We start from the raw sequence: 62390 nt of genomic DNA, 5'->3' as shown, positions 1-62390 counted from the left end.
TCTCATTCTCTCTCTTACACACACACACTCACACACACGCGCACACACACGCACGCACGCACACAGGTTTGCACAGCTATCCTTATTCGGTCTTCCATTCATAGAGAATAGCATAACCAAAACCTTATCCTTATCCTTAACCATAATCAGTTCATACCTAATCCTAACCCTAACGTAACCCCAATTCACATCTGACCTTTAACCCTAACCAGGACCTCAGAAATTGAGTTTTTATGCTGGAAAGGGCCTGACAAGGACACAAAAATGAGTACACACACACCCTTTGTCCACTTTGGTGTGTGTTCCTGCATAAATCCTGTACAACACAAAAACATTCCTTTATAAATTAATATTAATGTGACAAACAAATGACAATAATCTAACAAAAGGCCATACAGCAAATTCAAGTATTGAATATTTTACACATATAATAGTAACATAACATGAAACCGTGTAACACCATTTTCTTTTAAGAACAACAAATGGGTGAATACAATAAATAAACCCTGCTTCTCATACATTTCATGATGATTTAATATGCTTACATAATCCATTCTCTCTTGTTAATGGGGCTGACATAACGAGACAAAGTAGGGGATCATGGTGAAGGCTATTTTTACCACTTTCAGTATTGCCGGTACTGCTGCAGCTGCTGCATCAAAGTTAAAGAAAAAAGACGTCTCAAAGATACTGCTCAAATAGCAGCTTATGCAAAGTCTGGCAGGTGTTAATTTTAAACACGGAGTAATCCTGGTGCTGTGCGGTGGTTCCAGAGCACCACCTGTTGGTTTTAAATTTCCACAGGCCGGGTCCCAGACTGGGTCAAAAAGGGGGGAAAATGAAGCCTACAAAAACGTCTGAGACAAATCATGTGTTGGTGATAGATAGCAGGTGGAGTTGAGTCAGAGTACTTTGCAATTCTTCAGTCCTGCAGCTGGTTTTACGTGTTCATAAAAGATATGAAGTGTCGCTTAATACCGTGACGTTGTTTGTCAGTGTATCTGTACAACACCTGTTCTCTTACCAGAACTGACTCACATTCGAATGTTATAGTCACTACATGTATTCCATAAAGTTATCATGCCACTAAGTACCTCATTCATACATACAATAAAAAAGCCACTTATTTAATCAACCTTTAAGAAATGCAAATATTTATTTAGATCGTTTGAGGTGGTGTGAACAAGCATCAATGTTAAGGTATAGCAGATACAGTTTACCACAGCCAAGTCAAGGTGAAACATAAAGCAAAAAAACATCTTAATTCATTTAAGAGTCAAACAAAGCAAATTTGTGTTAATCTATTGACACAAAAATATAGTTCTCACATATTTGCTTGATTGTGATTTGTGCTTAAACATGTTCAAAACATGAACAAAACAAAATAAGTTAGACCAACTTGAAAAAAGACATCAGTTAGTAACACACAAATTAATAAAGTTTGTTAGAATAACATAAGTTATATAAACACAATTGAAAACTATAAAGAAAAACTATGAATTTGTATGTCACTAATAGATGAAATTATTTTAAGTGGGTAAACAATTGTATTTGTTCTTTGTTCAGAGTATTAAGAGAGTAACAAAACATATATCAATACCAAGTAAAAATGTGAAGGGTGTAGGTTAAATCCATTCTGTAGTCAAACACTGTGAATCAGGTATCATGGGAAGCTTTATTCACAAAGAGCTGGACCAAAGGCTTCAGACTGGAAAACCCATATCTTTAACCAAACTGTACATGAATCTGTCTGAATTTAAACACCTTAAAAACTCTCAAACTGTGTGTTATATAGTCAGTGATTCTCTATTTTTCTGAAAGCAGGCAGGAAAGTGGTATTGTTGTAAATTTTAGGGATCCTAACCTTCAGCATACCTCACCCAAAATCTTGTAAATATGTTTATAGATATTTTAGGAATAATTCAAACATGAGTTGTCTTCAAAAACTTTGTGTTGTTGAGGTCAGTCCAAGGTTCTGCACAATTGTTCCTTAGCAACCTACCGTGGGAGGATTTTAGTGATCTGGCGCCCTCATCAGGGCCGTGGAAACATACAAGCAGCACCTTTTTTGTTTTGGCTAATATGATCACTTGGTAAAGGTTAGATTAGGTTAAGGTATGACTTCAACCATCAGTCGGAAACAGGTTGCAAAGCTTAAAAAAGACATTATTTTTTGCCAAGCTACATAAACACCACACAACATTCTCCATTTGTGAAGAATGTGCAAAAATTATATTCAGCTGAATCGTCCAATATGAACGTAATTCCTGGGGAGACAGGGCTGACGAAGGAAAAACAAATCAAGGCTATATATCACTGAAGCCAAGGTTCAAGCTAAGTAGAGTTCCAGTGTTCATATCTGCGTTGAGGTTATTGGACTTTAACCATCATTCATCACAATGACCTCCACGGACTCGCTGGGTGGCCGCTGCAAGCCTGGGATTTGTGCTGTTCTAATGTTCGTGAATAAATGTCCAATAAATAAAGATGTGCATCAGGCAGCAATCAGAAGAGATTTGCACTCTTCTTCATGTCATTACGTTTCCAGAGTGGGAGTGTGTAGAACTCTTGGATCTCCATGCCAAAGATCTCATAGAAAGAACCCGGGGAAAGGTGGCACTGCAGGAAAGAAAGAAGAGAGAAGAATGAAGTAAATGTGGAAAAGCTGCACTGTGGCCCAATGACAGGTTCAATTCTTTGAAACTTTATTGTACTATGAGAAAAGTACAGCATGCATGCATGGGAAATGTTTGCATAAATAAAAGGGAAATACTCTATCTTTCTTTTTAATTCCTTCCCTCTCATTTCTCCTGTTTTGTCTTTCTAATTATTTTTTTCTTTCTTTTTGCTTCTCATTTCCTTTTGTTTCTTCTTTTTGCTTTGAGCATATTCCTCTTTGTTCTCTCTCTCTTTCTTTTCTTTCTCCTCTTTCTTATTCCTTTTTTCTCCTTTTGCAATGTTTCTTGTCTCTTTTTCTTTCTTTATATTTCCTTCTTTCCTTACTTTCTGTTTTTTCTTTCTTTCTTCTTTCTCTTATTCTCGAAATAAACTGTATTTCTTATTCTAAAATAAAACTTTCAAATAAAAATCTGTGTTTCACTTCACAGATGCTTTTCTCACATTTCACTTTACCTCCATTCTGGTTCTGTCGACGTCCCTCGGCAGCTTCACTCGTCTTCTGTTGGTCACTGCGAGCATTTCATATGGGTAGACCTTGACAAAACAAAGACTGGTTGAGAACGCTGATCACAAACATACGAGACACTAAAACACAATCTTTTGAAGACGTATACAAGCTATTGAAATAGAGGTGGAGTTAGAACATCATGTACCATGCATACTGTATATGCATATATTGTAAAACCACTGCACAGTTAGCAGGGGTCAGTGCTTTAAGCTTTAGAGATGAAAACACTTTCAAGGACCTGCAAGCGTCACATATTGTGCTGTGAAGGAAGGGTGATAATAAAGTTGTCCTTGAAACCTTGGTGCATTCAGCACTATTCTACAGCTGCTAAACAAGCTTGTGTTTGAATTCTTTCCTGAGCTCCACTGAAGTTTATTTTCAAGTATTTTCTACCTCCACAATAGAGGTTATGTTTTCACCCCTGCTGCTTGTTTGTTGATTGGTTTGTCAACAAACAAGGGATTAGCAGAATTTTTTTAAACTTAATTTAACATTGCGAGATAGGACATTTTTCAACATTTTCACTGATTTCTCAGGAAGTCCTACATGGAAGTGTGTTAAATTTGGTGCAGCGTGATCGAATTTGGCGAAGGTCTAAGCTCTACTGAGTGTCATTCTAGTTTTTGTTGTTCTTACATGACAAAATCTGAATTAAATGACGGCATAAACATGAATATACAAATAATACTTGCTTTTGGTTCCAACAAATTAGGCATGGACATTCCTCTGTCCAGTCTGGCTAATGGATGTTGACTGTCATAGATGAGCTACAGAATGAAGCAAACACATGCAGTCGCAAAAAGTCACCACTTCCGAGCTCAGAGCTACAAATATGTTAGTAAAGCATATTTATAGAGTCAGTTAGGCAAATCAATGAAGGTATAAGTGCAACTGTAACCTGACCCTGAGTTCACTGTTTATTAGATAGGGCTGGGCAATAAATAATTTATTAATCAATGAATGTGTTTTTCTTTATTAAGTTCAATATATATAAATATAGTGCTTATAGGTACTGTGTAAGCACGGTGAGGAGAATGAACTTGTCTACCTGAGATTTTCTTCACAACCTTTACTTAGGAGCAAAAATCTTTAAACCTAAAATAAATAATAATGTGATATTTATCATGATAATAATCAATATCGACTAATGTGAATTTGGCCGTATTGCCCAGCCCAACATGAAGATGCAGACAGTGAGGTAAGGTCAGTTGCAAACAGGAGAAGGAAGCATTACCAGGGATTCAACATCACATACATACCCCATTCACTTCCTATTAACATACCTTAAAATCTGAAAGGCAAGGGAAGAAAGCAGAAGCAACACATGACTATTTTTCATGAACTGATTTAATATTGAAGTGATAATGATAAACAACAGAGACATAAACATACTAACCTCTGAATCTGTCATCATTGTAGTGGGAGAAATCCGCTGACCGAGGCTTAACCAAGCAAACACATGAAAACACTAAGTTTATTTCATTTCTTTTTCATTGTAAATTTTCATTAAAAATCCCCAATACCAACATTAACAACTCAGATATTTGTGTAGTTCAGAGTCAAACTTTAAATAGGAGGTGAATAATTACTCATATGTACAATATATGACAAATTGGTTACAGGTAAGTGATGCTGCTCCTACCGGATGGAGGCCGTTGCGACCGTATCCGGGCATAGATAAAGTTTGGGATGTGGGTGAATTTGGATCTACGAGAGAGTGAAACAGCAGAGACTGGAGATTAATTAACCATGAGACTTCACGCACTCAGTCTCAGCTCTTTGCCCAGATTAGAGCAGACTTACTGAGTGAACGTAAACACACCAGGTATAAGCACCTTGTCAAGTTCTTAGGCTTTTGCTAATTGTTCTGTAAAACGGTCTTCTCAGTATTGCTCTATTTTTATACTTACTTTTCCCATAAAACCTTTATTTTACATGTTGTTATCCTTCTATTCTTTAGGTTACACAAGGGTACGTTCAAACTAACAAACTAACAAATAACTTGTTGTCAGCTTACATGCATTGAGTGCTGACTTATAGTTTGACCTCATATGACTCTTATGGCCTCAGACACGGGAGGGTTTAGATCCTGCTCAGGGATTCAAATAGACTTTGGCTGTTCTGTTGTCTGCTTGTTCTAATCAACCAGAACTAACTGGCTGCATCAAACTGTGTTTAAATGTGCCAAACAACATAAACGTTAAATCAGCTCCTAACTTCATCTGCAGAGCTTTCATAATTATCTTTGACTTGCTGTACAAGTATCAGTATCAGTGAAAGTATAAGCATAAGTAGAAAAACGTGCAAGAACACAAATATTTTAGAACGCAACATGTCTAGTTTTAAATTTTACTGTTAACTTATTTAAAGATCATTGATATGAAGTTTTAAAAACTTAACTGAACGATGAAAGAGTCAAACTGTACCTTGCTGTTTGTAAATTGGAGGCCTCCTGTACATGTGAAAGCCTTCATCTGCACAATGAAAATAAATATTTATATTTATATATTTAATCTTAATATTTATCACTGAAAGCAGAAAAAAGAAATTTTGCAGATTATGCAGAAAGGGGAAGAAAAGGAGTGGAGAAGATGTATTATTCTGTCTGAGGCAGAAACAGTTCTCTGACACTTTGACCACTAGAGGGCAGTGACTCTGTGCCGTCCCTCTCTGCGTGTGTTTGTTATTCTCAAATTGCACTCACAACTGATCTAATGTAGTTAACTGAATAAAGTAGTAGGTCTCCCATTCAATATTAGTGTCTGGGTTTAAGAGGCAGCAGAGGGTTACCCTAACAGCAGAGTGGAGGAGGAGGGTTGCAGGAAAGGTCAGGGGTCAGGTGGAAGGTGGGGGTCTTACCTTTGGTTTGAGGGAGAAAGTGGGGACATAAAGGGGAAGTGGAGCAGGTTTCATTGTTGCCAGAGAATAAAGAGGGAGAAAGCATCAACGCTGGAGTGGGAGTGGAAGGATGAGGAGGAGGAGGAGGAGGAAGAAGAGTCGTGGGGACAGAGACAAAAGTGAGCATTGGACGTTGAATCTCTTCACAAAAGGTGGTGTGAAGACTGAGCGCTCCCCTCACCTGGCCTGTGGAAGTGCTGTGGCGATCTGGACAGAGCTGGAGTGTAGCTGTGTCGTTGGTACGTGGTGTGAACTCCAAAAGATCCGTGGCTTGTGGATCTCGGTATGTTCCTCCTCATTTCGAAGCCCTCCTTGAGAACAGAAGGAAAACCAAATAGTGAGGAATACGAGTGTGTACGATGTGTAAAGTTGATAGAGAAATCATTTACCTCTGTGGTTTCAGATACATTTCCTGTTGACTAAATGAGAAAGGCAGAAGAAGAGATTTGTATATATTAACTCAATAACACATCAATATACATATTGTAAGTTCAGGTAAAAACCTTATATCTCCAAATAACACTGATATCTATGAGTGTGTGCAATCTGGTGCAGATCCAAATCAAAATCCAGATCGGGTGCCATTCTAATTTGAGTATGCATTTTTGCATCAAAGTCGGGGGGGGAGTGGAAGAAGCAGAATTTGAAAGATCACAGAGTTTGGAGTTACGAGGTTTTCACATGAAGACGTACGAAAGGTAGGAAACAAAAAGGATTTGATTATAAAGGTACATCTGACGTATTATTCTAAGTTGGCTTCTGGTAACCTGGCAGTGATCATTAAAACAGTCAGCGACAACAAATAATTAAATACTGCTACCTCCATTTTAAATGTGCATTGGACGAATTCCTAGAAATGTGACTTATTGCAAATCCTGACAAACTAACACTATTGCTGTAAAAACACATTTGTCCATTTTTATTAAAGAATGTGATGCATTTGGGGCTAAACACAGCAAAACAGCAAAACAATGACACACAAACATGTCACTGGATATGACTCGGAGCATTGAATGAAGTTACCTCTGCAGGGTTTGACCTGTCCTGTCTGCTGCCTTTGTTGTCCACAGCAGGTGGGTTGTTGTTCACAGACTTATAGGATATCATATCAGGATACTCTATATCATGTATAGCCTTGACTCTGGGAATTGCCGCTAAGTCTCGGTAGTCAATGATCTCATTATCTACTTTTGCCTGGGGAGCAGGAGAGGAGAGGGAGAAGGAGAGGAAGAGGGAGGGGGTGAGGAGGACACAGAGGACGGGAGATACGAGGATCAGACAGTGCAAGTAAGGTCAGGTGAAAGGTCAGAGGTTGCTCATTACGTCATTTCAAGGAGGAATGAAACTTTAATCCCACAGCACCATGTCGGTCTGACTTTGGCACGTGAAATAAACAGATCTACTGTAGGAACTATTTCTGATTTACTATAAATTTAATTTCTATAAAATCTATCTATAAAAATCTTGTGTGACTTGATGGGGTTAAAGTTCACTCCATTCAAAAAACCAACAGGGTGTGGATCAGATGAGGGTGGGTGGAGGAAGGACAGGCTACTGGCAGCACCAATTTTTTTTTCTAATCAGTGTCAATCTGAATTGTCAGCGCATTCAAATTGATGAAGCAAATAAATCTAAACTCTTTTTCAATGTGTGGTTGTTTTTCTCAGCGTATGAATAAATTGATTCAACATTCAACCACAATTGAAATCACATTTTCTTTTCTCTCACAAGCAAGATGACACTAGTTCCGATCAGTCAAGGTAAAAGTGATTTTTTTTTTTACTGCTTTTAACATTCTTCAAATTAACTATTTTGCTAGTTGTATGCATATTCAGTTACAGTCAAAGAGTAATATCTGGCAAGAGAGACACTTTGTCCATGCGACCCCCCTGTATGAACAAAGGGATAAATGACACGTGAATAAGCCCACGGGGAAAAGTGTGCACCATGGAAGATGCTGAGCAGATGTCGGCAGCAGAACTTACGCAGATCGTTCGACCAGGACTCCCCGGGGTGCACGAGCCCGGCCTGGAGCACGAGCTTTCAGAGGAGGATCTAGTGGGCTACGGACAAGAGAAATGTGGTTAGTTAGTTTGATTCATAGGATGATCGAAAGGAGACATTCTATGCTCATAATCAGGTTCATAAGTTCGATGTAGGTTATTACTTCAAAAAGTGAACTACTGTTCATCTTCCTCATACTGACTATTGCTGCAGCTCCTCTTTTCAGCCTCTGTCTAAAATGCCAGGTTTTAGTTTCTGTCTCTTTAAGGCCCCCCTCCCGATAAAGCCCGGTCTGCTCTGATTGGCCAGCTGGCTCACTCTGTTGTGATTGGTCACCCTGTTCCAGCATATAGGAAATTATTTATTTTTAATTGTATTAATTCTATTATCTATTTTGGCCTTCGCTCTCGCTTTACCTCGCTTTTCTGCTTCGGCTTAGGATCAACCTGTAATGCAACATATTCACATGCACACACAACTTGGTGCTTGCATTATATCAGGAGCACTTTTCTATTCACCCTTGTAGTGTGCAGAACAGCCCCGGTACAATATGTGCAATATAATGTTCTGTATTGTAATTTCTGCTCATTTGCACAATGACACCAGTCAGGTGTGGCTGTAACAGTACTTAGTAGAGAAATAGCACAGTAGTGCACATTAAATAGTGCAGGTTCTAGCAGATTGCAAGGCCAGAAATGAACACAGCCAAGCATGCAGCACTGTCAACCAACAAAGCTCAGACTTCCTTTTAAAATGTTATGTGCAAAATGCATTTTCTATTGCACATAACATACTGTTGCTTGTCTTAGTTATTCTTGAAAGCCAAAAGGCAAAGTGTTCTTGTTGCATGTGAAACAAGCGTGTGTGGTTAATCTCAGACACTGAGATTACAGCCGGCCTCACTCAGTGCACACCGCAGACTAGCTCACAATATTAACCTTCAGTTCACGTGAGGGGAAAAAGAAATCAAGGCAGGGTGCTTTTGCTCTGCTGACCTGGGAGGGAAGAGAATGTGTGAAGACATGACACCAAACAGCTAAAAGTCTTTATCGGCTTACACAGATATCTGTAAATGAGATATTAACGGTTTATTTTGAGAAAGCTGTAACAGTGGTATCATCTCATGCTGCCTCTAACATATGGAAAGGCATCTGAAACATTAAAATGCAGTTGATTGTTAAGTTTAGGAGAACTCACCCTGTAACTGTCCTCAGTTCTGCTGTTGTCTCTGCAGTCCGGGTGCCACACTGTCGACCCTGTGAACCATTAGCAATTAGCTGCTGCAGCCGAAGTGTCACAGTTTATTAAGAGACTATAAAACAGCGGGGACATTGCGTGTCGACAGTGTATCTCCACAGAGTGATTACGATCCATCACTGACCTTGCAGAAACATTTCTTCTCCCTCTGTGAACATCTTGTCACATCGGCTGCATCTTGCACAACTCGGGTGATAATGTTTGTCTCCTGCCTGCAGCAGATAACGAGACAGGTAAAAGCATCACATAGCATCACATACACAAACTGCACAGAGTGACTCTTTGACGAAACTTACCTCCAGAACTTTTCCTGTTATAAACTTATGACACGCCTCACACTGTATCCCAAACTTAATCTGGTAGTCCCTCTCACAGTAAGGAACACCATCTCTGAAAGACAAAATATTTATAATTTAAAAAATCATCTTCTTCATATATTAGTTGCACAGAGACTTCAGCTGTATTCCTGGTATCGTGGTGTATTTTCTAGTACAAACGCACGGGATAGAGACAGGATCATGAATATGAGACGGTGTGCATGAGAGATTTGCATTTACTTGCTGATGTATTCTCCGCTCAGCACTTTCCTGCAGGATTTGCACTTGAAGCAGCCGAGGTGCCACTGGCCACCCAGAGCCAACAGAGCCTGGCCGTTCTTGATGTCTCTACCGCAGCCGGTGCAGTCTGAAAACACACACATACTCAGTGAGGGTTAACATTGCACATCTAAACAGGCTCTTGTCTTGTAATCCTAAAAAAAATCATGCTTTAAAAGAAAGAAAATCATAAAAAATATTAAATACATTAGATATTAGACAGACTGGTTCCAGTAACAGATTCAGCATCTCATTCCCTCTTTATTATTTCAGGTTTATACACATGCAGTTTGTGCTTTTTCCTACTTATTTTCTGTACAATCCTGCAGAGAAATCCTCTTAATCCCATATTGATCCCTCCTGTATCTGCTTTATGATGAATTAGGTCAAGTTGAGTTGGAGCGTCGGTTTCTACTGAGTCTCTTAATCCATACGGAGTTGTTGTCACTGTCCAGATTTGTAAAGTATGACCAGATTTGAAAGGTAACTTCGGCTCATTGCTGTGGAAAATGAATCCAGTCTACCTGGGGAGGTCTGAGTGGAAATAGGGACGATGCTTTAGCCTGAAGACGTGAAAAAGCAGTTGTCAGGTTCTCTGGAGTTGTGATGCCTTTACCCTGAAGACACACAGCTCTGTGGCTGATCTCAAATGAAATCCAAACCCTCTGGTTTTCAATTAAAGGAGACATAATATGCTCATATTCACATTCATAAGTTTAATTTGGGTTATTACTTGAAAAAGGTCACACTCTCTTATGTTAAGAAAACACTTCCTCATACTGTATGGATTTATTAAGGAGCCGTGCAAGACCAGCGGCAAGTTGTGCACGATATGCAAATGTGGGGCATCGTGACAACTCAATTATGCAAATTCCCTTTATCACAGACTTTGGGCTTTTTTACGTCTTCCATTCACAAACCCACACTAGAGGAAAAGAAAAGGTGATCGTACGTGTCCTTTACAGCTTCATCACTCAATATTCTTCAATATAAGCACACTCACTCCCATACTTGCTGCAAAAATATGAAAGGATGCACTCACTACTAGAGTAGTTCACGTCGGTCGGAGCAGGGGACACAGGTTGAATGCAGCGCTGACAGAGGCAGTCTTTTCCACTGAAGGTGACACAGTCCCCAGCGGGAAAGGGCTGCCTGACAAACAGAGGCAGAGACAGAGGTACATCCCACAATTCCTTTCTTTCTCCAAACATGATTAAAATATTTAATGTTTTTTTTTTCTTCCAGTTACTTGCAAATGGTGCACACAAAGCAGGCTGGGTGATAAGTCTTCCCCAAGACTGTGACCACCTCCCCCTCCACGAACTCCCCGCAGCTGTTGCAGAGCGTGCCGTGGAGCCTCTGGAAGTCCAGCGGACAGAGGAATTCGCTGCTCTTCATGAAGAAGCCGCTCTGGGCCAAGTCACAGCCACACACTGCACAGATGCACAATCACACAGGGAGAAATTAACAGAGAGACCAATATTGAAAAATGATGACCAACCAAGCAGATGAATACTGGAATGGAGATGTTTGCATTTGGCCCCTATGCTTTTTAAAAACTCATTCCAATTCAAACTTTTCATACTTCAATCTGTAGCCATGGTCTCATTAGCATTCCACACAATATACACCATCTAACGTAGCATAATCTGGATGTTAGTTACTAAAGTTTTGTTTTGAAATCCACTGTTTGACTGCAGTAATTCACTCAAAAAGTATTCTTTTGTTCTTTCTCATATGTTTTTTACCATATGATACACTTACTATGTAGAAATCATTAATACTTCAGCCAAGGAGGTTATGTTTTCATTGTTCATGTTTGCATTTGCTTGTTTGTTAGCAGGTTTACGCAGAAACTACTGGACAGGTTACCATGAAAGTTTGTGGAAGGGTGTGGTATGTGTCAGGGAGGGTGCATGTCCAGATCAGCGGGGCCGATTTAACATCGATAAATAGGGCATTTTTTCCACTGATTTTGCAGAGAATAATTTATGGATCTTGAAGAAAAAAATCTGGTATATTTAGGTGACTGATTTTCTATTAGTGTGATTTAATTTTTTGTGCATTTTAATTGAATGTAAAGGGAGCTGTTGGACTCTGAAGGAGGTATAAACACTCTAAGTGCCAGTCTAGTGTTTTATTTGGGTCAGTTTAAATCGGTACCTTTTTGGAGGCTATTGTTACAAGAGATGTTAAGAATAGATACGTACGTAATCCATCAAAGGGATGGATTTATGTGTTTGGAGTCATTTGATAGGACCAAACCCGTTTCCGGCACAACAATACGCTCCGAGGTGCCAAGGACAGTTTTATGTTGCTCTATTTCTGTCCTGTGTTGACACACTCACAATGGACGTGGACGCTCTATTTGAATAACTCTATTTTAAAGTCTGAATACAACAAGCACAAACTACTTCCACTTCCCAACAACCTTAGACCTGAGATTGACAACTGTTTGACTCATACGTCCATAGAGCAAGGCACGTTCTGCCCACAGACTCACATCCCCAGGTCACCCCACTGGTGAAATACCTCTCTGCTCTGAAAGTCTCTTTGTTTCCTCTGCGCTGAAAACACCGTCACCACGTAATTAAAGGGCTCCAACACGAGAAGCTTGTCAGTGTCGATTAGCGGGGACAATAGGCTGTTGAGGAAATATGTTTTTTCAATGAAGCCCAGTAACCATGGGGAATGAGTGTTTGACAACCCGGGAGTTTCTCACTACCGACCATTGTGGAGGTAGAATGATGTGTAACTAATTGAATTTGACGGCACAAATAAACGAGAAGGGGATTCTGTTCAATTTTAAAAACGAACCTGCTGAAAACAAGCTGTTTGAATGCAACCATGCAAAGGTCTTGTTATTTAACTTAACTCATTTAAATGTAAACCCAGAGTACGACAGCTTTGTTTTACCTCCATGTTTTCATCCCTGTCCATTTGTTTTTTGTTTTCATATTTGGATGATGCAGAAATGACTGGACAGATTACCACGAAATGATTTGGAAAGACGCAGTACGGCTCAGGGGTTTAGTTGTTTTCTCCGAAAATAGTTCATGGATCTTGATGAAAAGAATTTCACTGATATTTATGAGTGTTTGCAATTTGGTGCAGATCCAAATAAAAGTCGGGATCTGGTGATTTGAAATGTGGTTACATAAAACTATTGGGCATTGGCAGAGTATGAACTCTCTCTTTTTCCAAGAAATAATTTGGGGTAATAGTCAGGAATTGAATCAATATATATTAGATTTTTCAACACAGCACATGAGGAAATGTGTTCATTAGATTCCTCTCAGGTTTCCCAAACGTCTCAGACACCCAGAGGGAGACCACCGCTGAGCTTGATAACATATAAACTCTTTTCTGAGAGAGGTGTCATTGCACGACACCTGCTATCAACTTATCTCTGGTATACTCACCCTTGCAGGTGAAGCACTTTATGTGTAAGTGAGTATTCTGGACCCGCAGCACCTCCCCTTTGCACTGTTGCCCACACCTGAAGCACTGGATCTCCCGCTTCCCCGCTGGAGAACTTGGATGGCAGCCATCCGGAGTGTGCAGCACTGCAGGGCCACAAGGGAATTGGTTAAGTCAAATGAATAATCAATCAAAGACAACCTCGTGGTGGAATGACAGGGATCAAATCAGGGGATTACCGAAGTCAATAAGACTGGGTAATATAATTTACTGCACAAAATTTCATGATAATCCATCTGATAGTTATTAAGATATTTTGGTCTGGACCAAAAAGTAAACACATTACTACCATCCCACTGGGACCTTTCAGTGCTTACATAACTGAACATAATGTGCAGGCAAGCTTTGTTTTGGCACAGAAACACACACACACACATATACACCAATAAAATACCTACACACAGTCTCACAGTCATGCATAGATGGTTTAATCCAAGTGAATACAACCTCAGACAAGACAAGAGCTCACAAATAAAGTTTTAACACAATCAACATGAATAAAGTAGTCCCATGCATGTGTGTGTGTCCAACCCCTGTGCCGTATACACTGCATCATGTGGTTTTAGAGACAAAAAGCTCCACCTCCCTCCATCTCCTTCAGTCTCGTTGCAGCAGAAGTGGTGGATGCCTGTGGAATCTAATCACGGCCCACTTGAAAGGTCCTGAATGTGATTAGCAGCGGAGAGAGAGGAAAGAATGTGGCACGGTGTGAGCTCCGTGTGTGTGTGTGTGTGTGTGTGTGTGTGTGTGTGTGTGTGTGTGTGTGTGTGTGTGTGTGTGTGTGTGTGTGTGTGTGTGTGTGTGTGTGTGTGTGTGTGTGTGTGTGTGTGTGTGGGTGTGTGTGTGCGCGCACACCCAGCGTACAAATACCCAAGCTCATGCAAGAATTTAAACTTTTCTTTTTTTCCATACACACTGAGCTACAGAAAAGTCCAAAGAATTATCAGGATATATCACTTATGAGGCAAATAACAGCTGGATAAATAATAACATGATCTGGATGAGCTGTGTCTAAACTTATTAAGATTTTAAAACTCGTAAAAGTTGGAAGAGGAAATGTTTTTCGGAGCTGTTCTGGTTACCTAACTCCGCCTCGTGAACACCAAGAAAATTGAGTCACGCACCATTGGTATGTGGCCCCGAGTCTGCCCCACTACAGGAGATTTGTTACTATAGTAACAAGCATGTACTTACACACCAGATAAAGAGAGCATGCCTCCCTAATATAGCTGAAGACACATGAAAAACCAGTGTGGACGTTAGGCAGTGTAGTGTTCACTGATAACCTTCCACCATGAGCCATCTGACTGCAATGTAAACTGTAGTTAGTGATGACTTTTTATGTGACTGAGGCCGATAATCCCCAGAGCAACAGCTAAAAGCTTCAGAACAGCCTGGTGACTTCAATAAAGGCCTCACATGCAGAGCAACATTACACATTTAACTGTATCCTGAAGAAACAAGCCGAGCTGCTCATAGAGACAGAGAAATAATAACTAAATAATAATAAATGACAATTAAATAATACCTACATACTAATTAAAATTATATAACGTGATCAATCCAACCATATACACATAGCACCTTTCATGCAGGTTAGTGAAGTTCAAAGTGCTTCACATATGATGACAATATGATAATAAGACAGACAGAAGAAAAAAAACGATTAGAACCAATTTAAAATTAAATAATAAAATGGTTGATAATAGTTAGGAATAAAAACTAAAATAGAAAAGAAAAGAAAAAAACAAGAATAAACAGAAACTGGCTCTTATTTACATTTCCCTCCTTGGTTTGTTTCCTAGTGTAAAAGTCCAAAATCAACCTGGCCTGCCCCCTCACGTTATCCTTCAAATGTTATTGTTTGCCTATTTTCATAATTTGCGATATTTTGATTGGTTATTTTATTTGTATTTATATACTATACTTTTTTCTATTCTTGGTACTTGTGATTTTTATGATTGGATGTGTTATGATTGTAATTTGATTATTTATCGTTTTATTATAATTGTGTATGTGTGTATATATACAGTAGGTGTGTTCTCGGATGAAAATTGTCCTCGGATGAAAAGAGTCCAAAATGTCTCCCGGTCTTTCTTGGTCTGTCCCAGAATGTGAAGCTGATATCGTGTCAAGTATTAGCAAATGGTCGATTTAGAAAGAAGGCAAAGGGTGAGAAACCTGAGACAGGCAGCTAATCGCACACAAAGCCTTATCTCCAGCCAGAGAGAGTGTGTGTGTGTGTGTGTGTGTGTGTGTCATGATGAATGGAATATCAACAAGAATTTGCTCATCTTTATCTTATATGTTTTGGAACGGCATTATGTGTTTGTCCTTTGATTCAAAGCACAGATATTAACGCTACAGGCAAAAAAAAGCTCTGTAACAATGAGATGTAAAATAAATGTAAATGTTCATATAAACAACTTCCATTCAGTGGCAGCAGAGTAATTTCATTACAGGTGACGTCACTGTAGTGAAGTGAATGACCTTTTCCACACTGTTATGTCATGTATTATCATTGTGCAAGTGAAAATAACTTTGTCCTGACTGGGTGAATAGCCAGAGCAATTTAATCAACATAGATCATCTGTTTGTTCCCTGTAACAGCAAAATAGAATAATTGAGGCAAAACACAGCTTAATTACAGAGGTATTGCTAAAATCACATGCTGGTCTTACCTAAGCATGATGCTCTGCGATAGGCTGTGACAGCTGTGAGTGCACTTTTCCCTACTTGGCAAACGCAGTTTATTTAAATGTCTATATGTAGTTTTCAGATTTGGGAATAATTGGTTTGAGAGAACAAATAGATTCAAAATAGTAAAAGAACTGTCTATAAATGTATAATTAATGTCGTTTTTACTTTCAGAATACACACACTAGAGTTATTACCCAGCCAAATCTCAGATTTATCATGTAATAACAATGTACAGTGGAAAGAAGATAATAAAGTTCAGTATAACATCAGACCGCTGTGGCTCAATTTGTGTAGAGAGCACTTCAAGTCATACACTAACTAGAAATAATCACATTTCGTCTCTATGGTGACAACACAGAGAAAGCAAAAAATATTTGAAACAAACAAAAGAGTGAAATGATAAAGTTAGTAGAATAATATCTTATATTCATCATCACAAAGATCAAGCTCCAAAAGTTTTGACTCGACGAAAATGGTTCATTCTTATAACAATTTGCTGACAAATCCCAAGTATATAAAGATAAACAAATATATGTATATACTGCATAACATACACAGTAACACCCACACAGATCCTCTCTCATCCTCATACACACACACACACATACTTAATATAAATCTACCTTTCTCTTTCATGTCAGTTGCTCGCTGCTCTTCAGTGGGAGAACTCAGGGCGAATCGGATCAGAGTGAGGAGAGGAGCTAACTGGGCTGCTGGTGCAAAGGAGAGGGGGGTGGTCCAAAAACACAGAGGGCAGGAGGGATTGTGTGTGTGTGCATCCGTGTGTGTGAGTGCATGTGTGTGGTTGTGGTGGGGCTTCCCCTCAGAGGACAGTAGGAGTGGCGTGTATTTATTTATATTCAAACACTTCAGACACAGGGCAGAAGGCAGTTTTAGACATGTCATTCCTCATTATGACTAAAGTCAATCAGTTCTAATTGCAGTAGATGTATTTTTATCGGGATGAGACTTTGACAGCAAAATAAACTGCAACCTCCATGTGCAGCTTATTGATCTTTTATGAAATGTACAGTTCCTTGAGTTGCAGTATCTGGCAAATGAATGTAAACTCTTCATGTTTGTGTGCAGGGTTGGTGTCAAAAAAGTTGTCAGAGGTCTGTCATAGTGATCAATCTAATTCATATGTCACAATTCACCCATTGAGATTCAAGACCTTTTTTATCACATATCTACAAAATACCTCTAATATCCAATTTACAGCACAAAATCATCAATATATCGATCAATGCAGGCACCTTCTAAACGATAACACCCATTATAACCACATGAAGAAGAGGAGCATTCATTACTTGACACCTCTGCAGGGATACCGGCCAGCTTCTCACACAGGATGTAGTCGTTGGGGTTGATGAACGGCAGCTGCTCCATCATGGACTGTTTGGGGATGAGGTAGAGCACCTCAGCAATTTCCCCATCCTCGATTATCGACATGCGCCGGACGGAGTTCTTCCTCTTGACCCGGTCCAGGACGACCATGTCGTTGTGGCTGGAGCCGCAGATCCGGCCCAGGCTGCTGAGGTTGAGGAGGCTCGGCATGCTGATGCTGTCCAGACTTTCAGCCAAACAGTTCAGGCTACACACCGACCCCAGGTGAGAAACCATAAACGCAAACCTGGAGATGTTAAAGGTCTTAAGTTGCTCTCTAAGACTTTGTGACTGACTCAGCGTGTGTATGTGTTTGTGTGTGTGTGTGTTGTCCATCAGGCAGTCCGAGACTAACTCCTACCACACGCCCCTTAAGAAGATTAAGTCAGGTATATTTTTAGGGTTTATCTTCACAGTAAAGAGAGGATCTGAGCTCTTGGAAGTCTCGATCAGGTAACCTTCTCCCCTCCATGCCTGTGACTTTGACAAGTATGTCATGACAGGGGATGCAGATCCTGTTAGTAATCTAGCGACTTTAGCAATTCTTTAAGGAAGATCATGGGCTGTACCTGTGTATTTTATCATCCAGTTATGTATTGTGGTGGAAATTTCAAAATAAAGAGCAAACCACGAAATTGCCTCTGTGTATTTATAAAGAAGAAGCTTTTGCAAAAGGATCGGCCCAGAGCTCTGCACAGCTCACTGTCACAGAGTCGCTAAGAAGCAAAGTGACTTAAAATGAGAGAAATGACCTTGGATGAAGCAGGAGGTTGCGCTACATGTCATAGGAAGGGAAGGAACACAAGATAAGATCTTACTGGGACGAACAATTTGTACCAAAAGAGATATTTGAGACTAGCTGGCAGAGAAAGGTAATGTGAGGGGGAGATTTCCAGGACAGTATACATGTATAGTCTTTACAGGTCAGACATGATCTGCTCCAGCTTTGGCCGGATTGTGACTGAGCTTCAGCACCAGATGGACACAAAATGATTCATTTTCAAAAGCCCTTCATCACTGCTGACTTTTTACATGGAGATTGATGTTGTTCTCCAGTCATCTACTGTTATACAGCACTGACTGCAGTCTCTGTAGAACAAGGGAACTCGCCTCATTTAATCTGGCACAGAGTTGGGGACAGGACGTTGGCTCCCAGAACATGGATCCTCAGAGAACTCACTGTGCGTACGTATTTGAGGACTGCAGCCTTATTCAAGGTGCTCTATTTATTTTTTTTTAGACTGCAATGCAAAATTATCTTTGAGTTTTTATTTAACAAGGAATTTTCCATTGAGATATGATATGTCCTCTGTTAGAGTCCTGGACAAGATGGGTAGCAAAGCTAAGTGAAAACAAGTTGACTGACAGCGAAAGCTGAAGCAGATAAAACATTACTAAGAAGAGGCTGATGTCTTTTAGTGTCACAAACTGAGGGTAGTCAACAACAACCGTCCCACACTGTAGTTAATCCACTGCAAACAAATGTGTGGTGAGCTCCACCTACTGGTTGTAGTGAGTCTAACATGTTTGAGACTAAATGGATCTGCCCAAAATCCAATGTGTTCTTAACCGACCTATACCGCGTCCTTCGTGGTCATCTGTCCTGTAGGTTTTGTGTAATCCCGCAAACTAACAGTAAGACAAACAGATAAAAACAAACAGGTAATAATACAGTAAGATCCGTGCAGTCAGGTGTAGCAGTGCAGTTGGTAGCTGGGTTATGAGAAGTTAAATTAAAATGTGTTTCAGTATCAAATAAAGACAAACATTTCAAAGAGGGATAGAGGTTTGCATTTTCTTTGTGACTTTATTCCAGACTTTACCACATTATTTAACAAGAGTCATCAGGAGATGATGTATCCGTACAAAACATGAATGAGCAGATCCACTGGTGCCATCACAGTTAACTGAAGTCAGAATATTTCCCTCAGAGATTAACAACAGCTGATTCAAAACCATACACACAAATAAAAGGTACACAAATATATGCAATATGATTTCATATAATTGCAGATGAGAATATTCACATAAACAGTTAAGCATGCTAAATGATAAAGTTAGCCCACATCCTGTGAGCTGCCTCATGGATTTACGGTCACTCCAGTATGTCTTTATAGTGTTTATTTAGTGTGTAGGTATCAAGTATTCAGGAATCCTGTAATTCATGCCAGTGATAACATGTTAATCCCTATATATCCATTCTATATACGTGTGGTGTCTTTCGTTTGTTTATTGCTGAAAAGATCTGAGTTGAGAGCCAACACTGAATCCTGCCAAGTCAAACTCGTGGCCATGAATATTACAAAAGGTATTTGATTTCAAGAAATGCAAAATATCAAAAGGCACCAATTCCCTACCTAAAATAAATGATAAGAGAATTGCATTATAAAGAACCTAAAGAACTAAAATACTGCATATTTACAAGAGCATACAAACACTACTTGAGTTTATATACTGTTTGACAGACTTGTTTTTATCCTTTAATTCCCTCAACTGTTCCCAAACTCACAGTATGTTGAACAAAATCTGTTTTCAGTTTTCAGTGAGGTTTACAATGAACACAATCTAGTCTTAAAACTGGTACTAGTACAGAAATATATATATATTTTTTAAAAAGGTTTCAACTTGGTGTTTAGTGTCAACATGAAGTACTCATGAGTTGATTGAATTAGATCTGACCGCCTCATCATCCTCATCGTTGTTTGGCTCTTCCTCTCCCTGGGTGAGTGGCTCTCTGTCCGAGTCGCTCTCTGCCTGCCCTGACTTCTTAGTCGTCTTGTTCAGGGTCCCGCCCTGAAGAAAAAACAAACCTCAGCTGAACACACTGTGCACTGTGATAGAGTCAACACACACACACACAAAGCACATATTACACAGCTCAGAGGCAGTTTACATTCCGTCTCACCTGTCTGTGGTCGACAACGTTGAGCAGCACTGAGGTGACGATGCAGCTGATGGTGTTGGCCAACATGAAGATCATCATCCTCTGCCAACGCCACAACGGAATCTTTGTTTCACTGGGCAACAAAATCAACAAAGCGGCGCAGGTAAATACATTAAATAAACCCTGGGCCGGTCAGTGCAGTGCAATGAGACCGTGCTCTGAAAGATTACCTACCTAGACTTGGAGCCTAAAATCTGTCCGACAACCAGATTGGACACCCCTATCCCGACCATCTGTATGGAGGTGGCCAGGCCCATGGCTGTTCCCAGGGTCGCCTGAGGTACAACGAGGGGAATGGATGGCCACATGCTCGACTGCCATACAGCACAGAAAGAAAAAGGTCAGACATGACACATCGATCAAATCAAATCATTAGTAGACAACAAGAACTTCTTTTTGTGAATGCACTGGAATCAGATCAGTACTCTGTATCAGCAGATACAAAAAGTCCAGGTATCGGAATCAGTATCGCGAAGGGAAAATTGGTGTCGGAACATCTCAAATCAAAATTAGTGTTATGTTGAGTATGTCTGATCCGAGCTCACAGCAGCGAAGGAGTAGGTGATTCCCAGCCATATGGTGGAGACCAGAGGAGGCACGAAGGTGAAGGCCAGGAGTCCGAACACAGGCAGCGTGAGGACGGCACAGGCCACCGCAAAGATGCCCCGCAGACCCACAAAATCCTAGAACACACACAGACACACACGAGAATGTCATGTTACTCCAACTCACCTACTTGTTCTACACTGATTCATATGAATTTCCATGTGACTTTTAAACAACTTTGGAACAGGACACTTACTATGAGAATGCCCACACTGGCTGAGAGGACCAGTGAGCTGTCATAAACTGCCCCCGCGATATAGGCCGCCTCCTTCTGACTGTAGCCAGTGTACTTATCCTGAATGAACTTACTGGACAGGAAAAACACAGCAGTGAGGACTTTATCTTCCGAGTTCTCTCAGTTATATACCCTGGTGATATTCATATGTTCAGTCTGTGGAGGTGTCGGGGGTGCACCTGCACGCAGTTCACTCTCATGCACAGCCGAGCCCAAGTTACAAGTACAAAGACTAGAGAGTGAAAGTGAAGTTCTTGAGTGCGAGAGAACTACACTGAATTCCACGTGCAGGTACGCACACAGCTGCAGCTTAAGGTCAGGCTGTCTGCATGGACAGTAAAAACTTTAAGGATGATATCACAAGTGTGCGAGGGAGAGAGTGAGCATGTATGTATGTATGTGTATGTATATATATATTCACACATATTCAGTTGTTGTGTGTTACCTGGCATCTGCAATGAATGGAAAGATACCGTTGTAGAAGAACATGATGGTGAGAACCAGGAGCCAGTATCTTAGCGACAGAAGCCTAACATCCTGAATTCTCTACAGACAGAAAAACAAATAACATAGTCAATACAATGGCTTCGGAATGTACTGCATGCACACTACTACACAGTAATCGTTTTGAATATAAAAGAACAAATGCTTATATTTTTTAACTTTATTCTTACTGTGCAATATTCATTTCTTGCTCATTTCCCTGTCATGGGACTAATAAAGGATTATCTTATTATATTCTAATGATTTTGGAATCAGGTTATTATCAAAAGATACTGTGCGTACCACTTTGCGAGACTGCTCTTGAATGGCTCCATCGAGACCAAGCTGCTTCATCCCAACCTTGTCCATCGTACTGACAACAATTGCTGATATAAAGCCCAGCACACATAACAGCGTACCTGGAAAACGAGGGTGCCGTGTGGCAAATGAAAAAAATACTCTTTAATGACATTTTATCATCATTAAGTCACGCCATAGACCTTGAGGTTGACTTACCCCCCCAGAGGGTCCACTGCATGCCGTATTTTTCCTCAAAGTTCTGGGTGAGGAAGAAGTTCAGGACCGAACCCAGGCGCGAGAACGCCAGGGTCAGACCGAAGGCCAAGGCCAGCTCCTTCCCTTTGAACCAGAAGGCTGTGATGCGGTTCTGAACGACTGCAATGAGGAAAAGAGTGGACAGAATGGTTACGAAAATTCATCAGAGGTGTCGCTGCAAAAAGATTTGACTGATGTGAGGCGGCCATACTGGTCAGAGATCCGTTGCCTGATCCAAACAGCAGTCGGCCTGTGAGCATCAGCGGCAGCAGATAGGGCGTCCCTTTGAAGTGGGAACCCAGGGCAAACAGTGACGAGCCCAAGACACACAGGAAAGAGAAGAGAAACACGCCGACTGCACGGAGGAGGACACAGAAATCAATTCAGCCCCACCGTTTTTTTTCTTTGGGCTTTTGTTTGTTTAAACCTTTAACTTACAGCGATTTCCTAATTTGTCAATCAGGAACCCGGCGATGATCACCACTACTGCATTCCTGTTGATAGAGCAAAAAAATAACTGAATCTCTCCTCTGACAAGCCATTCATCAGTATATGTGCAGGTCAATGTTTTGTGGGTACATACGTCCAGGCATAGATAGCATAGAGAAGATTGTACTGCTGAGGGTTCATCCCCAGTCCCACCACACAGTCCACTGTCCCATTGATCACTGTCATATTGGGACATGTCAGGTTCTGTCAAATAAAGAGGAAGGCGAAGATAAGATAGCGTCTGTCTCACAACAAATTGAGGGCAGATGTTGGAATTGGAACACGAATGTAAATGTGAGGAAATGACTTGATACTCATTGTATCTTCAAGCTGTTATTTTACCCCTTGGAACTGATCCTGCAGAACGCTGGGGATGTCGAAGCAGAAGTAGGAGCCAAACGTCAGCAGACAGTTGAAGAACAGCACGCCAAAGCGATAATACGCTGGAAAAAGTAGCAAAGAATGTGATGACTGGTTTTCCTGGCTAATATCACGTAACTCACAACAATACAAGTCAAAACACAACTAAAACTCCTTAGTACTTCAGTATTTCATTGTACAAGAAAATCCCTAAACACTTATAACACAACAATATCTTCCAGAAATTTAATTTAACACAAAAGAAATATTTGCAAATTGTGAACCGAATATAAAAAAATTCTCTGAACCTCCCAAAGCAGAAGATGACTTTATTAATGGACTCATCGTGAAGAATTGCCTAGATGTGGTAAATTTAACCATCACAAACTCAAGCGCATGAAAGCGACATAAACATTTTGTTTGTTTACATAATTAATTTCTCCATTGTACAAAAGCCCTTTAACTCCTGAAACAGAAAATTGCAATGGACTTGCTCTACTTTATACAAGAATGTGGTTTAGACAAGAAGCATAAGCCCTTTAATTTGAATTTAAATATTCTTTATTTATAATTTATTTCATGTCTGTTTTGTCTCTTTTTATCGCTTTATCTATACAGCTGCATATGATCGTGCCAGATTGTTTTTACATTTGAGAATGGTTCATTTAAAAAAATCTGAATGAATGACTGTGGAGAAGTCAGTTATTATTGTTTATTATTTATTGTTGTTGTCACTATTGCCTGCTGTTTATGTGTTGGTTCTGTGTAAAGTTGAGGTTTGTCTAACTACAATTAAACAAGTGAATTACAAAAACACAAAATGTGGCAACAAGTAACTTCCCAGTTGGTCACATGAAATCTTTTTCACCGATACAGGGGAAACTTAAACTGCTGAGCTGGTCAATCTCAGTGACCCAGTTGTTTCCTCAGAGAAGAAGGTGGAGGTTTAGCTTAGCTTAGCACAAGCCTGGCACTTAAGTTGCTGTTTTAGAGATAAAATAACGCAGAAGTCAAACGTACCTCTCTCAGCCGGCTCCGCCATTGCGAGGAAAACCACTGTTCGATATAAAAGAATGTGTCAGATCACATCGTCCTGTGTTGTTTACATGAGCTGTGTATCTGTGTGAGGCTGCTCTGTCTACCCACAATCCCCCGCTGCTTCCGCCCACCACAGATCTATAAACTACATGGAGTTATCTGCTGCTGCGTACCGATTGTATAGAAATCTGCGCAAACAGCGAGAGGCCGACATGCTTTGTAAAAACTTTATTTACAGAACTTGTTTCCCCCCGTTTGCAAGTTTTATTTATTTGTTTGTTTGTATATTTATTGGCAGCATTACGCAAATATATACTATATATATACACACACATTATTTTACTTTACATACAGTCTATTGAGAGTTCACTTTACTTTACACACAGTCTGGGGAGGATTCATCTTACTTTATAAACAGTCTATGAAGAGTTTATTTTTCTTTACATACAATAACATTTGTTAGGAAACCAGGGCCTGTCTGTTCCTATATCATCTCCCAAAACTGACTTTTACTGAACAGCTTTTTACTTAATTCTATTAGCTTGCTTTTAACTGACGTATGTTTAAGTGATGGTTTATCATATTATTATTATTAGTAGTATTGTAGCAGTAGTAGGAGTATCACTATTATATCACTTGTTGCCTTTAATGTTTAGTTTTCTAGTTTTTATTTTGTCCTCTTATTAAACCACTTTGTAACGACTGTTAAAAGGTTTGTATAAATACATGCTGCGCGTTTCGGAAAGCGTGTCCCTCGGCGGACACCATCGAACACACCGGCGATGTAAACAAAGCAGTTATACATCGCGTTTAAACACCCTCTGGTCACGTGTTAATGCTTTGACATGTCTGTTTTGCGCAGAGCGGACGCTTGGGAAATATCTGAATCCGAAGAGGAAACCGACATTGAGACAAAATCACAGTTAAACCAAGATGAGATCAGTCAAACCACAACAACCAGCTCTCACTGCAGTTCAGACCTCAAACGCAAAACCTCACCAGCAACGAGAAGCGGCTCAGACCGAACCTCTGCTTCGCTGCCACATCATGGCTCCGACACACCGGGTCCGGCGAGGAAACGCCGCAGCAGGGAGGAGGTGGAGGCGGACAGAGAGAGAGCCAGGGAGAGGAGGGAGGCGAGGGAGAGCCAGAGAGCAACCAGAGCCCAGGAGAAGGACGAGAGGAGGCAGGAGCAGCAGCGGAGGACGGAGGCTGCGGAGAACCTGAGGAGTCTGAGGCCGGAGAACTGTCTCAAGAGTCTCACTGTCTGCATAGATCCAGGTAGAGTCTCACTGTCTGCATAGATCCATATAGAGTCTGCATAGATCCAGGTAGAATCTGCACAGATCCAGGTAGAGTCCAACTCTCTGCATAGATCCAGGTACAGTCTGCATAGATCCAGGTATGCATAGATCCACACAGAGTCTGCATAGATCCACATAGAGTCTGCATAGATCCTACTTTGAGAATAACTTAAATGGTGCACATACCTCTATAAGTCAGTGTGTTCTTTCCAGCTCTCCTGCAGCATGATGGCTCAGACCTCCTGCTGGACACCCTGGCTGCCTATGAGTGGAGGTTCAGCCTTGAGAGCCAGCAACTTCCTAACAGCATCACATGGACCAGAGACGCACCTCAGGCGAGCACCTGATCATTTTCTCAACAGACATTTGGATTAAATGGGATTTGTTTGGTTTGATGTATTTCTACAAACATATTCTTATTTATTTCCAGTTTCTTCAGTGTGATCATTACAGTTTTGTCTTCAGCAGGGCGGAGGCAGCTTGGGTTTGCTGGAGGAGGATCAAACGGTGTTGTTGCTGGGTCTGACTGACTTCCTGGACATGGTGATCTCTGTGAAGAAAGTGAGCAGCTGTTCCCGTCACATTACAGCCCATACCAAAGGACTTTATTGATTTGACCTTATTGTTGCATGTTTTTAATGGTGCTCATGCTCCTTGGTCTCTGCTTCTGTTGCCCCTGCAGATGCTCAACAGTGAAGGGGAAGAAACAGGGGTGGGGTCTTTTCTCAGTCCTCTTTTGGAGCGTCTCAACCGTGATGCCAAGAAGGTGGTCACTCTCTTAGTGACAGACTCTCAGCAAGATTACAGGTCAGTGTGTCTGTGACTGTGGCCTGTAATGGACAGACGGACATATGCGTAATTACTTGTGTGCTTCCTTATCACCTTCAATAAGAAGTGTAATGTTTTCACCCCTGTCCATGTTTTTTAACAGATTTCCAAAATACTTGTTGGAAGGATGGGACATGGGCCAAGAAAGAACCCATGTTCACTTTCTTTAACATTGCGATATAGGGCAGTATTTACGATCATAGATATATATAAGGGACTGATATTTATGATTTGGTGCAGCTCCAAAAGAAAAATCTGAATGTAGTGGATTTAAAGGTGGTGCTTTTTTGTCAGCCACTGTTCTGTTGTAGCATTCATTTAAACACTCTGACCTGCCCTATTGTTTTACTGACCAACAGGACAGATGCTTGTGGTGTGCCGTCTGGCCTGGGAATAGAGAGCATGGACGTTGAGGAGGTCTGTTCACTTTAAATCTGGTTTCAACTGTGAAACACTCTCCCTTCGTGTGAGGATGCTTGCTGTCTACAGAAGATGAGAGATTTCTTTCTATGCATCTTTCCAGGTTCTCGTTTACCTACAGCTCTGCAAGAATATCTCAGCGGTCTTCCTGGATGGCTGGCAGGAGGTCACTAACCATGTGTGTGCCGTCACCAAGGCCTTATCTAAACGCCCTTACAAGTATGCACCTGATGGAGTTGATGTCACATTAACAGAACGTGATCTACTCTAAATCCCTATTTGGCCTGTTAGTTCAAATCTAATGTTCTCTTTTGCTGATCAGATATCATTCATTGTCCTGACAGACTCCTGACAGAGCGAACAGAGCTGCCCTTCTGCGTGGATGGATCGTGGGCCAGCGGAGTTCGGGTAGAGAGGGACGGCTCGGGTCTGATTCAGGTCTGGAGCAAACAGATCCAGCAGCTGAACAGAGTTAGCCCTGGTGTGGCCTCCACTGTGACAGCAGCCTATCCGTCTCCTCAGCTGCTGCTGCAGGTAGACCCGAGTGCACCTCAGTGTGATCCTGTAAGAATGAATACACACAACATTTACTTTGCCTCAACATGTTTCACATGTTGTTGTTTTTCAGGCGTACCAGAGCTTGGGGTCAGAGGAGGAGAGGAAGGGGCTGCTGGCTGGTCTCATAGTAAAAAGTGGAGGTAAAGATAGACGAGTTGGACCAGAGGTGTCCGCCAGAGTGTACAGATGTTTCACAGCTCAGAACCCCCAGCTGGTCCTGGACTAATTTGTCCACTTGAGAATGACATGGATGGATATCAGCGAGGATCTAATCAAATCTGGTTTCTAATGACACTTTCTCCCCACGTAGCTGCTAGTATGTAAATGTTGATGTTTACAACCTAAAAACATGGCTTAAAAATCATGTTCTCCTCCAGTAAAATACTATTTATACTTCTGCAGATTCAAGAAATAGATGTTAAGGTTATATATTTTGTAAATTAAAGAATTATATGATGTGTATTAATTTAATACAGTATTCTGATAAATTATGTGTAAATGCAAGCTGTGCTGTTAGAGTGACCCCTGTAAACTGCATATTATTTTACTGTGTACAAATCAGTGAATTAAAATGAGTTGCACACAATTTCTCTTTTTCCATTTATTTTATAGAATTGCCTGAGTAAGAAAGTTCATAAACAAAGCATAAACTGTAAAAACACAGTAGCAAATTATCTTGTAAGCAATAACACAACCACTGTTGACATTCAAGCCAAGTGCTGGTTACAGAGTACAAGCACAAAAAAAGTAATTTTCATGGTATCAAAAAGCAACTCCGCTCCCCCTGGAGTCCCAGAATCCCCAGATAGAAATTTGCTAAAATGAAAATGAATGACCCCAATGTCACTCTAAAATGTCAACTTGACTTAAAGTCTCAATCTCTTTTCCCCTTTCATGGACAAAGTTATTTAAGTGGTATAAAATTGCTAGTTATAAAAGAGAAGCAACAATTCGCTCACGTCAACTCAAATATTGGCTAAAAGACAAGATCGCTCTTTTCTTCATGATCTATGTCAGGAGACATTGATGGCAATGGTAGAATAGCTGTGTGCCAAACAATTGGAAGTACATTTTGACCTCAACTCATGTCCAGCGGCATCGTTTGCATTGGTAATCCTCAGGCTCTGAACAGCAGCTATCATAGTCACTGCTGGGAGGAGTTGGAGGGCAGTGGCAAGTGCAGGGTTGAGTTTGAGGGGACGTCTGACAGGGGCACTGGTATGAGACTGCTTCAGGGAACGGACTGGTGCAGGGGCTCCGGGAGGTGCAGGCACTCAGGGGCGATACCGGGCTCGGGCTGGGGCTGGGGCTGGGGCTGGGGCTCAAAGGCAGGCTCGTCTCATCATGGAATTCCTCAGGCAAGTTCCTGTGCTGCTCCGATGCCTCAGGGCTGCTGCTGAGGGTGAAGACCCAGCCCAGTTGTACGTGGAGGAGCGTGCGCAGACCTGGGGGCAGCTCCAGCGCACTGAGTATGTCTGGGCAACAGGGCAACATTTGGTGGAGCCGGGCGCAACAAAGGTACTGCAGGGAGGTGGGTGTATGACAGGCACGGATCACCTTCATACTGCTCTTAGCTGCTGTGGAGCATACCATCGGGTAAAACTTATTGTTTGGGAGCCTTGTGGTAGTAACACCTGTTGTAGCAGAAGAGATGACAGAATGAAAGCGAGAGTAAAAAGCTGTTTTCTCACAGGTGCTGCTTTAATTATTGGGAAACACGTACCTATGCAGTGCCGATTCTTGTAGAAGGTCAGGGTACCATGCCAGGTGTCAAGGTGCACTCCAATGATGGAGCCGTGCCCAAATTGAGAGGAGAAGTTCACTTTGTCCCCTTTGTGCTGGAGGAGACCTGGGAACAGATACAGATAGAAAATTGACTTTCACTTTCCTCAATGTTTGATTATTTAGGTCCACCACCTCCACAGACTTCTCTGATAACTCAAGGTGTCTAACTCTGACTCTCTAACCTGTGTAGGAGAGCCCCCAGCTGTCTTCATCATGGCCCAGCAGGCTGCCAAAGTTGTACTTGAACTTCTCCAGGTTTACCTCTTTTGTTCCAATTCCCACCATCTACACCAATCAAACCACAGAAAGCAAAACCTCAAAGGACAACAACAGGAGTTCTAGCTCACCAGTAGGTTATATGATTGCAGTGATACTCAGCATTCTGCTAATTTGTCATCAGTATGATTAAAAGGACTGCTCCGCACCATATCGGTTCCATAGACCGGAGAGGTCATCTTGACCTCCCAGAAGTGTTGGCCGTCTGTCAGCTCCTTGGTGCCGCGGATGGCAGCTGTGCCACAGCTGTAGTCGGAATGGAAGCTCACTTTCCTGTTGTCACCGCTGAGGAGGGCTCCGGAGGACTTGAAGTGCTCGTCCCATACCCAGTCAAAACCTAAAAGCACACCAGACATGCATGCTGCTGTCATGAAACTTTCATGTCTCCCTATTTCAAACTGTCAAATGAATCCACTAGTTTGTGACCAAATTACTTCAAATATTCCATTTAGCATTATCTGCTAACATGCTAACATGCTAAACTTAGACGGTAAACATTATACCCTTTAAGTAGTAAGCATGGCTATAGACACTTTGTCTGGTGATCCTGTTTGAAACTCTGATATCTTCGTTATGTTTTAAGTTACTAAACACATTACCAGAATCTGTGGAATTTACTTTTAGTCCAGCATGGTATCAAGAATCAGTCCACAGTGTCAGCAGCTAACACACCAGGGGGGCAGATAGGCCTTGGGACAATCAACAAAGTCTTTTCCTAGGTAATAAAATCAGCTAAATTTATCTATTGAGCAACAAAATGTTTTTACTGTCAGTGTCTTTTTTACCGTGTGTTCTAATTTCTGTGATCTGATTTACTAAAAGCCAAATATAATATATATAAAAATGAACTTTCATATTAATGAAAAGGTCATATTCTTATACTAGTCTGTGCAGCCTCAGTACCAGGCTACACCACATAAACCAACAAGTTTATGTGGTGTATTTCAGTATTTCTAAGATTTCGCTCACTCTGATCCTCCTCCCCACAGAGGCAGTCACTGAATCCCTGGCTTAGCTCTTCCTGTGGCTGACACTGGCAGAAAGAGTCCCCTATCGACGCCGCTGTGCTGGGTAAGGCCACCACGTCAGAGACAGCCTGGGAACTCACAGCAACGTAATCCACTTTAGCCTCCATGACGCTGATCTGGTGGACACAAACAGTACAAACAGCTTCACGTAAGTCCAGGGACGTGGTCATGGTCCAGAAATGTTGGTTCGGTCGAATGAAAAGGAAAAAAGCTTTTGGATTATATTTACTGTTTTATCAATTTCACTGGCAGGTGCAATTTTGTAAAAAAAAAAGAAAGACAGATTGCTAAATCAGGACAGGGAAATTATAATCTTGTTGTATTGCACACTAATCCCAAGAGCCAAATGAGAGCCAGCACCCATATGCCATGTTTCAAACCCTGTCTACTAAAACCTGTTCGTGCTTCCTATTGGTGAGAGAAGTCATGTGAACCAATAAGTAAAATTAGACCCTTTCCAAAAATACCATCCTCCCATGAGTGATGTGACCATGTCTTACACATGGCCATTTCAGACAGGCCACAGGCCCAGTGGAAAACTACTGGTACTCAGGTAGAAAACGTATCTTTACACAGCCGCGGCTCCTCTTTGATTTCTGAAAGGAAAAGTAAGTTTCTTATCCACTAACAGTCAACGAGTACTACTTGTGTCTCATTCTCCAGTTATTTGCATTTCTATCTGAATTTCCCACATTTCACACCACCTTCTTTTAAATTCCCACTTCTCTCTTCATGCTTTCATCTTTTGTTCTACCCTTACACCCTCACTGTCTCACCTCCGTCGTAATCTGGTCTTCCCACTCCTCTCTGTCCATCATCTGGATCTTTGCCATGGCATCTGTCTCTTGCCGTATTTCGCTCCTGGCCCACGGCCGAGCCCGGCCGTTTCTGCCTCTTCTCAGCATGGCAGCTCTGTGGACGGCGACCCACAAACCCTGTGACCAGCTGGTAGGTATCGGTACAGATTAATTTGTGACAGATACTTATTCATATTCAATCACACATTTTCCCAAACTAGCAGCCTATATTCAAGGAGGAGAGACACAAATAACTTTCTGTTTCAGACGGGGGGGGAATTCTCATTGCTCTGAACTGAATATGGGTTGAACTGCAAAATGACCTCACTAACAAATTTAAAACTTCTGAAACCAGTGAGTATAAAATCAATTTGCATGATTTAATTTTCAAAGATGAGGTGTGACTGATGACATTTGGGTGCAGTGTGTTTTCTCCCCAAAAAATGACAGTGCTTGTTTTTCTTACTTTCTTTACATCCTCACTGTGATTCCCAAGTGACTTACAAACTTGTTGGACAACTAAAACAAGAGTTACAAATCAGTCAATAGGAACCTGCAAAATATCATTTCGAGGGAAATGTCTCCTTCAGACTGATCTTTGTGTGGTAGCTCACCTATTTCTATCCGTCCCATATGTCACAGTTGGCAGCAGGTAGTGTTTCCACGCACTTGTTTAACCTTTAAACCCAACCCTCTGCTCTGCCACACTGGTAGCATGGTCGGCCGCATACACACAAGACACAGATAATGTCGTCGAACCTAGTGACTGCTATGTATATCGAGTAGAAGTCATAGATTTGAATACTGTCCTAATATTGACTGTGACACTGGACGATAGAATTATATGGCAGTTTACTCACCTGTTATGTTCGGTTTTGGTAATGGTGGAAGTGGATCAAAAATCATGTGACAATAATTAAAAGATTTTGGAGAAGTTTAAGTCTTGTTAAGTCGGTTCCATCAGGACAAACAACAGAAAGTGACACGCTGCATGTCCTTCATGAAGACTTCTCTAATAAACACTAAGCAATCAGTGAGGCTGGTGCATTCCACTGAAAAGAACACGATTTGTCAGGTAATGTAAACACAAGCATTAGTCTTAGTTGACTGTTGTCACACTTTCCTCTTGGCCTCATTGACCTGGAAAGAGAGACAAACACAGGCCGAGTATGTTTGCTTTTTAAAACGCATGTCTGTGTTGAACTCTTTCCCACCCGTCAGTAATCATTACAATCAATAACCTTGGATTGGTTTTGATTTTCTGAAAAGTAAGAAAATAATTTTTAAAATCCACATGTAGCAGTAAAACATTTATTCTATGTAGAGAAAAAAGGTTTTATTATACTCGATACTAAGTGCATTAGATTTATTCTATAGTATAATAACCATTAGTTGCCACAGGAAGAGTTTTTGTTTTCCCAACGCCCCTTGACATAACATCACGTCTCTAATGTCAATGCCGAGCGCAGCAGCTGGTGACTGCTTTTCAAGCAGGTGCAGGGGATACATGCCAAAAATTTAGATTAGTTAGTCTGGAGGTAGTCTCACTTTAATTGGTCTTTACCCTACATACTGTTAATGCATCATCTGGACAAATTAGTCAGGTCAAATTACAGTACCTCTATCAGCCAGTGTGCGAGCGTGACAGTGATCTGGATGGGTTCTGTTTAAGATGCTGAAATTATTGAGAATGATTCTGGTGCGAACCATTGGCTGTGTCCTGCAACAGAATCTCATCTTCTATTCACTACACAAAACAGTACAATCTGCAATCTGCTCTACATAGTATCATACATACATAGATAGTATCTCTCAAATATCTCAGCCAAAGACCTTAATATGCAGCTTCTTTCATCTGAAATCCATTCATCTACAGTGCAGCAGGGATTTTTCTTTTTCCGTATGGTCTTACCTTACAGCAGTCTTCCTGTACACTGTCTTGCAGTGGCTCATTTGAAAGTCGGTGTGCCACTATAACTATAACTGACTGTGTGACAGTTTGCACACTGTCCCACTTCTCCGAGCGAGACGTAAACATTACCTCTCCACGCCCTCGTCTCCTGCTTATTGGATAGGGCCTGTGAGGAGGAGGGTTTTATGGTAATGTACTTAGTTACCTTCACCTAACTGGGGTAACAATCTAATCTGAATTTTGGCCTTTGTGAAAATCATGTGCTGTGTTCTGTGGTAATAACACAGGGGAGGGACGTGCTCTAAAATTGTCACAATATACTTGGTATTTGGTTATATTTACCATTCACTATACCTAAAATACTAATGTATAATTCAAACATGTAAAGTGTCTTGATTTCCAGTATATTTGGGAGAATAATATATCTATACATATACCTATATCTATATCCATATCTTTGTCTATATATATATATATATATATATATATATACCTTTACTTGTATATATCTACGAATACATCTATATCTAAATATCAACATTGTCATCTACATCTATATCTATATAAACATCTTTATTTATATCTATATAGATACATCTATATCTATATAAATATCAACAACTTAATTTCTATCTATACAAACACATCTGTATCTACATCTATATAAATATGCATCTATATCTACATAAATATCAATATTGAATCTTGAATCTATATAAATATCAATATGTTTATTTATATCTCAATTTCTATATATCTATGTCTATTTGACTTTAGCTCACGCTTCCAGATTCTTTGTTGTGCTTTGTTAGACGTGTTTATTATCACATATGATTATCACCCACAAGTGAACCAGCCATTCTAATGCTGATTGTGATATTTTGTGGGGTGATTGAACGCACCATATTGTGCCTCGGCAGCCTATTGGTGGCGCTGCGCGAGAGGCGGGACGTAGATGCAAGCGGTGCAACGCAATTGGAGAAGCAGATGAGCACCCTATGACGTCACCAGGAAGCGGCTCAATCCGGTGCTGCGTGTGCATGTTGTAGCCCCAAGTCTAAAACATGGAACAAAACAATGGTAGGTGGAAACCACAGCTCTACAGAGATTTCAAGATGCTTGAGTCTGACGTGTAGCTTGTTATTTTTTTACATCAGCTGTGTGTGTTAAATGCTAAAAGATGGCAGCTAACAGAACCCGCTGCGTGTAGGGTAACAGCTTGTATAACTTATTAGCAGAAGCTAACTGGAAATAAGCTCAAGTTGTACATGTTAAACTTTGTCAGCTACTAAAACGCCTCTGAGATAAATAGCTAATGTAATAAGAGGCTGTTACATCGTGACCTCTGACCCACTTACCGTGTTGAACCCGTGAACTCAGCTGACGAAACGTGACCCGGGTCCCGACCTGCTTCTGATAACATCCACTGTTCAGATCGCCATTTGCAGATGAGAAAGAACCCAGATGTGTTTGGTGCACTCATCATGTTTCTCTGTTCCGCAGCGGACGGGAATCTGGCCCAGGTTCGACACGTCGTGTTGGTCCTGTCCGGGAAGGGAGGTGTGGGAAAGAGCACCATCACCACAGAGTTGGCCCTGGCTCTCAGACATGCAGGCAAGAAGGTGTGTAACACGCAGAGAGGCTTGGAAATATGCTACAGCGGATTATAAAGCATGTACCTTAAGTATTGTGTATTAAAGTCCATTATTATTTCCCACTCAAGGGATAGTTCACTGAAAAATGAAAATTCACTCATTATCTACTCACCACTAGGCCCATGGAGGGGTGGGTGAAGCGTTTGAAGAAGTGGTCACCATTTACTTCAATTGCTTTGGAAACCCCAAAAGTTTTTTATTGACTACAACACTTCACCCACCCCTCCGTCGGTATAGTGACTAGAGAATGAGTCCATTTTCATTTTTAGGGTGAACTATCCCTTTAAGCAGCTGCAGTCCCTGTCATTCTGCTAGGAGTGTTTTTACAGTTTTGTATAATTCTGCACACTATTCCTGACTTGTGTTCATACAAACCACCATCATCATCATCATCATCATCATCATCATCAGGTCGGCATCCTGGACGTGGACCTCTGTGGGCCCAGTATCCCCCGCATGCTGGGCGTGGGCCGGCCTGATGTGCACCAGTGTGACTCAGGCTGGGTGCCGGTCTACACCGATGCCCAGAAGAGCCTCGCCCTCATGTCCATCGGCTTCCTCCTGGATGACCCGGATGAAGCAGTGGTGTGGAGGGGGCCCAAGAAAACAGGTGTGATATCCTACTGTTGTTAATAGAGCGACCGACCTATCAAGTGGCTGAGGAAATACACCGATATAAGACTTTTACTTATTGGTAGTTGTGTCTTATGTTTGCAGATTTGCAGCTTTTTTTGTTTTAGGATATTTACACGATTAACTTTTTACTCTTGGAAGACTTTCACAATATTTGTGTGCTGTGCTGCCTGCCTTGTACTTAAAGTTGATCTACTCCTCTTCGGCTCAATAGTTAATATCTCTGAACTTCCTGTCCTGCAGCTTTGATTGCCCAGTTCGTGTCAGACGTGGCGTGGGGGGAGCTGGACGTGCTGCTGGTGGACACGCCGCCTGGGACGTCTGACGAGCATTTGGCCGTACTGGAGAACCTTAAGAAACACCGAGTGGATGGAGCCATTTTGGTCACAACACCGCAGGTACGCACAAATTGACCCGAGCAGAGAGAACCTCAACTATTTACTGACAGTTCATTGTCATGTTTAAATGCTGATTCCTGTTATTGCTGCCAAAATCCAGCTTCTAACAAATGTGCATTACATGAACACCCCCTCTCAGAACCATTCAGTCAAAACAGCTGAGCATCACCACATATTACCTGTGTTTATAACTAGTTTATAACTAGTTTATAATGATCCAGACTCCCTCAGATGCCTGACAGTGAGTGTAAATTGCTGTTGCTGGTCTTGTGTTTGCTTCAGGCTGTATCGACAGGGGACGTGAGGAGAGAGATCACCTTCTGTAAGAAGACGGGCGTACGAATCCTGGGCATCGTAGAGAACATGAGTGGCTTTGTTTGTCCCCACTGCTCCGTAAGTATACTTTCATACCACTGATTGGGCAGTTTAGACATGAAATACTAATATCTGTGGTCACGGTCACATGTGTTTCCAAAGCCGTCTTCAGACATAAACTCTGGAAGATTTGGGGGGAAAATGTTTTGCCTTTCACACTAATAACGCAGGAGATTGTTCGGGGCAGATACATTCTCACGTGGGCTCATTTTCTGGCCATTTCACCAGGGCGCTGGCAGGACATTTTTCAGAAAACGTCCAGAGCAACTGACTCAGACATTTGCGTTTGTCTGAAAGAAGCTCAAGTATATGACAATGATTACAAATCCACTGCCTTTTATGTCCGTTTTAAATATGTAATTTATTATATTAAATTTTCTTGTTAAGGTTTGTGCATCAAGTTTAATTACTATTCTCTCTTTTCAGGAATGCAGCAATATTTTCTCAAAGGGTGGGGGTGAAGAATTGGCCAAACTGACAGGATCAGTCTTCCTGGGTAAGAACAGTAAGATAGAATTACATGTAATATCAGCTTGCGGCCACAGGGTGTCACAACATACACCGAATGTGCATCACTCCTCTGCCACCATTCATCACTGCTGTGCTGCCAAAATGGTCGATGTTGATTTCAGTGCAGCAGCAGCAGGTTTGAAAGAGGAATACAAACTCAAAGACACGCATTAATCAATAATTCTCAGTCAAAGCAATAGATTTTTTTTAACGGTTTCCCTCAATGGTTATCCGCTTTGTGTGGAGATCAATCTCTGGAGTAATGATGCGGCTAATTCAGCTCAGCCTGTGGCGGTGAGACTGCATCTGCTGCATAGCTTTAGCCAGCAAAGGAAACTGCACCATGTCCCTGTGGTCCTTCAGACGGTGTTAGATGTTCCCTATTGATCATTAATTATGGCATCATGTAACGATGCTGCTAATCATTTCTCAGTGACGTATCAGATGTGATATTTAGAAACTGCTGCGGTGGCGTTATTTGGATAATACATAAGCTCAGTAATCAACACTCGTCTTCTCCATTTCAGGTGCGGTGCCCTTGGATCCTCTGCTCAGCAGCAGCATAGAGGAAGGCAAAGATTTCACACAGTCATTCCCCGACAGCGCCACCTTCAGTGCCATCAGCAGCATCACACAGACTCTGCTCGACAGTCTCCAAGCTTGAGACACGATGTTTAAATATCTGGATTGCGCCCACGTGTCAGTACATAGGCTCTGTAATTTGTATAATGTAATGCCGAGTTGTGTTATGTTATTTTTCTATGTTCGTTCTTCCTGTACAGTTAAATAAAAAAAAGTCTACCTGCCCGTGTGCAGTTCTCATTCAGTGCTGCATTAACCAGCTGTCACAGGAGATTACTATAGTACAAAAGCGATTTTAAGGAAGTACTTTAGTAATAAATGTCCTAAATAAACCCCCCTCATGCTGCTGGTACAGTACTTAAATGTGTCAGTGAGATGTGCAGTACTAGGAACTATATTTTTGGAAGCCAGTCGAATCTAAGTTGGAATCTTCTTTAATTCGATTGTGAAAACATTCACATCCGACACATCAGGATAACTTCAATACCAGTGGTAATACAGGGTTGGAGATTGGTGCTTCAGGAAAACGCAGCAGCTCCATTCTCAGAAAACTCACTCCAGATCAGATCTGACCAGACGTTACGTCAATTCAGGCCAAACTCATTAATCTCACCAATATCTGCTGCTACATTTGATACCATCAAGTCGTCTTGCATCATTTTACACACATACATGTGATTTTTTGTTCTAGCAGGAACTAGATGTGAAAGTAGCTTCTTGATCTGGAATAAATCTTCTGAAAGTAGCCTGCTCGTCAGCGTCGTATCCAACAGCAACAGAACACTGAAACCCATGCAGGACTTTGAATGGCTGGAATGTGGAAGAGATGGAAGTACAGCCACAGATGAGTGGGCGGGGGGGTGAAGAAGATGGAGAGAAGATGGATTTTTTTGGGAAATTACACTTGTGAGACCCAACATGGGACGCACACACCTTTAATGCAAACAGCAGTACTACAGGAAAAACACTGAAGTTTGAGAACGTTTGCGTAATGATTAGAATACAGCTACACATAAAACTCCCACTCCACCAGCAACATACTAAAGGCAATCTTAATTATTAAACCAAGAATTACATCCAGAGGAATTCCAACCACTTATCACAATTAACCCACAGTGCATTAAATCTATCTATATAGATATTCATTTGTCTGTATATATATATATATATATATATGTATATATATATATGTATAATATCCTGGGGATTAAAGACTTTTGCTGCATTAAACAGTTCAACGAACAATTTCTTATATAAATAAAATCAGTGGAAAAAAAAAATCTTAAGTCCATACACATTTCTCTTTACAAATAGATCCTCAAGATTAATGCAGAAATTGTGACAACTCCCAAGTCGATATGGGGGGAGGAGAAAAAGCTGTGTGGCCCTTTGGTCAGCTCTCTAAGACCTGGAGGCCGAGCTGCCTCAGTCGGCCTCGTGGCCTGAAATAAGTGGAGGGAAAAAAGGAATCTTCTTCATCAATTTGTTTTTGAAACACACACACACACACACGCACACACAAGACAGACAAATCACTACATTGCGCATTTACAAGTTGACTATCAAATTGGGACGACTGTACATGTTGTTGAGACAAGACCATATTTACGGAGCCGTGTATTCATTTTCCCCCACTTTCACTTCTTTCATCTTGTGTGGCAGAAATTTTTTACAATTATTTTGCCTCATTTTACTCTTTCTCCAGCAGCAACATAAAGGACAGATCTTTTAGTGGAGATGTTTGGGTGTTTATTTCGTGGAGAGAATGAGGGCAACGATGAGCCCGTAGAGACCCAAGACCTCTGCAAAAATCAAGATGAGGATCATGCCCACAAAAAGCCTTGGCTGCTGAGCTGTGCCTCTAACGCCTGCGTCGCCCACGATGCCGATTGCGAAGCCTGCCGCCAGCCCACTGAGGCCCACGCTCAACCCAGCTCCCAGATGAAGGAAACTCCTGGAGACACACAGAGAGCAAGTAAAATGGATTAACAATTTGAACAACAGGGACAGTTTTAACTCAACATGTGAAAGTCAGAGCTCATTCATTATTTGTCGCCTCGCTCATGTGGTCAAAGCGGCTCAGTTGATCACACCTCTTTGCCATAAAACCTTTTGTCAAAAAGTGTTCTGACTGCATTTGAAGTATTAACATGGGAAGTGCACATAGCCTGTATACAAGGATGGACGACATGATTGTTTCCCAGAAGCCAAAGCGCCTCCATTGCCACCAGGTGACAGGCTGCAGTATAGGTTATACACCTGGCCCTCCTCGATGTTAATGAATGGGACATGGACCGAACAAAAAAGTCAAAGTACACATGAAGTAACATTTCTCAAAGATGTTTCTGTCACTGTTGGTTCTTATCACACTGATGTTTGTTCAAGTGTTCATTTTCTGTTAGGTTTGGTTTTTATTAGTTATGTGACACTATAATAACAGTGAAATGTCATGATTGACAGCTGAGACTGGTTTAACATGTGTATCGAGTGCCGGGCTACCACAGCTCCGTCCTCCAATCTCTACTGGGTAGACTGTCTCAAAATGTACAAGATGGTGGCATCTGTATCTGGGCTATTTTGACTTCATGTCTGGATAGTGGGAAGAAGTGGAGACGTGTCGTCCATCTTTATATACTTTATGGAAGTGCACTTTACTCAGGTTGTTAAACTGCAGACCAGTGTTGACGTGAGAATGTCGTGACCACGTGCATTGGTGTGACCAGAGTGAAATTGCAGTCGTTGACTTGTTTAACCACTCTGGCTGTGTTCATTGTGATGAACAACTATGTAATTCAGGACATCAGTGTGGTTGTAACATGTTTAAGAGTTTATGATTAATGGAGCTACATCAAAGCTATGGCAACACAGAGCATGCTTGCAAGTGTTGATATTAAATGACAACAACACCACTTGTGACTTATAGAAATCTGGAAAAGTGCCACATCACCACTGCTTTAGAACTCTAATTTGATTCTGAATGCAAAACTTGTCTGTAGTATGTGTTGACAATTCAAATAAAATGTAGAAAACACAAAAGAATCAAACTTGAACCTATTAATTCAACTCACTTGTAGAGGGTGACCTTCTCTGAGATGTTGTTGGCAATCAGCACTGCTACTACCAGGCCGTAGATGGCTATGATACCCGCCATGACCACAGGGATGATGGACTTCATGATGAGCTCCGGCCTCATCACGGACATGGCGGCAATTCCCGTACCGCTCTTAGCTGTGCCATAGGCTGCTCCCAAGGCTGGTGGGGAAGAGAGACAGAACGCAACTTCAGTTAATCATGAGGCCAAAAAACAAGGCAGAAGTGAAATAAGGAATGAAGCAACAACAGAAATGAACCGTTTCTGTTCCCTCTAAAAACCTGACATGGCTTAACTTGGGGAATTTTGCTTGTGTTTGGAAATACCAGGTCATGTTCTCTTCGACTGAAAGAGACAATGCAACCTCATCTCATTAAACTGCATAAGCTAATTTAATTTTACAATTCACCTGCTGCAAAGCTGCGGATGACTCTGAATGAAAAAGCCCATTAGGCCTCAGCACACCAAGGACTGCTGACGTCACAAGAGAAGCAGGATACACATCTCCAGAGTCAGATCTAGTACGGGAGAGGTACCAGGGAAGGGCTAGCAGAACACAATCATGCAACATCTGCTGTGCTCTATATCCGGTTCGCACTGGTCTCATGAGTAACACTGCAATGTGACAGGAAAGGAGGGGAGCAAAAAGCTTTGTCAGCATGTTCGCTTTGTTGGCCTGTGATGCAGAGGAGAAAATCTAGTGCCTCCTACGTCACACACACGCACAAGGAGGAGAGTGAAAGAGAAAATCAATAATCCCTCTGCTCCATTATTAGAAACTATATATGAACAAATGTAGAGCAGCCGCCATCAATCAAGAACTGGTTGTAATTCTGCACAGCAACAAAAACATTTGAACAGCTTCCAGGTAATGAGAATCTTGAGCAACGCCCAACAATGACTGTCAGAGCAAGGCAGTGTGTCATGAATCAGACAGTTAAACTAGATATCCCCCTGCCAGAGGGACGTGTGTGCTTGTGTGTTTGAATGTGAACGTGTTTATTTCATCACCCAAAAGATAAAGGGAAAGCTTGGAGATTACACTGACCACAGCATCTAATATATTGGTCCGCACATGTCTATTAAATGGGTCATCATTTTGGCAGTACTTCCACTATGAAGCACATGCGGTATATTCCCAGAGAGTCGGGAGACGTTTCCCCCGTTTTCAGTTTGGTAGATGCTGCGTTGATGCTAAATATAGCCTCCGTCCTCTGCAGGTCCTCCATCGCACTGGCAAAACATTTCATGTCTAGCTGTTACTATGTCACTTGTGAATCGCCGTTAAAGTGGCTGCGTACAACAACCACTAAATCATACATAATAGGATCCAATCATGTAAAGCAATAAGCAAAAAAACGGCATAACTGTTTGATTCTAACATGTAGGTTTCTTGGCTTTTTATAACCAACAAACAAAGATTAAGTCTGAAATGTCTCTTGAGATATCATCTTGGAAGATTTGTCCACACAGCCTGAGGTACCCTGCCCTGTGTATCTTTATTTCTTGGGAGAATGTGTTGAGCAAGCCTGACACCGTTCCGGTTAATTCCAAGTCCAGCTGACAGGCCTCGTCGATGTAAAGGCAAAATATACGATAATGCGGGTCATTCTTCAAATGTGGGCATGGTGGTCGGCCATGTCCCAAACTACATATCAATTTATCACTCAACTGATGTAATCAGTTGAAGATTAAATATCTCCTGCCCATCTACAGAGATGTGTCTGAATATTAAAGATGTTCCGATACTGCCAAAAAAGCCAGGTCGGGCATCGGCGAGTGTGCAAATCTATGTAACAATTCAATACATCATTTTGAAAGTATTTGTTTCACCCAGATAAAACTGAAATTTTCTTTTATCGGAAATCACTTCTTCACCAGTCCAAAACAGCAGATGTGCTGTACTGCCGCTGGCAAGTTCTGTGTAGCAACAATGATTTCCAGTAGTGTCGTTCAGCAGAATTAGCTCCAATGTCTGCATATTTCATTCTGGAGAGTTGTAAGTAAAGCGGTGATGTGTACTGTATGCAAGACTTCAGTTTTGAGGGGTGTTGTGTATTCTTATATTTATTTGTGTTTTTCAGTTGTGACTGCAAAACTATACAATAAAATAAGTTCTAAAGTATTCATTCTCTGTATATGCATTTTTCACAGAATCTAGCCTGAGTGAAGCCAAACAACCATGATAGCAACAACCATCACTCCCATTAATTGCATACAGCTGTTAAAATATGCTATATAAGTTGTCATTTTTTTCTGGAAGGGAAAATTGGAACATCTCTACTGAATATAAGCCCTGACAATCACACCAGAAAGATTGTCATTTTTAAAAACTTTTCTTTTACTAAATTCCAACATCTTTGCTCAAGGAAACTAAATTGTCAAAACCAAAATTATATGGTACATCGCATCAAGCAAACTGACATCGGCACGAGGAAGCATTAAAATAAACCTTTGCAATTCAATATAAAAACTGGCCAAGATCCAAAAAACACACCTCATTAAGCAACAATTCTTTAGAACAATATTCTAGCAACATCCAAGGTTTCCACTAAACAGCTGTTTTAGTCATTCAGCCATCCAGTCTTAATAAATTACCTACAGAAAAGTTATCCTCGGACTCCATTCTTCCTGTGTAATCTTGGCCTCACTGATGTGTGTCAGGTGAGGACTGACAGAGACTCTTACGCCGACATTCTGTCCTGACGATTAAAGGTTTGATGTTGTGGCAGGGCGGCATCTGCAGTAGTGTGGAGGCACAACCTCTGGGTTTTAATCCTAATCCCTCAGCTTAGGTAAAGAGTTTTTTACCCCCCTTTTCTTTGTCCCTTCCCAGCAGAATATTTGATGTATGGGATGCCCTTGTGACGCCATGTGATGTCAGAGCAGGCGGTGCCTCTAGCTTGGGAGGGGTCTGCGCGCAAAATTCCCAAGCAACAGAAAGGCGACTGGTCGGCTGTGGGTAGTGTGCGAATGAGGAAGCACTGGTTTTAAGGAACAAATGAAAAAAATAAGGAAACTCTCATAGATAAAAAACATTTCCAATCTTACAAAATAGCAAGCTAGTTGTATGTGTAAAACATGAGGCTGGATACAGGAATTAGGAGACACACCGACAAATCTATTGCATCCGAGTCTCAGGGATGTCGAACATATACGCTGCCGTCACCGAGTAAAACTCTTCAAGCAACTGAAAGCATTATAAAAATAACTGCCCCAAAAAATTACTTCATTGGGGACAAATGTCCAGTATCGTATTAATCTGCAATGTCTGGAAAAGCACACACAGATTTATCAGGTCATTTATCCAGGATATATGGCTCCTATGTACTTTAACTGTTCCTGGCAGAGAAGGGTAATAGACGAACTCTAGCACAGCTATCATGGAAGTGTTGATGGGTTATAACACCTTGTGAGTGTCACCTGCTCTGAACCAGGGATCACTACAAGGCAGCCCACACAACAGTCACCAGACGGGTAAAACAATGCTGCATCACCCGACACCAGAGGATCACAGCAACTTACAGTCTGCTCCAGAAATCAGACACATTTCTTTAAATTACCCTTCTCTCATTATCAGGATAAGGAATGTTAAGTGTGTCATTGATTGACTGACAGCAGTAATCTCTAAATCGCTGTCATACTCCCTCAGCTTGTGTCAGGCTGACGTTACAGGAGCACAAGCTACAACTGCGTGTCAGTGACTCCACAACACACTGTAACATCGATCCTAACAAGCTGAAGCCTGAATCATCAAGTGTCCCCATCCATCCCACCACTACCACCACATCCCTTCTTTGTGCCAGCATGATCCCTTCCTTACTAGCTAATTCCCCAGCTGTCACTCCTTCACCACCGCAGACCAGTACTACTATTGACCTCAGGGGACGCCGCCACCGTCATGCTGCCCTTGCCCATCGCTAGACAGTAAAACAGAGCTGACAAGAACAGGGCTGGCTTTGGCATCCAGCTGCCGGGTACTGTTGGATAACATAAAATCGTAGAGTTTTATAATTAAAGATTTTTATATTGTGAACTGTGATACCTTATTTTGATGAATTAAGACTGATTTCTCAAAATGTTCCCACAAAAACATAAATGCAACGCTTTTCTTTCTGCTCCCATTTTAAATGAGTTGAAATATAAAAAAAATCTATGACTTTTTCTAGGCACTAAACGGGCCAATTCATCAATTCTATTCACAAATTTGTTTAAATTTGTGAGCTTGTCTTTGACAATATAATCCATATAAAAATGCTCATAACAGTGTTGTACAAGTGTGGTTTTGTGCTTGTCATAAAAAAAGAAAACTAAAAAGATTGTTAAATGTCACAATGCCACAGATGTTCTAAGCCACGAGGAGCATGCAGTTGGCATGCTGAGTGCAAAAATGCCAAAAAGAGCAGTTTGAATTTCTGAATGTCCATCATTCAACCATTCAGCAATCTAAGGACTTTCCAAGAGTCTGGCGGCGCTATGAATCATCTGCACTCATGTGATGCACTTCAGAACGCTAATGGTGGACATACCAGATACTGAGTTGTGAACTTGTCTTTGTTGCAGATGAAAACTGAATGAGATTTGCTCATTGGTTGTACTGTAAATTTCAAATCAACAATGTGATTTCTAATACTTACAAATAAAATGTAAAAGACATTGCATATTGCGTTTAGAAGTGTAATTGAAATCGTCATCTTGAAATATTCTCATTGGCATATAGCACAATTTTATTTACGATAAAATGTGTTAAAACATTGCCGATACTCGTGTGCATCTATGAATTTGTGATCAAGTTCAAGAAAAGGTGGGGACAGGATCCAAGATCACATTATGTCATGAAATAGCTCTTTGTAAACACAGTATATTTCAAGGTCTTATAGTGTTGCAATTCAGTGGACATGTCCCTCGATGAAAACCTAAGTATAATTCTCCACCAGGAATGAGCCAGTTCTGCCAAAAGGCCTCGAGATACAGTGGGTCAAACTGTAAAACTGTCTGTTAGTAGCTTATTGATTTCCCATTGTAGCGGCATTCATCCCACCAGTGAACCCAGTCAGATGGAGGCTTTTCCTGGGTTGCAGTGCACACATGGCACATGATGTGAGGCCTACCTCGAAATAAAGGAAGACTAGGAATAAAACTAGGAAACAGATCCATAAAACCAGTATGGCTTATTATGAAAGAAGCCAGTCTCAAAGTGCAAGTTTTTTGCCACATCCCATTTACTATTTATGAACACTGATAACAGTGATGTTAAATCCTTTATCGTCCGTAAAATGAGCCACAAATTGATCACTTTGGCGTTTTTATTAATAATACTCCAGACCAGTAGCAAGAAGGCAATTCCAAGTCAGAAGTCTCATCATGTGATAGTCATGTGACCTTGTGTCATTCCTTGGAACAATAAGGAAGTTGACTAGCTGATCCTAGTTTTCAGTTTTCATTTAGGTTGTATAAAGATGGTTAATAGTTTCTACATTAAAACTACATTACATACATAATATCGCATGAAAGCCAAAGGATTTTTTATGTTGACCCCATTAACCCTGCATGCAGAAGTGTGGTTGGTATTTTGCAGAAAATGTGGGAATTCAGCCCAACTCATCTGCTAAGTGCATCAAGCTAACACGCAGCTAGCTGTGAGGGGATAAAAGGGGCATTTCGGCCGCGTGAAGCTTTCAGATACCGCGGTAATCACAACATGACAGAACAATCCCATCATTTCGACTGAGTCACTGTTTTATCAGTTCCGTTCAGACACAGCACTGAGCCTGTGGACAAGGGATTTACGCTACAGTCGAAGCTAACTAATGTAGTCGTCATCAGCTAGCTAGCTAGCCTGGAGTGGTTTTCACTGCCTGGCAGTGAGGTAGAAAGACTGACACCCATTATCGAACTAATATTAAATAAACACTGGCAAATAACAAGTGAACCACAAGCCGCTAGCATCGCAGGCTAGGTCTGAATAAATGACAGCTCGAGATCAGCATCGCGACGTTAACCTTAGCAGAGCTAGCGGGTGGCGTCCAGCTCCAATGGAGGCACCGTGGGTGACAAACCGAGGCTCGAGCAGCGGTGAGGATGAGCAGAGGGTTTGCACACAGCGACATTTTGTGTTTAACACACGGCTCCGACATGAGAGGTGGTCGTGTTGTGATAATTACCGCTGAACACCATGGCTGCAGAGGCACCCATCACTGCGAAGAACGGAGAGTATTCGGGGGATTCGGTCGCCATTCTTCCTCGCTCGGTATAAAAAAAATGTATAAACTAAATGTACAAAAGATTAACTGTTGATGGCGGGTCCGAGGAGAATCGCACTTGGCGTAAAAAGGTGTCGAAGGCCACAGTCTTGAGTTGCGGAGGGAAACCGTCTGACGCCGCCTTACAGTGTAAACGAGCGAGTCACGACTCTTCCGATAAATACCCGGCGCAGCGGCACAAAATGGCGAAGCGGAAAAAGTCACCTGACCGGCCGTGCGGTGGAAACCTATCATCGGCTGTGTGTGTGTGTGGGGAGGAGACAGCACGACAGGGCTCGTTGATTATAACTACGCGCACATCGCACTTATAAAACTATAGGCGTGCACAAGGGGAGTTTTTTTTAATTTTTGTGTTCATATTTCCTCTTTTTTAGTTTTTGAAGGTCACCCCTATCAGACATCCAGTTGGTATGCTCCGCTGCAGGCTCTCCCTTTGACACTGAGGCATTCACCCTTCAGAGGCAGGGGGATCAGAGGATGGGGATAAATAAGACAAATGCAAAGAGAGAAAATGTGTTTGTCTTCATTTATCAGAAAATCAAGACACGGGATTCTTTCAAATGTGGAAATGCATTAAGTTAAAAATTATGATTATGTGTGATTTATGATATAAGAGAGTTGATTCAAGTGAAATCCCCAAATGTTGAAACTCCTGGCGTTGCTTATTACATTTCTGCATTTTTGCACCAGGACTCTACCATGCAGCATGTGGTGCTTCACAGTCAGCTGCGATGTGATGCAGCAGTGAGTGAGAGAATTTGAGCCTGAGTGTGTACGGTCGAGTGTGTGTGTGTGTGTGTGTGTGTGTGTGTGTGTGTGTGTGTGTGTGTGTGTGTGTGTGTGTGTGTGTGTGTGTGTGTGGTGGGGGTAGGGAGATGAGAATCCAACCCCCCCATCCCACTGTCCAGCTCCCAGCAAGTGCAGGGTGGGAGATCCACACAGAGGAGGGGTTGGAGAGAGCTATAGGACACCGTGGGGGGGAGAAGCGTGCATGCAGACAGGGAGAGCTCGTGCCATCCCCATGCCTCCTCCTCCTCCTCTTCCTCCTCCATCCATCCTGCCTGCTCTCTCTCTCTCTCTCTCTCTCTCTCTCACTGCATCACCCAGGCCAGTCAGCACCAGGGAAGGACCCCTCCCCCATATCACTGTGAAGCCTCTTCAGTCAAGATGCAGTTTCTACACCAGCATCACAGGCCTCCATCCTTTCAGACACGTTACTCATGGCCAACATCTCTCTCCAGCTGCAAGGTTGTATTATGCAACAAGAATGGATCATTTTGAAGCAGGGATGGTGTGTGTGTGTGCGCGCGCGCGTGCGTGCGTGTGCAGTGATGCTCTCAAAACAAAAAGGTCAAAAACAAACAAGTGATTTTCACTTAATTTTCTCTTTCTCTTCTGACTGAACGTGTATTGATCCAGGACTCCTTTGGGATATGAATGCAGCCTTTGATGCTGGGTTGCAATGGTCCTATCTGGGACACTCAACAGACATTTGCAACCAGCTCATTTGCAGTAATAACATAGCCTGTGCACCTACACATTGCTGTTTCCTGTTTGTTTTAGGTGGATGTCCTTGTCCTTGTGTGGTTATTAAATCAATGAGTTGTAATAAGTGGAGGATATAAGAGCAGGCCACATTTTGAAGGCTGGTTTTGCTGACGTCGTTTGAGGAAGGAAAACGGGGAACTATGATGAATTCTCAGCAGAACATGATTCAATCAATATACTGAAGATGTTCCGTATAGAATCATTTATTGAAGAGTACAATGAAGATCTGGACAAACAATATTCATCTTATGTGGTTCCTTAATTTTTCAGTGGATCTGATAAATATGATCCGAACAGATTACTTTTGTACACACTCTGTGCACAGAACATAACAGGATTTATGAAGAAAGGATGTCACAGAGCTAAGATACTTTCAGGTTTGACATTACAGTTTCTTTCTTAGTGTATTGAAGAATTCATTTAAAAAAAAATATTAATATTGTGGGAAATCTTGAATCCTATATTAAAAACCCACCTTTGCTTTATTATCATAAATTCTGCAGGACATCTACGATTCAGTCCTTAAAGCAGGTTAGTGACATGGATCCAGTGACTGGAAGATACACCCTTCTCTACATTGCAATATTCAGTCAGTGAATCCAGGCAATATGTCGGGCTCCTCCTTGTAGACTACGTCTTAATCCCCCTGTCCACAGGCCCCTCGTTGTCTGAGGGGTGGGGGCTGGTCAGGCACACACCCACCTCACTGTCAGGTTAAACACTTAAGCATCTTACTCCTTGAGGCTGGAAAGCGTGGTTTTCAGGAGATGCGCCAGACCAACACCCAAAGGAGCAGCTAAATATAGAAGTGCATGTGCGATAAGCCGAGTGTGAATCCTGAATGAACAGCACAGCCTTGGCAAGATGGAGTCAATGCCACTTACTGTACTGCAACAGGGAATTACTCCAGCCCTTTCCGATCCAAGATACTTAATTTCTTTACATGCATCCGGCCGAGCCACACCCACTGCAAATGAATTGGCTATAGAGCTTTGATGTAGTAGCATCGACACAGATTTATAACAAATGCAGCGTGTGCGACGTGGGTGTTGTTAAGTAATCACTTGGATGTATTGAGTTCTGTAAGACAGCTGGCGACGAACAGCAGACGGCTTTTATAGATGTACCTGTGCATTGGTGCATTTGACTCACTTCTGCTTAATATTTTCCACTCATGCAGCTCAGTGTCAGCTTCCACAAAGTAAGAGACGTGCACCAGACGTTCAAACTAAAATAGTCGGGGTCTGCTTAAGAGTGTGAGTAATGCAGTAGTCACAGAGTGTTTTTAACCCCTATAGGTCATATGACATTTGCCACATTGTCATTTCATTCATCTGATAAATTGGATCTTAAATCTTTCTGAATCTCAAAAATTATGTGAAATTAAAAAAATTAAATAAAAACAACTTATTTTAAAATAATCATTCCTGTATTAAGATATAAATAGACGAGCCATTTTGGGACCAGATATTCTAACTGTAACTACTTGGAGTGGAGCAAAACACAAGAAGATGGGGATTAGAGGGTTAGAGGGGAAGATTCATGGTCAGCTGACCTGAAAAGGCATCTGGCACATTTCTGCAACAGTCAGAAGAAATGTAACCCTCTCTCTGCAGCGACAGAGGTGTGGTAGAAGCGGGAGAAAAGAATAAGTCAACAGTGAGACAATGAAACAAAGATGGAGTCACTCTACTGAAAGCGTATTGCTGTATTTTCACATGTAGAACACATCGATTGATGTTTCACTGGAGCACATATTTGATCACAGAGATACAAATAGGCTGTATAACTCCAACAGTGCACAGATTTGGACTTTTGTTACTATTTGCACAAGGGAAGAGGACGGAGGCAACAGGGAAAAGGGTAAAAAGAGGAGAAGGATGAGCAAACTGCATTTATCTTAACTGCTTGTAAACCAATAACACCTTGACTTTTAAAAAGACTGTTATTCTATACAAAGGAGAGACTGACACTCATTCAAACGAAAACTTTCACGTATGGTGCAAAATGGCAACACTCAAACTCACCACTGATATCCACGAACATGTACCACGTTAATTCATTTAAGATCTCCCACATAGTGATAGTAAATCAACGTGTGGGGAAATGCAACCCGACTTGGCTAAAAGCTGCCCTGGTACAACTTTAGTACATCTTATTGTTTCAACATTTAAAAACACTTATCATCAAATTTACTGACTTGACTTTTTCTCGTAAACCTCAGTTTACCAACATGATCTGGTTAATGATATATTCTTAAGGACTGAGAGATAGCTGAAAGTGAATTTGGCAGAAAGAGCTAAACCACAGAACAAAAAGTACTGAAGTTACATTCAGAAATTAAAATATTGTTGCTCAGCATCAACATGAATACACAGCCGACATTAAAAAAACATCTAGATAAACCTTTATCTAGAGTTGATCTAAACACCTCCTTCATATGACTGCACACAAAACAATTAGTATACAATAATACAAATCTGTAAATACAAAAGTAAACACAAAACCAAACAAATATATCACATTTTTTCACATGTGGAATTTGGATTAGCTGCGATAATAAATAAAAAATAGTTAATCATATATGAATTTGTAGGACGGATGTAGTTCTGTTTACATAGAGGGGTTTTCCACCTCAAATACTGCTGGACATAATCATGATTTATGCACCTATGTGTCCATGTATGTGATATGTATGGATCAACATGAATGTGTATTGTGTGTGTGTATTGTGTGTGTGCGCAGCATTATGAAGCCATGGCATCCTGGAAACCCCAAACTTCCAGCAGTGAAACTTGGAAGGTCTCTGCACACAGGGGCGGGTTGTCAAAGGTGGCGCAGCTGCCAGTGCGCCCGTGGTTCAGTTCTGAGTCAATGTAAAGAGCGTTGCCTTCACCTCCCCCTGGTCAAACATAAGAGCACAGAATATGTGGAAGTTAAAAGCAACGGCGAACAAATAATGCGTTTCTGCTAATGATCTAAATCTAAAACAACCAAGTACATTGTTACATCAACCTGTAGTGGAAGGACTTTATCTTTAATGTTTTAGTCGACAATGGAAAAATCCTCCTCAACTCAACTATGTAACTGAGGACGTTTTTACCCCTGAAAGTACAAACCGAGGTTCATACCTTTGTCACATTGTAAACATTTGATCCAGTTAGTGTTGGTTACACATTGCAATTTAAGAAGTGGACAAAAGACATTTGTATGAAATACGTATGTCCTGTTATCATAACCTACTTGGGCTGCATCTACTTGTACTTGACATTGATTGGTATAAAGACGGGCGTGCCTCTGACGTCGGTGTGTTGCCACTTTTCCAGTTTAAATGGAGAAAATGGATGTCCCCGTTCATTTCTTTAATTCTGTTATAATATATAAATATATAATATATATATATAATAAATATCATTATGATATTGCTACCAGCATCACCAATTTCAGGACCAGTACTCAATACTATTTTGAATGTGCCGAATGCATGTCCTCATTGTTCAAACATTACACCGCAGAGGGGAAGACTGCAAGCTATCCTGCGAGTTGGGGCATTCCCTTATCCTGCATCTACTTCTTTTTCTTCTTCTATTCTTTAATGCTGTCTCAACTTCCTGCAATTGGTCCTAAAGTCAGAACTATCCAATCCTATTTCACACGGCAAACAATTTAAAACCATGGTTCAGTTGGATCAAGACTGAGACCACCTCTTTTGGTCGGACTCACTTATTGTCTGTTGGATGTCTTTACCTGTTATTTTGTTTTGGACTAAACACTGAAGTCTGAAGGTCCAGAACAAACAAGTTGTGTGTGAAAGCACCCATTATCTAAATTCTGCCAGTTACCATCAGAAAATGCAAAATAAGCAATAATAAGATGCTGTAACAATCCACTCACCTATGATGATGGAGTCAACGTTTCCAGCCATGAACATGGAAGTATTCCTGGAGTTAAGGTTGAAGTGGCGAGTGGAGAGGAAGGGCGACAGATCTCCTGCAGCTTTCTCTGGCTGCTGTAAGCTATGGTTCTCAGAGTTCTGGCCCTCAGACGACGCCGTGTCGTCTTCACCCTGGACCTTGATGGAGGAGGCCAGCTCCGGGTGGCGGATCACCACCCACTCGTAGCGCTCAATCTCTGGCTTCAGCTAACAAGGGAAACAAAGTAGTGACTTCTACTGCGCGGCAGACATCATCAAATTACACTCCGGGGCATCACACATTCAACTTGAAGGGTGCTCAGGGAGTGTGTACCTCTGCCAAGGCCCTATCTTGACATGTTAAAAAAAAGTTTAAAAAAATTAATTCTCGATCTGTTCATTTATCTGGATCTACTGCAAATTTACTATGTTCTTCCTTGGGTAATAATCCACCCTTTCACAAATTTTCATGGAAATCGGATTATGTCGTTTTTGCATAATCCTAACAAAAAATAGTATTGCAAATGTATTCACAAAAGAAATACTTATTATCTTAACAGTATCAGAAGAGATACTAGTGTGATAACCTAGCTACTATTTTGTCAATACAAAGAATATATGCCAGTAAATCCCTCCTCACCCTCTCCAACCCTCCACCGCACATCTGATGGACATGAGTCCCTGCTGACAGCCTCTTGTGTGTGTCAGGTGTGGTGTCAGGTGAAGCCCCGGTCAGATACAGACTGGATCAGATTACAGGAGTTTCCGATGTGTGTGTTTGTTTAAGTATTAGTGTGTGAGATGATGGTGTTTCCTGGTGTGCAGGCTCAGACAGCCCACTGCTGTGCATCAACACAAATAGACAAGTAACTAAAGGAGATCCAGTCTCACCCAAAACTAGAACTCAAAGCCGCACTTTCAAAAGCAAATAAAACATAATGTGAGGCTGTTTTTACAGAGGGAGATGAGGAAAAGTCAGTTCGCTGAACTGTGACCCACAAGGCAGGCTTTTCAAATGGGAGCCTTGGATGCTGCTTGGGGCCAGGGACACTACCTCAAGAACACAAGAAACCATAGTGGATGGTACCCTCTGGTGGTTAAAAAGTGTTACTGCTCAGAAAAAAGAAATTTTCACTCCAATTGATCACTAAGAGCATCCGGAAGTTCAGCTAAAAAGGGAAGGATTTATTTCCTCCTGAATGCAAGCTCGTAAATTAGGATAGTAAAATAAACTGACCCTAAAGACGAAGCATTCCCCTGTGCCAAAGAAACTCAATTTGTTGCCTCCTCTCTTCCGCTCCTCCCAGTCTGTGGAGAGGAAGGCTCCACATACCTGAAGGAAGAAAAAGAATAAGCATGGGTACAATCAATCTGTTGGATTTGCTCATGTGCATATTTTCTTTGATACTTTAAAATTCACACGATTAGCAGGTTAGTGGAGTTTTGATCCACGTTGACAGAGCACAGGACAAGAAATATTTTGAAAATCAGAAAGCTTCTCTGGACCTTTCTACTTATTAAATGAAAAACACTGAGTGACTGCGTGTAGGTCAGTACCAAAGGGCTTGTATTACACTGCACACACACAACGGATAGATTTAATAGGGCGGATTTTACTGGTCGAACATGACCGCATTAAGCAATAACCATTTACTAACAGTTTCCCCATTTAACTGTCACACCTGAAACAGGAAGTGTCTGAGACAGAAACAAGTCCATGAGAGTGACACCAACACTGTTTTGTTTTGACTCCGGTTCAGTAATTCTGTCCCAACCAAGGTTGAGAACATGTAGACATTCAATTTAACTCTGCATTTTGCTGTCTGTAATAACAAGGGACAAAAACCTTAATATGAAGATGGCTTATTGATCTGAGCTGAATCAATATTCACACAAATATCTGGTGTGATGACATCAGGGTGTTATCATATCCCACGTCAGTGTCGTTGTTGTTATTAATAATAATGTGTGTATTACTCACGTCTCCATCGGTGGTCCGAATGAGGAGCAGAGTGGGTTCGTTGCCTTCACAATGTGAGTAGAATCTGGAGGAAAATGTGAGCGTAAAAAAAGGAAGTGGTTAAGAGGAAGGTGAAATTAAATATGTGTATGTATGTGAGTGTACCTACTAATTTGTGTGCACCCTCTGTGTGCAATGAAAATGAAGAGATCTAATTGAAATGTTTTTGTAATTGAAGGAGAAATTCCCCAAAGCAAATCAAAAGATCTTCATTAAGTTGCGTCTGTCTAATATAAATAGACAATGAAGAAAGCACAGTAGTCTCTGCACATTTTCCTTATTTACAGTTTCTAATCCAAGTTGCAACCTTTTTAGCTTTTGGTGTTTGTTGTTTTGGTTCACAGCTTTGCTTTTGTGATCACATTTGTTTCAAATTCAAAGACACAAAATGCTTAACAGGGCCTGAGATGTAAGTTGAGAGCAGTAGCCAAAAGCTGCATTGATTGTATTGAGGTAAGCATTGGAGATGGTACCTGTTCAGGCTGCAACCATGGGTGGAGGTGGTGAAGACGAGTTGTGGTTGACACAGGGCAAAGCGCTCAGGGATCCACGACCAGATGTCTCGCATTTCCTTGGCGCTGACGATCTCAGAGGAGAAGGTGTCTGGGTTAAGGGCCAGCTGCACGTTCCGCCTGGAGACGCCCCAAACATACAGACACAGGGAGATGAAGAGGTAGCGAATGAGAGAAAGATCCAATGGTTGGTGACGCATAAACCTTTGAAAATCTTTTGAAGCAGATGATGGTGTGAATGTATTTATGGCAGACATGTAAGAGTCTACTGACACTAACCATACTGATTCTGAGAGTTAGGGACTATTTGGCAAAATTAGAAATAGATCTGGAGAGGAGCATAGAGAAGAGGACCCACCTAGAACTGTAAATGAACCAAAGCAGTGAACACAGGAGTGGAGCGCAGACGAGACAAGATGGTGGATGGAAAAGTGCGGAACAGACCAAACAAAATGGAAACAGAAACATGATGTTAAACAAGGATGCAAGGGCAACTTCAACCATTCTCCAAAGCATGCACGAGTAAGAAGCTCAAAAGAAAAATATTATTGCAAACAATGAAAATGAAACGTTGAAAAAAATGAAATCATATTCATCCCATAGTATATAGTATAAAAAGAGTTCAATGTCATTCACCTAAGTAATAGACATATAAACTACATAAAATTCTTATATAGATGACTATGAATCTTGGACGTGTATGGTAGTGTGATTTAGTTTACATGTGATGGATTCAAGGTCACCGGTGTCAGTGCACTAGATGCAGCCTGGTTTCTAAATAAAGTTTAACGTACAGATGGTCACAATTCACTTTGTAAAAATAACTATTATTGACTATACCGCTTCTGTTTGACAGTGATTCCCTTCTGCTGCAAGGACTTTTCATTTGTGAGCTGCAGCAGAGTGATCTCCTTGCGGCTAAACAGTCGGATGGAGAAGGCTTTCTCTAGCAGCTTCTCAGGTGTGATGGTGGAGGCAATGCCATTGATGAAAGCCTGAATGTCCGCCCTGACTTTACTTGAATCCTGCTGGTTGCTCTGGCCCCCTTGGGCTCCTGCTTTGTGCTTACAGTAGAACTTGAGCAAGGCTATAGCCACACGGTAGAGAATCTTGTAGCCCTCCACTAGGTAGACGTCCAGCACCCGGACAACATGGCTGAAAGGCAGGTCACCGAGCACCCAGCGTTGCCAGTCTGAGTAGACTTCCAGCACATCCTGGGCTGTGGCTATAACTAATTTGTGGGCGGCTGTGCAGTACTTGTTGGCCAGGTCACCAAACGTCATGCATCCCGACTCGTGGGCCAGGAAAGTCTGGTCGAGCAGCCGCTTGCCTGGCTCGTTGCAGGCCAGCATGCGGCTGACGTGCTCAAAACACTGAGCCTCGTCCGCGCTGAAGTGCAGGAGCAAAGAAGTAACAGCCGGAAGTGACGGGCAGTGGGAGATATCTGGAAACTGACCAGCCAGGCAGTTGATAATCTGATGGGCTGAGGCTACTGCCTCTGGCTTCAAGCAGTACCGTGGCAAAGGAATACCATCCACAAAGTCTGGTAGTGGGATGTGGGAGGAAGGTTTCTTCGTGGCTGAGTTTCCCATGATGTCACGATACACTTCTGCATCAGGGGTGACTGTACGACAGGGAATATCTTTGATAAGCTGCTGGTAGACTTGTGCCCGTAGTTTATGGTTTTTGGCCCAGTAACCCTGGCGGGCCATCTGCTTGAACTCTTTCAGGTCTTTGCAGTCTACCTTGGTGGGCCCGCCACTCTTGGCCAGATCCCCCATTTGGTTCCAGTCCACAAAGCTGCCATAGTCTTCTTCAGCCATGGTGCTGGAAACTTGCTGGACTGGCAGAGTGTGAAGAGAGAGGAGTCGCGCTGAGATTTTAAAAACCTTCTGTCCTCCACACAGCAGATAACTAGTCTATTCCTCTTCACTGCCCATGCTGGTTACTGAAAACACAAAGGGGAAAATTACAAAATTAATGTGTATTGTCATAATTGCATTGTCATGGTTCATGAGTCTTGTTAAAATGCTAAAAATAAATCTTTATACATATTTATTCCATTGAAGTTGATTTGAAAGGATTCAGGAAAAGATGTGACACAGAGCGGACACAGTAAATCTCTACTGTAAAACAACATTAGCCAATTTCACTTATCAGATTAACGATTCAGTAAAGATCTTCTGATCTGAAAAAAGCGTCTTGCATTTCATACATTTCAAGTGAAAACTAAATCAAATAAATCCATAGCCTGAATGGAATGCATGGCAAGACTATCTTAGTGTTGCCTTATGACAGATACAAAACGACTTCAGATGACCTCTGATGCACAAATATTTCTCGAACAGATTTAATTATCCATGCAGAGTTAGATACTAAAGAAAGCGCCACTATTATGCAGTAATCATGTAATTTCCCGCAAGTGCTTATCCACAAGATACATGGAGAAGCATTTCCTGTGATTATTTGCTGTGTGCAATTCACAGAGAGTGGTAGTCGTACAATCATTAAATACTTTCACATTGTTTCTTGACAAGTCACGAGAAGATGCACGTCCAAAGATCATTTGCTATATACTGAAAATAGTCATAAAATCCTCAGACCATTACACAACGCCCTCCGAGTCACATGGAAGAGGGCACGTACAAAGTCATGCGTTTATGGTGAGTCTACAGCGAGACTGCCTATCCTACTTAGAGAGTATGTTTATATAAATGTTTATTCTATCATTGACAGTGGATGTAAGTGACCTGAGGCAGATTCGATTAAGACCAGACAAAAGAAACTGAGCAGGCCACCCCGACATCTCAGATAATTTACAAAGTTATGCCAATATAAGCCATAATATAATGTTATATTATCTTCTTATATACTCGGCCCATCATTAACACAAACAGGCATAGCGAAGTCATTTAAGATGCTGTTGAGCGAGTTGCAAAACGGTAACGGTAACCCTAACCCCCCCTCATGAAGACAATTTGCAGTAATGCTCAGCCGATCTGTGGATCTCTGCTCCCACAGAGCAGCACAGCAAAGCCACATCCCAGCAGCAGCTGTGCATCCAAGTGGAAGCCTACAAACATGGCTCCTCAAGGGTAATGCAAGTTCATCCTAAAATGAGTTTAGCCGACTTAGCTAATTTGGCGAATGCATACGTATTTAGGTCTTTACTACAGTATACTGACAGTATAGGTGCACCGAATAGACTGTAAGAGTATATATCAGCTCTCACGAGGATGCATCATTCGTTTAAAATATTACATTGAAGTACATTGAAGGTACTGGCCGGAAAATTTAACTGACAACATTTTTAATATTCATATCATATTGTATACTATCATCTCTCCACTCTGTGTGTGTGTGTGTGTGTGTATGTATATACACCATTTTTATACTTGTTGTTTATAATCAGACATCAATAATATATGCAAAAATACAGGATACATCCTTGTGATATCACCTTGTATTGTTCTCTACTTACAATATCCCATCCGTGGTAAAAGGTGTAGATCATCTACATATACTCTGCATTTTATTAGATTATATATTTTATTATATTTGAGCCAGGTCCTGCTCGGTTCTGGACAATCTGCTGCTGTCACAAGTGAACTTCCCTGGACATGGACCTTATCTCAAAGTGTATCTCATCTCTTGTGTTTTCCTAGTGCCTCTGCAGACTGGACAGCTTCAGGTCAGGCAGCAGCAGCTGAATGAAGGATTGCAGTTTGATCTGATGAGCAGATGCAGACATTAGCACACAGGAGGCTAACGCGTCGCCTCAGGTAACCGTGCACAGTTTGCAGGTGCAGCTCAGTCAACACATACCGGACGGACTTCACATGCGAGCGGATCTGCTTAAACTGTCCTTTCAGTCCATTAACACATTACCGAGCAGCCCAGGTGACAGCGGCGGAAACAGCATTCAGCACTAAATCTGCCCAGTTAGCATTGCTAACGTTAGCTAGCCGCGGGCTGCTCCTGTCAGTGAGCGCCAGGCGCTAACGAGACCTCCGGCAGAAAACATAGAGGACCAGGCAGACATGAAAATACACTGAGAGGACACGACAGGTAAATAAACAGTAAAACACAGTCAAGCTAACAGCGCTACACCAGCTAGCATACCAACCACACATGAATGTAGGACGTGTTCTGCGGGAGTTAGTTACTGATTTCAGCTTTAATAAAGAGACATTATGCATTTAAAACACAGAAAACACAACTGGGAACAACAAGACACGACCTCTGCTGCACCTCCCCCGCAGACTGACAGGCGGAAGAGCGGCGCTCCACAAACACAGCGAGGGTTTCTCTTACCTGGACGCGAGATGTCTTGAGACGTGAAGCCGCATTCATGTTGGACAGTCTCGGGCATGCGCACTGGCCTCAGCCCCGCGTCCAGCTGCAGCCACGGACCCTGGAGACCACGCCCATCACCACGCCCAGCACAGGAAAGGGTCCAGATGTGACCCTCAACCGCACCCGTACCTGTAACTCACATCTGGATTCAAAGTGCACTGCTTGACTGAAGCTTCAAAGTTGTTCATCTCAAATAAAAGTTGATAAATTTGCCTGTTTATAGTTATTTTGACCCCTCAGACAACATTTTCACATGAGAGGTGCACAATTTAAATTCTACGATTCCTCGCAGTTGTGTTGTTTCATTGTGTGTTGTTCACAGTTAAGGTTCGTTGTGATATATAACTGTAAAGACAGGCAGCAAGTTAAACATTTATAATTGTCTTTTGTAAAAGAAAACTCTGGCTGCCAATAAAAAGGAAAATAATTTTACAACCACTTACCTGGCTCATTCACAAAAGTGTGAGAAGTCACGCGCTCTTCAGAAAACAGCTCAAGGACTTCGAGACCGTCAGTGAAGAAAACCAACTGGATCCCAGAATAAAATATGTAAATGAAATGAAAAAGCATGTGTGAAAACTAGTAATGGCTTGTATGAGAACCACACACAAAAGATATGCAAAATAAAAAATACACAATCATCAAAGCAGGTGAGAAAATTGGACATATTTTAGTATTACATATAAATAAACAGAAGAATATATGCTGATAGTTGATGGCGTGTTCACATGTGGTCAAAACAATAATTAGCTCAATGAGTCTACACTGTCCTTACTTTGAGTTTATTACAATATAGTGTCAAACCAAATTGATTCACGTACAGTAGAAGCATTTCAGTATCAAACCAAATGAAAGGGAACAGTCTAGGTCACTATAAATCATTTCAAGAAAGCCTACCTGTTACCATTATAAAAATAGAGTCTCTTTCATGGTTCACCCTTTCAAAATAACAGACACAAGATAGCAACTCCCTCTCTGATGCCTTCCTGCAGAGGCCTTCAAAACTCTGCAATATGTCATACAAAATAGCAAAGCTATCAAAAGATGTATGAAACACAAATTACCTGATATATATACCAGGATTATAGCATAAATGATAAAGAATCTAAAAGAATCTGAGAGCTAATTTCCATTGCGAATCAAATATTTAAACAGCAGAGCATTTTAAATCCTCTTTTTGTATATGGAGGAATCCGATGATAATGTATGTTTTCATTCCACAAGAGATTTTATAGAAATCTGACCATGTGATGTTTTTAAAAAAAAGGTAGATGAGGATCTGTCAAGTTTGATGGTTATGGAAATGTGAATTGTTACACAATGTTCTTTCATACTCTATGTGTTAATATCAGCTTCTTATTTCACCTACAGACATCCACAGTGAGATATCAGAGCACCACAACATATTAAAACCACCAGAAGTATGTTGATGTCTTATTTTACACCAAAGTAAACCAGCCCATTAATTTCTTAGGCTTTCCTCTATAAGGTTATGTTACACTGCTGTGACCATGAAGAGGCTGCACGGCTGATCACAGCATCCGATTTGTCTTGTTTACTTGCAGTCTCGCTCTGCCAATCGAGTGATGGTACCGGGACAGGACAGTAAGTGCTGGAGCGAGGGCAACAACGTCGCCTTTGTCCAGCTGCTCAAAGCAGCCACCAAAACAACTGCCCAACACATGACAGTTATTACTGATAATTGAATCGCGGAGCCGCCATTGCCTTCCAGTAAAATGTTGTTTTTCCTGAACACGCCTGATGTTTTTCATGTCCTCGTCTGGGATAGCGGAGGAGAATCAAGCCTTGGCTGCAAAGTGCGTGACATCAGAACATTTTTCAATAGTGACATCTGAAAGTGTAGCTGTTGCTAAAATTTCTTTGCTTGTACCATTTTTTCTATTCTCCTCCTTCTCTAATCTCAAACTGTACCACTTGTATTACACTTGAGGAACCATCTATGGTAAGTTTTCAAAATAAAACCCTGAAACGAGAGTTGGTTACACACAGATGTTCCTCAGCTGACCGTTTATCAGCACTTAATAGAAGCTGGAGTTAGTTGCCCAACACAAAATACTACAAGACAAATCCATCCACATCTCAGAAATAACTGTGGTGGTCATATCTGTTGAATAACGAGCAAAGTCAACACTGGTCTTTCTGAGATTGAACTCGGAACCTGCAGATGGACTCACAACACATCAAGAACATGAGATGTGAAAATGAGCAAAGTGAGGAAGGAGCAATGGTAATTTAAACCTGTTTGTTAAGTTTCACATTATCCAACATTGAGTCATGCATTGTCAAGCAGCTCAGGCCATCTTGTCTTGTCTTGTCCTTGCAGAGTGCAGAGAAGTGCAGGTGCTTACACAAGTGTGTCATGTGGAGATTGTAAAGAATACCGTGTCAAATGAAAAGAACATTTACCGTTCAAGAGAAGGAATGAGAAAGAGGAATTGAATAACATAAAGCTAAGAAATTTGAATTTCTAAAACCTAATCCTGCACAGTATTAATGTTCTGCGTGCTATTGATTGAGTCATTTGAAGATGAGATCCACAGAGCCAAAATGGCGACCGCAACCAATTGAGTGTACATCACGCAACCTGTGCTGATGTATTTGGCACAGAAGTGGGCAGGAAAGACGGCAGCTGCTGTGTCACATGAGGTGGATCGTCCTAATGCTGCAGGAACACCACATCATTATGAGGATTTCATACTCATTCAAAACCTGAAAACGGATCAAGATGTATGCTTGCAAAGTACAGGCTGACATTTTGTGTATAAGTGTGTGCATATTTGACTGTGATGATGAAATGCGAGTGAGCATGAGGGAACGTCAGCGCGTGTGTGTGTGGCAGAGGGACAGATGGGTGTAAAGCCAGTAAGCCTTGAGGTCCTAGCTTATGAAGGTTTATGCTCATCAAATCCTTCCGCTCCCACACACTGCGTGACATCAGTACAGTGACCAACCACCAGCCCGGCCTCGGCTTCCCTCCCACCCCTCCTGAGCTCACATGTACTCACACATGCGCACACTTGTGCACGTATGCACTGAGGTACACACACACACCTGTTTACCTACACACGTATCGGTAAGACAGCAATTATTTCATAACAGAACCAGGAGGCAAAGTGAGAGTGCATTGCTATTTTCTGTGGTGGCTGTGGGGATAGATTGGGTCGTCCATGGACTATAAAATGCGTGAATAAATAAAAACACTTTTTCGATAACACTGGTGAAGTGTTACATAAATATAGGACACAGCTGTACAGGTATGTGAATAGCTGCACATTGAAGAAGAGGGCCGGTTTAGCAGTAGAGCTCTACCAAGAACCAACAGTCCCCTTAAATTCAATCAAGCTGCAGCAAATTTCACACACTCTTACTGTTTATCAGTTCCCTAAA

The 62390-nt window shown here is 41.5% G+C and overlaps 7 protein-coding genes across 22 annotated transcripts; 2 read left to right on the top strand and 5 right to left on the bottom strand.

Annotated features, from left to right (window-relative positions):
* Positions 1-1846: 1846 nt before the first annotated feature.
* On the bottom strand, positions 1847-16873 carry LOC117752595 (actin-binding LIM protein 1-like). 5 transcript variants are annotated; one of them, XM_034570073.1, is made up of 21 exons: positions 16746-16873; positions 13365-13508; positions 11192-11375; positions 10985-11094; positions 9904-10030; positions 9643-9736; positions 9471-9558; positions 9287-9345; positions 9028-9084; positions 8071-8148; positions 7109-7279; positions 6475-6504; positions 6267-6396; positions 6047-6136; positions 5614-5661; positions 4830-4894; positions 4584-4629; positions 4471-4478; positions 3880-3954; positions 3133-3213; positions 1847-2619 (listed from the first exon to the last, which is right to left on the bottom strand). In XM_034570073.1, the coding sequence occupies exons 1-21, from the start codon at positions 16756-16758 to the stop codon at positions 2506-2508; spliced, it is 1812 nt and encodes a 603-aa protein (XP_034425964.1). In that variant the 5' UTR covers positions 16759-16873; the 3' UTR covers positions 1847-2505. The 5 variants fall into 5 exon arrangements, with proteins under 5 accessions (XP_034425964.1, XP_034425966.1, XP_034425967.1 ...); XM_034570075.1 differs by lacking the exon at positions 3880-3954; XM_034570076.1 differs by lacking the exon at positions 6047-6136.
* A 2414-nt stretch (positions 16874-19287) lies between these two features.
* Positions 19288-24305, bottom strand: mfsd1l (major facilitator superfamily domain containing 1-like). The gene is made up of 13 exons (XM_034570072.1): positions 24201-24305; positions 23163-23263; positions 22915-23024; positions 22770-22825; positions 22543-22686; positions 22293-22451; positions 22080-22195; positions 21739-21839; positions 21255-21366; positions 20998-21135; positions 20627-20766; positions 20414-20525; positions 19288-20301 (listed from the first exon to the last, which is right to left on the bottom strand). Exons 1-13 carry the CDS (start codon positions 24220-24222, stop codon positions 20161-20163), a joined length of 1452 nt encoding a protein of 483 aa, XP_034425963.1. The 5' UTR covers positions 24223-24305; the 3' UTR covers positions 19288-20160.
* Positions 24306-24958: 653 nt separating this feature from the next.
* On the top strand, positions 24959-27914 carry LOC117752591 (probable crossover junction endonuclease EME2). Of its 2 annotated transcripts, none has more exons than XM_034570068.1 (8): positions 24959-25499; positions 25736-25857; positions 25991-26083; positions 26205-26329; positions 26710-26767; positions 26874-26989; positions 27115-27304; positions 27399-27914. In XM_034570068.1, the coding sequence occupies exons 1-8, from the start codon at positions 25064-25066 to the stop codon at positions 27552-27554; spliced, it is 1296 nt and encodes a 431-aa protein (XP_034425959.1). In that variant the 5' UTR covers positions 24959-25063; the 3' UTR covers positions 27555-27914. The 2 variants fall into 2 exon arrangements, with proteins under 2 accessions (XP_034425959.1, XP_034425958.1); XM_034570067.1 differs by having other exon boundaries at positions 25988-26083.
* Positions 27915-28119: 205 nt separating this feature from the next.
* On the bottom strand, positions 28120-33352 carry spsb3b (splA/ryanodine receptor domain and SOCS box containing 3b). Of its 9 annotated transcripts, none has more exons than XM_034570057.1 (8): positions 33127-33352; positions 31194-31352; positions 30990-31013; positions 30359-30533; positions 29539-29726; positions 29296-29398; positions 29052-29177; positions 28120-28962 (listed from the first exon to the last, which is right to left on the bottom strand). In XM_034570057.1, the coding sequence occupies exons 1-8, from the start codon at positions 33250-33252 to the stop codon at positions 28412-28414; spliced, it is 1452 nt and encodes a 483-aa protein (XP_034425948.1). In that variant the 5' UTR covers positions 33253-33352; the 3' UTR covers positions 28120-28411. The 9 variants fall into 9 exon arrangements, with proteins under 9 accessions (XP_034425948.1, XP_034425952.1, XP_034425951.1 ...); XM_034570061.1 differs by having other exon boundaries at positions 31194-31329; positions 33127-33238; XM_034570060.1 differs by having other exon boundaries at positions 31194-31362; positions 33127-33200.
* A 698-nt stretch (positions 33353-34050) lies between these two features.
* nubp2 (nucleotide binding protein 2 (MinD homolog, E. coli)) lies at positions 34051-37504 on the top strand. Of its 2 annotated transcripts, none has more exons than XM_034570069.1 (7): positions 34051-34206; positions 34630-34748; positions 35193-35391; positions 35658-35812; positions 36095-36205; positions 36614-36683; positions 37225-37504. In XM_034570069.1, the coding sequence occupies exons 1-7, from the start codon at positions 34191-34193 to the stop codon at positions 37359-37361; spliced, it is 807 nt and encodes a 268-aa protein (XP_034425960.1). In that variant the 5' UTR covers positions 34051-34190; the 3' UTR covers positions 37362-37504. The 2 variants fall into 2 exon arrangements, with proteins under 2 accessions (XP_034425960.1, XP_034425961.1); XM_034570070.1 differs by having other exon boundaries at positions 34059-34206; positions 34633-34748.
* A 193-nt stretch (positions 37505-37697) lies between these two features.
* On the bottom strand, positions 37698-46807 carry atp6v0cb (ATPase H+ transporting V0 subunit cb). The gene is made up of 3 exons (XM_034570071.1): positions 46535-46807; positions 40348-40531; positions 37698-39233 (listed from the first exon to the last, which is right to left on the bottom strand). Exons 1-3 carry the CDS (start codon positions 46605-46607, stop codon positions 39029-39031), a joined length of 462 nt encoding a protein of 153 aa, XP_034425962.1. The 5' UTR covers positions 46608-46807; the 3' UTR covers positions 37698-39028.
* Positions 46808-49865: 3058 nt separating this feature from the next.
* tbc1d24 (TBC1 domain family, member 24) lies at positions 49866-59069 on the bottom strand. 2 transcript variants are annotated; one of them, XM_034570778.1, is made up of 8 exons: positions 58941-59069; positions 55467-56574; positions 54985-54990; positions 54588-54746; positions 54076-54139; positions 53332-53427; positions 52076-52322; positions 49866-51083 (listed from the first exon to the last, which is right to left on the bottom strand). In XM_034570778.1, exons 2-8 carry the CDS (start codon positions 56447-56449, stop codon positions 50929-50931), a joined length of 1710 nt encoding a protein of 569 aa, XP_034426669.1. In that variant the 5' UTR covers positions 56450-56574; positions 58941-59069; the 3' UTR covers positions 49866-50928. The 2 variants fall into 2 exon arrangements, with proteins under 2 accessions (XP_034426669.1, XP_034426670.1); XM_034570779.1 differs by lacking the exon at positions 54985-54990 and having other exon boundaries at positions 49872-51083.
* Between the last annotated feature and the right edge of the window lie 3321 nt (positions 59070-62390).

The sequence above is a fragment of the Hippoglossus hippoglossus genome, chromosome 19, assembly GCF_009819705.1.
Source record: "Hippoglossus hippoglossus isolate fHipHip1 chromosome 19, fHipHip1.pri, whole genome shotgun sequence".
NCBI lineage: Eukaryota > Metazoa > Chordata > Actinopteri > Pleuronectiformes > Pleuronectidae > Hippoglossus > Hippoglossus hippoglossus.
The sequence above is the reverse complement of the archived record's forward strand: the minus strand, read 5'-3'. Positions and strand labels throughout refer to the sequence as shown.

Excerpts from the sequence above, each read along its gene's own strand:
- LOC117752595 (XM_034570073.1), bottom strand. Across the intron at positions 11,095-11,191 it reads TTTGTGTGCACCATTTGCAA|GCAGCCCTTTCCCGCTGGGG; the intron begins GTAACTGGAAGA and ends TCTGTTTGTCAG. Across the intron at positions 3,214-3,879 it reads CTAATTTGTTGGAACCAAAA|GTCTACCCATATGAAATGCT; the intron begins GCAAGTATTATT and ends TGTTTTGTCAAG.
- mfsd1l (XM_034570072.1), bottom strand. The coding sequence starts at position 24,222 with ATGGCGGAGCCGGCTGAGAGAG. Across the intron at positions 23,264-24,200 it reads GGCGGAGCCGGCTGAGAGAG|CGTATTATCGCTTTGGCGTG; the intron begins GTACGTTTGACT and ends TACTTTTTCCAG. Across the intron at positions 21,367-21,738 it reads CCATTCATTGCAGATGCCAG|TAAGTTCATTCAGGATAAGT; the intron begins GTAACACACAAC and ends TTTCCTGTCCAG.
- LOC117752591 (XM_034570067.1), top strand. The coding sequence starts at position 25,064 with ATGTCTGTTTTGCGCAGAGCGGACGCTTGGGAAATATCTGAATCCGAA. Across the intron at positions 25,500-25,735 it reads CACTGTCTGCATAGATCCAG|CTCTCCTGCAGCATGATGGC; the intron begins GTAGAGTCTCAC and ends TGTTCTTTCCAG. Across the intron at positions 26,330-26,709 it reads GACTCTCAGCAAGATTACAG|GACAGATGCTTGTGGTGTGC; the intron begins GTCAGTGTGTCT and ends ACTGACCAACAG.
- spsb3b (XM_034570057.1), bottom strand. The coding sequence starts at position 33,252 with ATGTTTACGTCTCGCTCGGAGAAGTGGGACAGTGTGCAAACTGTCACA. Across the intron at positions 29,727-30,358 it reads CTGTGGGGAGGAGGATCAGA|GTTTTGACTGGGTATGGGAC; the intron begins GTGAGCGAAATC and ends GTGTGCTTTTAG. Across the intron at positions 28,963-29,051 it reads CAAGAATCGGCACTGCATAG|GTGTTACTACCACAAGGCTC; the intron begins GTACGTGTTTCC and ends CTGCTACAACAG.
- nubp2 (XM_034570069.1), top strand. Across the intron at positions 34,749-35,192 it reads TCAGACATGCAGGCAAGAAG|GTCGGCATCCTGGACGTGGA; the intron begins GTGTGTAACACG and ends CATCATCATCAG. Across the intron at positions 35,392-35,657 it reads GAGGGGGCCCAAGAAAACAG|CTTTGATTGCCCAGTTCGTG; the intron begins GTGTGATATCCT and ends CCTGTCCTGCAG.
- atp6v0cb (XM_034570071.1), bottom strand. The coding sequence starts at position 46,607 with ATGGCGACCGAATCCCCCGAATACTCTCCGTTCTTCGCAGTGATGGGT. Across the intron at positions 40,532-46,534 it reads TGCAGCCATGGTGTTCAGCG|CCTTGGGAGCAGCCTATGGC; the intron begins GTAATTATCACA and ends CTTCCCCACCAG. Across the intron at positions 39,234-40,347 it reads GAGAAGGTCACCCTCTACAA|GAGTTTCCTTCATCTGGGAG; the intron begins GTGAGTTGAATT and ends GTGTGTCTCCAG.
- tbc1d24 (XM_034570778.1), bottom strand. The coding sequence starts at position 56,449 with ATGGCTGAAGAAGACTATGGCAGCTTTGTGGACTGGAACCAAATGGGG. Across the intron at positions 54,140-54,587 it reads CATGGTTGCAGCCTGAACAG|ATTCTACTCACATTGTGAAG; the intron begins GTACCATCTCCA and ends ATTTTCCTCCAG. Across the intron at positions 52,323-53,331 it reads GGGAATGCTTCGTCTTTAGG|CTGAAGCCAGAGATTGAGCG; the intron begins GTCAGTTTATTT and ends TTCCCTTGTTAG.